Below are 72,089 nucleotides of genomic sequence, written 5' to 3'. Positions count from 1 at the left end.
GTTTTTATTGAAAGTTATTTTATTGACAATCAGTGCGTTCCAGGTTGTACTGTTTAGAACCGTGGCAGCAATTGACAAACTTACACTGTGTAGAAACAATGTTACTGAGCTTTCTCAAAGTGCAAACACAATTTATATCACATTTCCGCTTTGGAACCTTTTTACCGATGTGTGTCTTAATATCGTATCATTGTGTTCGCTTGTGTCATAAAACGACAAACAATCATTGAAGAGCGAATTTATAAAAATGCACTCATTTGGTTCTAATGAAATATAAAAGGATTTCGGATCATGTTGTCTGTTCTTTCTGCAGATAAGCAAAAATAAACCTCAGTGTGACTTGTGTTGAGTTACTTGCAATGAAAAGCAGAGCAAAGTGTGCGCTTGTTCATGAATTAGCAGTGTCACACAGTTTCAGGTTACTCACGAGAAAAAGCTAAGTAAAGCATGCTCTCACATACAAAACCCTTACAGATTACAGGCGCAGCATGGTTTCACAGTACTTGCAAGACAAAACTAAGCGAGGAATGCACCTGAATACAAAACCCTAAGGCTCGGTTAAGGGTAAGCAACGAAAATGGCTGACTAGGGGTGGGCGGAACATGCTTAATTCCATGGGGAAACATCATTTACTACGAAGCAAATAACACGCATAACGTTTACCACGCGTCACTCACCACGCAAAGGTCTTTCCCACGCGTAAGCCTTCAACGACCATCTTTACCACGCGAGTGGTATTCCTTCCTGTCGTCGTTCTGGGGGGGGGGGGATTAAGGGGCTGGGGGGGGACTGGGGGGAGGCTAGGGGGGGTTGGGGGGGGTCTCCCCCCCAAAAAAAAACCAAGCGGATATTAATAAATAAATAAGAAGAAAACGTAAAAAAAAAACGCTCTACAATGCCTCAAAACACTGAAGGAAAAGAGCACGTCATAATAGAAGTCCGTTATCAGTTTTGATAGACGTGTTTTGACGCTTGTTTCCGTGGTCGGTGAAAGAAAGGGCTGATGGTGAAAGACGAACAGGGGTAAGATATGAATAAAAACTTTGTAAATTAGGGTATTAATTAAGCGCATTATGAAAAAAATAAAAATATAATGTAAGGGAATCTGTTTATTATTGTTTAAAACATCGATCTTTTCCTTCGTACTGCATGTAGCCTATCAGAATCATTATGTAAATTTAAATGGGACGTCAGATGTTTCGTAACGTTATGATTGCGGAGTAAAAACATGCGTTGTCAAATGCTGCGTGCAAAAGACACATGCGAAGTAAAATTCGCGTGGTAAAGGCATGCGTGGAACTTGAAATCGTTGAATAATCATATATTCAATTCCATGTAGCATAATCACACGGAATTACTTACAATGTGTGCGAGATTGAGTGGAAATACACAAGAAGAGTAATTTAAATTACACTCAGGCTTCGTGGTTCTCGTAGGAAAAATAGGAAGCTTTATGAGCTGTTCAAAGGCCAATCATTGAGAACTGCAATAGACTACACTCGCTAAATAAAATCCTTCCTCAACACAACTTAAAACCACCTCTGGCCTTCTTTCATAGTTCTGAGCACCCAGAAATGGAAAGTCTCTCTTTGGTGATCTCGAAGGTACCCGAGTACTGGCAAAATAAAGGCTTCAGCTCTTAAACTAGTTAAGACACCAGTCAGCCTGGCAGCATTGTTACAAAAAGGGACTGTGATTTGTCCAAGATCACAGAGTGTTGCTGGGCTGGAGAGAGGATGTGGCCTAACGGCTAGGGCAGGCAACCTCAAAACTGGGGAACCGGGCTTGAACCTCGGCAAGGCCAAGCTACACGCAAATTGACCCGAAGGTATCAGAGCACCAGTGGTGTTACATGAGGACACATTCATTTTTTAATTAGGCACAGGGAGATTAAGTGATTTGCCCAGATATTGCTTGTCAATCATGATGCTTGCAACGTGTACTCAGAAGTGTTACCAGCCTATGCACTAGTTCATTGCCATGCCACAGTATCTTTTTAAAGGCAAAGAATTGCAAGGGACTTTTATGCCACTCCCCAGTTCCCTTTTGTATTAGGTGCCACTGATTGCACTCATGCGGCATGTCGACACTCCAACAAAGGGAACACCCTTACCACATCAGACAGTGCTGACACTCCATCAATGCACAAGCTGTTTGGCATGCCAGAGACTCCTTCACTGATGTGAACGCTACCTTTCCTGGAAGCACACATGACAGCTACATATAAAGACAATCAACAATAGCATGTCAGTTAGACCCTAGGGATTTCAGTTATATGTGGCTAATAGTTAAGTAGAAAGAATGAACACTGGCACTGACAGTGTATCAGGGATGGCATCTCAAGCAGAGTCACTCATAACTTCTACATAATACAACAGACAGACATGGCATTTAGACTGAATACATGCATGTATAGATCAAGTGGTCGATTATGAAGGTAACCAAAACAAGACATGTATCACATTCTTTGTTGTAGTTGATGTCAGGTATGCCATCTTACCTCATCTTCTTAAACCCTTCTTCTGATGTTCAACCACACAGCATCAACATAGGTTCAGTAGGGCACACAAATATGTTAGAGGCATCTTTGAGCACACTTTTTGTATTCTCAAGTTGCAATTCAGATGTCTTAAAAATATGAGGTATTGATCCAGTACTCCCAAGTGTTATGTGCCAGAGTTAAGCCCATGCAGCAACTCTGCAGTTTCTTACGTTGCCCTCTTTCTGCACAGTAACATTTTCGAATAACCTTTTGCACATATTTACGTGCGTGACAATGTTGAATTAGTTTCTCTGAAAGTGATTTGCTTTCATATTTTGCTTCACACAACATTATCACAATGCCTCAAACATTGAGTACAAGCCTCTTTACATGCTGTACAATGTGTTCTATTTTTATTCACGGAGTGACAGGGCTATCTGCAAACCCATAGCAATGCTAATTTGTATGTACATCACAAGGATGCTTTCCATTATAAATAAATAAATAAATAAGCATTTCCAGAGGTTAGCAGAGGAGACACTGCTGCTGACATCAAGTTGTTCCTCCATGCTGATGTTTTGCCAAGCAGCTACCTAACATCTCCATGAGTGGGGTACAGTTCATGACCAAGACGGGGCCCTTCCTTCTGTCCCGCCAGGTAATAGGGTTGGATCATCCCGTGGGGGGATTCTTGGCTGTATACACACATATACATACCCAAGACACATGTAGGGTCGTGATTGCATAATAGGAATATGCCTGATTACTACCTTGTTTTATATGCTTGCATATATTTACTGTTCCTAGCATCATGGTGGAACTATAACTGCTATTTACTATTTTGATGCTTGCTCACTTTCGTATGCTTCTGTCTACGGATTATCGTAGCAAATATATTCTACACAAGCATACCGTTGGTTCAATAAATATATTGAAAACATCCCATTCTGTATTCTCTGTAATGCCTCTTTGAAAGCAGGAGTGCAAAAGTGACTTAACGAAAGGGTTCTAGATCTGCTACCACAATCCCTGAGGGGTCAGGCTTGTCATGTTTAGTGTTTGCCAGAAACCATTCGCTCCCTGTTTGGGTTAGGGGGGCTTGTGGTGGCACTATGAGCTAGCTCATCTTTAGGCCAACACATATTATGGGGAGCGTGCAATCAGTCTCAGCACCTCACCCAAAGTTTATTTTGTCCACAAATGCGCAGATCCTACTGATCAGTGGGAACTGCACAACTTGGCGCCTCCAACGTTCATTGGGTTCTTATTTTACGGTTTGCCTGAGTAGTTCAATCTTGCCTTCTCACAGACTCCCACTCACCTCAAAACCGGAGACGTCCATGATGGTAGGGAAATATGCCTCAGCTGAGTCGATATACCCTATGTATTTGATGTAGGTTGCTCAAGCTTGAAGGATAAAATTCCACCCATGGTGTTAACCCTCTCGGTAATTCATTTGTTCTAGTATGTCTGGGGATGAAGGGGACGAAGGGGACCAGGCACTCAATATCGCAGAGAACTGCAGAAATGCAGTTACTATTAAATTATAAATTGTTGTCTCCCGGGTACGGGTGGAGACATTACCTTATGGTTGAGGTACACGAAACATTCAAGACAGAGGTGTTCTCTTCCTGGGTTAAATTCCCAGCTGCTGTTGCTCAAACACAATTATTTAATACTTACATTGAAGATGAAACACCAGAGGAATTCACTCCTAATGAGGACATAGGGATTCCTCTTTCTTACCAAGAACACAATAAAGGTGCCCTCCAACACACATAAGAAACATGAGACTTAGGGGTCTATTAGGGTGGCGGCTGCCTGCCACCCTAGCAGTGCTGGGACCGTCCGCCAGTGGTGCGGCGGTCCCGCTGTGCCTATTAGGATGCGCATCCTGTTTTTTTAACATTGTGTCGGGCGGTGCTGTATTCAGCACCCGCCACAATGTTAAAAGGTCATGTTGTGCATTTGCATGCACAATGTAACAGGCACCACGTGCAGCCACCAACCCCCCCAATCCCCAGGAGGCCCACAACAGCCCCCCAAAGGCATTCTCTGCATGCCTTTTTTATGGCGGAGTCTCCGCCATGGAAAGGCATGAGACCACATCATCATAATATGGGCACCGCCACCATATTGCAGGTCTTTTCTGCCTGGTAGACAATCGGGCGGATTGCCTACCGGTGGAAAACTGGCAGACGGTCTTTCTGTCCGCCTGGGACCCCACCACCATAGTAATATGGCGGGGGGAATGTTAGGCAGGCGGATGGAAATGGCGGGAGGATCGCCTCTGCCATATGGGCGGTGGCGATCGGTCCGCCATCCTAATAGACCCCTTAGTCCGCTCAGTAGAGGGAGCAACATGGCCGGTCTTAACTGCATACACACTGCATCCTAACACTGCTAATTTAACGGTAGCGGAAATTCGTACACTATACAAAGACTTAGTAAAATATACAGCAATCTCACACAGCTCATAAAGCGAATACTCACAGTAAGCCCTGTGGGGACTGCTCCTGCTGCGTACCCATGTTTGTTTAATACTGGTATCAGCCCACAAACACTGAAAGCCATTAAGGGGAAGATTACCACCAGTCGGTAGCAAATTCCGTTCTGGATAGACGCCGTTTTCCCCCATATGAACATGCAGGAAAAACACAGTATTCTAACTTCAGAATTAGTACGGGGCAGCATCTGCCCTGGACTTAAGAATGAAACTGATGGGCACTTCTGCAACAGTTTCTGCCATTGTATTAAGCAACATAACAGGGGAGGCAGTTGCGTTGGCTATAAGCCAACATCTCAGGGATTTCACTCCTGAACAGCAGGAGCGAGCATTACCAAAAACTATCGATAATTTTGGGGTCAGACCAGGGAAGCCACAAGTAAAGAGGAATCCTGAAAAGGATAACTCTAGGCAAACACCTGATTCTTCAACAAAGAAGAAATGGGATAATAAACAAAAGAAAAAGACAGGACACAATCATAGGGTGGGTCTCCTCAGCAGGAAGCCACTGAATGAATATATCATCTCAGAAACTGTGGAAGCATTAGAAGACCTGACAGGTATCAGGATACTGATGCACGTTCCTCTCATTCCTTTCAGGAGTCATTTGATACACATTCGGATAGAGGTAGACAGTCAAAGCGCAGATCAGAAGAGCATTTGAAAACAAAGAAGGAATCACAGCACTCATATGACTACATCATTATTAAGGAAGAAAAACCAAAGACTCCTAAACCTTAATTCAAACAGAAAAATGCGGCTAGAATTAAAATCAGGCATACCCAGAATACTGAGGACTCTGCCTTTTAACAGGGAGTGGGCAGTGACAATGCTGGACAGCGTATAAGAAGTCACAATAGCTCGCCAGAGCCTGATGAATTAGCAGTAGTGCTGAGTGAGCATATCACGGAGGAAACAACAAGTACTAGGGTAAGTATTCCCCATCGTTTATACAAAATTACACTCCAGTTGGAGAGAGACATAAGCAAAAACATCAAGGCTCTCTTTTGGGAGAATTAGGCGTATGGTGGCTGAAAAAGACTGGCCACCTGATTTCGTTGTTGAGTGCCCAAATGGGAAATAGTAAATTTACTGGCCTTTTTCTAACTCGTACCAGAATCAGTGAAACATTCTTAAGCCAAAGAGTGGGCTTTAGCTCTAGCTCCTACGCTACACCACAATCATGTGGGTTGAGACGATGAGTCACCTCATCATGAGATCCCATGGAGGACAACTCCTCAACCCCAAAGGAAATATCCAATTACACATGCAGCTAGAAAACAAATTAGGGAAATCCGAGAGCAACTTGAATACCAAGGTGTAATAGAAAATTGCACCTCATCAATGAATAATCCCTGGTTTACCTTAATGAAACCAGACAATTCATACTGTCTAGAATTAGTCTACAGACATTTAAAGAATGGAGAAGTGTGGCTCACTGGTTAGAGCAGGCAGACCCTGAAGCAGAGGTCAGACCCGGGACCAGGGTTCAATTCCCGACGCGGCAGGGTCTTGAGCTCAAATGTCCACGGACTCGATAATTCTCGCTTCGGTGCCTAACCTAATCATGGGTTCACACTCTGCAACTATGGGCATTAAGCTTGCTTAATCTCCACAAGGACCCCCCGCGGCGGGATGCCTGGCTGTCACCTTGGGGATAGCCTGTAGGGGCTATCTCACAGGGAAAAGTCAGGACGGGTTCCCAAGGCAAGCGCTTAGAGACCCCTGGGTGATAAGCGCTATATAAATCCAACATACAATACAATACAAATACATCTACCCACACATTTGCAGTACAAAATGTACACAGTGCCGTACTAATGAATAACATTGTACAGAAGAAATACATAGCAACAGTAGATATCTCAAATGGATTTTTCTGCCAAAATATAGTTCCTGGAAGCAGATATTTGACAGCATTTTCAGTGCTAGGCTCACAGGGGCATTTTGTCGATTGTCCCAGGGGTATAAGAATAGCCCTGGGCTGTTTTCAGCCAGAGGAAAGGAGTTCTTCATAATTTTGATGAGGAAGCATTGTCCTATGTGGTTCAGTGATAGAATATCGATGCTAAAAACATAAATGTTCTAAATATCGAAAAGAAAATATCGACTACAAAAATATTGAATCCAATACCTTAACAGGTAAGTATAAAAATATTGAATCAAAAATATTGAAGTTAAAAATATAAATCTAACAAATATTGATTAAAAAATATAAATAAAACAAAACAATATATGTTAAATATATAAAAGATTACTATATTCTTTAACAAAATTAATTAAATTTAATATATATTTTAACTAAATTTAAAAAATAAACGTAATTTAACAAAATATAAACACACAAACATAATGATTTATACATATATTAACTTTAAAATGATTTATTAACTATTATCTTTATTTAATTTGGAAACTTTTAAATCATATAAAATAAAATATATACTTATATCAATATTTTAAAATAAAAAAACCCAATCTATAATTAATTAAAACATTTACCTATTAAAAAAATTAAACGTACATTTCACAGTACAATAAATACAACAGTAGGAAAAATGTTGGATAGCGGAATAATTTAACTTACTATTCCAGTGAGTGCAACAGTAAGGAAAGTGTTGGATAGCGAAGGGGTAAAAAAAATATTATTGCCACTCCAAACAGGGAAACAGTAGGGAACATTTTAGATAATGGAGGGGTGAAAAATACTATCCCTACTCTAGTGAGTGCAACAGTAGGGAAAGTGCTGGACAGCGGAGGGGTAGAAATTATTATTCTCACTCCAATGAGTGCAAAACTAGGGAAAATGCTGGATAGCGGAGGGGTAAAAATTACTATTCCCACTCCAGTGAGTGCAACAGTAAGGAATGTATTGGATAGTAGAGGGGCAAAAATTACTATTCCCACTCCAGTACCAGACCTCTAATTCTATAGCCTTAAGTAGCGCCTTGGATTCATTAAAGGGGGAGGGCTTTGGCATGAGAATTTTATCCTGGTAGGGGACTGTAAAGGTCAACCAGTGCCCAAATTCTTTACATTTGTCACCTAACACATACCTTGCCCTATTTAAAAGGATTTGCACTTTGAGCATACCATAGAAGGGGGGGAGATAAAAAGCTTTATGCATACGCACAATTTAGTTTTTACTTTAGGCAAGCTGATAAACCAGTCTAATCCTCAAATCTCTTCAACATATAAAGGAAGGGGGTCCGCCTTGTTCAATGGTTTTATCCTTGTTTCTGCTTGTGTGGGTTGGCCTCCTGTCTTCTTCAATATCTTACATAGTCGCTACAGTGACCATAACCATTTGACTCTGTCTATGGAAGGTGTAGGTAACTATTCGGAGGGCCCTCAAAAGCCCCGGGGAGCCTTAACCGACATTGACCAGGGGAGGCGTTTACGCTGGTTGCAAATAGACACTAAGGGGGCAATTGCGATGTCATTAGGAAAGGTTCCGGATGGTATTCGATATTTCAGAATTCGATTCTGGACCCTTGTTTCTGACCGAATCGAACAGTCTTCCCAAAAAACGATTATGATGCCCGGAAACCGTACGGGCAGTCCGAATTGGTTCCGAAAGGCATTAGGACAGTCCGAGTCTTTCAGAGCCGAATCATTCAGCTCTATGGACTCAGTTTCCGGATGAGCGATCATGATGATCGATTCAGACAACCGTGACGATTTGGTTTACCCGAGCCGAAATGGCTGTCTGAATTGGTCTTTGGGGCCCGTTGTGGGCCCCTCTTCACCCGGAGGTGTTATGAATGTAGCGTGTGGGGGTACCCAAGGGACCCCTCTTCCTAGCCATGCACAATTTGGCAGGCACCATAGGGCGCCTGCCACAGGTTGCAAGGTTTTCCCCAGCCGCCCCTTTTTTCAAGAGGAGCCTGTGTTAGCGTTTGGAACACAGGCTCCCATTGAAGTCAATGTGAGTCCGACTCAACAATGTTGGAAAGCATCGAAATCCGGACTCGCAGAACCCAAATCGTTTGTAAATGAGTCCGGAACCGATTCATACAGGACAGTTTCCTAATGAGATCGTAATCGGCCCCTAAAGCTTTTAATCATAGTCTTTTCGCAGACTGCCAGCAGGATATACCGACCTGCTTGGACCCTTTAGCCCCTGGTGATGAGGTTTTATGTTCTTTTGCCTCCATTGCTCAGTTGGTTTTTGGTCTATTATCGATCCCTGTGGTTTTCCATTGCCTGGATCATCCCTCCTGGTCTGATTTTGAGCACTCTCAGGCCTTAGGAATCTGAAGAAAGCCCTGAAGCAGTCGCCTCACGACAGGGTATAGGTGGCAAATTGGTGTATAAACTATAAAGAGGCACTGAAAGAATGGAGGCACCAATTACAGAAACAGGCATGGGATGATCTAACCAAAGCTGGTGAACTGAAGGACTCTACACTTTTCTGGCAGATTAATAATAGTCCCTGTTTTTTGGAGCCATCAAGACCTGTCTTATGTCCCAATATCATCCCGGAACAGTGGGTCACCGAGTTTGATAGTGTTTATAATTTGGCCTTCTTGAAGGGTCTCTCATGGATATTACTCCGAGCCCTGTTGACCCATCAGTCTCCTTCTAGTTGGAGGAAGTCCACAAGGGCATTGAATCTTTGTCTCGGAACAAAGCTCCAGTCCCTGATGGGACACCTATAGATTTTGTCTGGGACAATATAGAATTTTGGGCCCCGATTTTGACACTTATGTTTAATGCAGCAGCGAAGAAAGGGATGCTGGCCTCCTGGTCAACTGCCACCATTATACCAACTTATAATAAGGGGGATAAGGACAGCCCACAATGCTACTCTTATTGATGCCGTAGTTAAGGGGCTGGACCGGGTCCTTTTAACTAGACTCTCTTCATGGGCAGATGGCAATCAAATAATATCTGAGTTCCAGTTGCAAGTCAACTATTGAGCAATGCCTTAAACTCTATTTATTACTAAATAAATACACAGTGGCTCAACAAGAACGTTGATCTTAACTTTTATGAACCTAACGTCTGCCTTTGATGGGGTTAATCGGAAGAAGTTGTGGGACTTATTGACCTGATTGGGCGTCGATCCCACCATTGTATCCTTATCAATGAATCTTCACGCCCATTCTACAGCGGCAGTAAGACTTTCTCAAGGGAGACCTTAAAAAGCATTTTAATTGCACTAGGGGGTTTGCATCTTAGCCCTATTTGTATTTACCATTTACACCAATGATTTAGATGCTGCCCTCCTGGCATTACAGTCAGATTGCCCCAGAGTCAGCAGGAAATCTTTGCCAGTACTATTATATGCTAATGACGCGGTGCTTATGGCTCGCACAGCCCTATGCCTGCAGATTTTAATTGACGGTTCTTTGATTTTATGGATAGAATGGACCGGTCAGTCAACTTTACAAAGTCATACGTTTTGGAAGTTGGCCCCCGGGGTCTTAGGTCTAAAACCTTCAAAGCAGGATCTCACACTTTGGCACAGGTCACAGCTTTCTCCTATCTCGGAATTGTATTTGCTGAAAAATTAAATTGGAAAATATTATTGGAGGGATAGCTGAGTGACCTGAACAAATCTACAGGGGCCATTGAGAGCTACGCCCATAGAGTGGGATCTTGGGTACCAGAGGTGTTTTAAAAAATCAGTCTCTATGCACCTCAAAGGTGTTATGTGGTAGTTAAGTCTGGGGTATACTTCTGCACACAAGCTACAGGTAGCCCAAAACAAGCCTTTGCTTTGGATTCAGAAGGTACCTCAAAGTACCCAAGCCTATGCAGTACACAAAGACCTTGGTGTTATTTTCTTAGCCAACCAGGTGGCAGTTAAGCCTCTGTTGTGCTGGGTAAAAATATGGTCTGTGGAGAATAAGGACCTAATTGCCTGATTATTTCTGACTGCCTGTCATTAGAGAATTCCTTTAAAATTCCCTGGTTATGGTATGAAAAGGAGTCTTTTTTTTGCTTTAGATAGGCCAGATATTTTTCTTTCATGTGGCTCAATAATGCCTCAGGATCTTAACATAGTAAAATAACTGTGTTTCAAATATACCTCTCCCCACCACGAAAACACGAGCTCTGAAAACCAATGGTGAGGGTGCATTCCTTGTTAATGACCGTTCAGGGCAGGGAAAACAACCTCTCTACTGTTACAAGGGCAACTGACAGGTTTTAGTCACCCATTTTAGGTTCAACCTGCTTCACCATCTTTTGGCATCTCCATCTGGTCATGTTCCCCCAAACGCAAGAGGATCCTCTGGCTGCGACTCTAGGTCTCTACAGGACACATTTTTATACGAATAGTTTACCCTCCCAAGAAGGCAGTTTCTCCACCTCCTTTTAAAGAGCCTGAAGTTTAGGCAACTTTTCTTCCAGGCAGCCTATAGATTATGATTATCTAGACCTGCTTGACCATTAAATGGCTATCTGTGTTTTGCACAGTTTTTTTCTCACCCCCTTTTTAATTAACCATGGCCGAGTGTGGCGTTTTATCTTAACTTTTAAACTGGATGTGTTGTGTTTTTTCTGAAGTTTTAATTGGATTTCTAATGATGATTTTCCTATTGCATTATTATATCTTATATGTTTGCAATTACTTCTGAATAAAGATTTGCAAAAATGGACAACAATAAGATCTATGCCATTATGCCACAGATTGAGTCATCTTCCAGTTCTTCAAAACCTGCTGAGCAGGCACAAATTGACGAAACAATGCCTGGCTACTTTGTGGACTATGCCAACTTCTCATCAGATTCAACTGAACCTGAGACTCCACAACTGCTGCCTCTCCCTTTCAAGCTACTACACGTGTGTGTGCTCTACCTGTGGCTGAAAAAAGACATACTTTGTTACTCATTGGTTAAACCTTTGGAATACAATTGGATTGCTATTTATGGTCCTCTTGATTGGTTTGATGACTATCTTTTTCTTACTTCTGAATGGACATTACCTCTCAGAACGCTCTGCAGTACAACAGGTGAACTTGGTACTTAAACCACATGCATCATTAGACTGTGAACAAAGAGATCTCTACATAGTGAACATTACAGTGGTTCCAATTCTTGAAGGAATAGTCTGGGACAGAGTATTGTATGATGTGTATGGCTCTTTTGAACTTTTGGGTAAAGCCAAAGGGTTTAAGATCAATTGACCTGACCAATTTTATGTACAATTTGGACACTCTGGTGGTGACATCATACAGTGTTGGGAAGTTGTGCCTTGATTGGTTAAAACTTCAACACTGTCTTAGGTGAAACAACACTTGTCCCTTCTGTCAGATGATCTGGATATCAGGGATTTCCTGTTAGGTCCCCGAAACCCACATCAAAGGCATTCCTTGTATTCCACATACAATAAAGTATGGAAAGTTTCTCAACAGGAAGCTTCCAAGAGGTTGCGCAAGATTGATAGGATTAATTTAGAAAAGGCTTTAAGAGTGGTTGACAACAGTATGACCATGTTATCCTCTAGGATATATTAATTGGGCAACATAGTATCATCTGCAATTGACATAATGGAGAAAGATGTGTCTATTTCACAACATAGACAATCGCAACTTTCGTCCATTGTGTTATTGAGCTAGTCCCGCCTGACCTTACATTCTGGCCATGTACCATGGCGTTATATTAACACTTCCAATCTGTTTTCTTCAAACGATCTAACTGAAAGACAGATATTGATGGCATGGAGAGTTGCACAATATACCATGTCGCACATTAAAAAACTATAATGATTACCTTTCACCATTGCTGGGACACCAGCCGCGCTTTGGATAATTCATGGATTTATTACCCTACCAGTAACGACATTCCAATTCCAATATTGTCTGCAACATCACCCGGTAGGCAGAGATGAAGCGTTAGAGGAAGGATTTGTGCATGAATACTGGGAATTAGCTTTCAAGTTTCGATGCAGTATGGGGAACACTGAAGTTTTTCTCAGCGGTTCCGACTGTGAGAATGCTTTGAGCAGATCCTTAGTATGCAAGGACATTTCCCATCATGGGGCTTGAAATGTGTGGGTTGTGAACTTGTCCTGGTATCTGAAGGGTTTTCGGGCCACTGTGATTCGCCTGGCCTTCAAGCTACAATCTAATAGGAGTCATTTGATGCTAAATGATCAAGGTTGCTGTGGGATGGAGCCAGGCATTGTTTTTCTGGGGATGGTTAATTTTATTTACTTGATGCACACAAGTACTCTTTCCATCTGCCTGCACAGTTAGGGAAGCAGCGCTATGGCCTTCGATAAATGTTTCCAACATACGCTTCGATTCTCTGAGAAAACTGAAAGCCATGCTTTTTCAAAAGGCTATGGCCTTAACAACCGCCTAAGAGACGTTTGATCTCCAGGTTGCGAGGTCCTCATCCGAAATACAGACACTACTTCATACTAACTTTCCACTACGTTTTGGTGAGCTGGTCCACTGTATCTTTAATATGTCTGATACAAAGGGAGTAGCACACCTTTTTAAATGTATTGGTCTGGATTGATTAGCATCTTTCAGATGGGTTTCAAAGTAATTCCATCATTCATACTCTCCAAGCTGGGTAGCATTTTTGGAAGTCTTCCGTTTGTCCTGCTACTTGTGGCTTTGATTCTTATTTTAATTTTTCTGCTCTGCAAGGGATGTCCCAGAATTGGAAACCGAATGGAGACAGCACTGTCTGTGCTGCAATGGCGTGAGCACTTGATACACTGCTTTGGCACACCTCGGCTTCGAGAACTGACTGTATGGCCTCCCTTTGTATACCTGTATCCCACTGTCTGCTACGTAGTCATGAATGTGTACTGGATTTCTGCCTCGGTTGGCACTTGGCTGCGCCATTGGAGACTGAGGTACTGATGGACCCTTTAAAGGCCCATGGGGATAATTGTCCCCGGCGTATTCCACTGCTGCTGAACGCATTCTTCGAGTTACCATGTGATGCTTTGGTGCCTAGTGAACTTGATATCGGCTTGATATCGGCTCTGTGAAATGCTTTCAGGATGTAGTCCCTCCCTCGGCGGCTGTCATGGGGAGTGAATGAGGACTCCTTTTCATACCATAACCAGGGAATTTTAAAGGAATTCTCTAATGACAGGCAGTCAGAAATAATCAGGCAATTAGGTCCTTATTCTCCACAGACCATATTTTTACCCAGCACAACAGAGGCTTAACTGCCACCTGGTCGGCTAAGAAAATAACACCAAGGTCTTTGTGTACTGCATAGGCTTGGGTACTTTGAGGTACCTTCTGAATCCAAAGCAAAAGCTTGTTTTGGGCTACCTGTAGCTTGTGTGCAGAAGTATACCCCAGACTTAACTACCACATAACACCTTTGAGGTGCATAGAGACTGATTTTTTAAAACACCTCTGGTACCCAAGATCCCACTCTATGGGCGTAGCTCTCAATGGCCCCTGTAGATTTGTTCAGGTCACTCAGCTATCCCTCCAATAATATTTTCCAATTTAATTTTTCAGCAAATACAATTCCGAGATAGGAGAAAGCTGTGACCTGTGCCAAAGTGTGAGATCCTGCTTTGAAGGTTTTAGACCTAAGACCCCGGGGGCCAACTTCCAAAACGTATGACTTTGTAAAGTTGACTGACCGGTCCATTCTATCCATAAAATCAAAGAACCGTCAATTAAAATCTGCAGGCATAGGGCTGTGCGAGCCATAAGCACCGCGTCATTAGCATATAATAGTACTGGCAAAGATTTCCTGCTGACTCTGGGGCAATCTGACTGTAATGTCAGGAGGGCAGCATCTAAATCATTGATGTAAATGGTAAATACAAATAGGGCTAAGATGCAAACCCCCTAGTGCAATTAAAATGCTTTTTAAGGTCTCCCTTGAGAAAGTCTTACTGCCGCTGTAGAATGGGCGTGAAGATTCATTGATAAGGATACAATGGTGGGATCGACGCCCAATCAGGTCAATAAGTCCCACAACTTCTTCCGATTAACCCCATCAAAGGCAGACGTTAGGTTCATAAAAGTTAAGATCAACGTTCTTGTTGAGCCACTGTGTATTTATTTAGTAATAAATAGAGTTTAAGGCATTGCTCATTAGTTGACTTGTAACTGGAACTCAGATATTATTTGATTGCCATCTGCCCATGAAGAGAGTCTAGTTAAAAGGACCCGGTCCAGCCCCTTAACTACGGCATCAATAAGAGTAGCATTGTGGGCTGTCCTTATCCCCCTTATTATAAGTTGGTATAATGGTGGCAGTTGACCAGGAGGCCAGCATCCCTTTCTTCGCTGCTGCATTAAACATAAGTGTCAAAATCGGGGCCCAAAATTCTATATTGTCCCAGACAAAATCTATAGGTGTCCCATCAGGGACTGGAGCTTTGTTCCGAGACAAAGATTCAATGCCCTTGTGGACTTCCTCCAACTAGAAGGAGACTGATGGGTCAACAGGGCTCGGAGTAATATCCATGAGAGACCCTTCAAGAAGGCCAAATTATAAACACTATCAAACTCGGTGACCCACTGTTCCGGGATGATATTGGGACATAAGACAGGTCTTGATGGCTCCAAAAAACAGGGACTATTATTAATCTGCCAGAAAAGTGTAGAGTCCTTCAGTTCACCAGCTTTGGTTAGATCATCCCATGCCTGTTTCTGTAATTGGTGCCTCCGTTCTTTCAGAGCCTCTTTATAGTTTATACACCAATTTGCCACCTATACCCTGTCGTGAGGCGACTGCTTCAGGGCTTTCTTCAGATTCCTAAGGCCTGAGAGTGCTCAAAATCAGACCAGGAGGGATGATCCAGGCAATGGAAAACCACAGGGATCGATAATAGACCAAAAACCAACTGAGCAATGGAGGCAAAAGAACATAAAACCTCATCACCAGGGGCTAAAGGGTCCAAGCAGGTCGGTATATCCTGCTGGCAGTCTGCGAAAAGACTATGATTAAAAGCTTTAGGGGCCGATTACGATCTCATTAGGAAACTGTCCTGTATGAATCGGTTCCGGACTCATTTACAAACGATTTGGGTTCTGCGAGTCCGGATTTCGATGCTTTCCAACATTGTTGAGTCGGACTCACATTGACTTCAATGGGAGCCTGTGTTCCAAACGCTAACACAGGCTCCTCTTGAAAAAAGGGGCGGCTGGGGAAAACCTTGCAACCTGTGGCAGGCGCCCTATGGTGCCTGCCAAATTGTGCATGGCTAGGAAGAGGGGTCCCTTGGGTACCCCCACACGCTACATTCATAACACCTCCGGGTGAAGAGGGGCCCACAACGGGCCCCAAAGACCAATTCAGACAGCCATTTCGGCTCGGGTAAACCAAATCGTCACGGTTGTCTGAATCGATCATCATGATAGCTCATCCGGAAACTGAGTCCATAGAGCTGAATGATTCGGCTCTGAAAGACTCGGACTGTCCTAATGCCTTTCGGAACCAATTCGGACTGCCCGTACGGTTTCCGGGCATCATAATCGTTTTTTGGGAAGACTGTTCGATTCGGTCAGAAACAAGGGTCCAGAATCGAATTCTGAAATATCGAATACCATCCGGAACCTTTCCTAATGACATCGCAATTGCCCCCTTAGTGTCTATTTGCAACCAGCGTAAACGCCTCCCCTGGTCAATGTCGGTTAAGGCTCCCCGGGGCTTTTGAGGGCCCTCCGAATAGTTACCTACCCCTTCCATAGACAGAGTCAAATGGTTATGGTCACTGTAGCGACTATGTAAGATATTGAAGAAGACAGGAGGCCAACCCACACAAGCAGAAACAAGGATAAAACCATTGAACAAGGCGGACCCCCTTCCTTTATATGTTGAAGAGATTTGAGGATTAGACTGGTTTATCAGCTTGCCTAAAGTAAAAACTAAATTGTGCGTATGCATAAAGCTTTTTATCTCCCCCCCCTTCTATGGTATGCTCAAAGTGCAAATCCTCTTAAATAGGGCAAGGTATGTGTTAGGTGACAAATGTAAAGAATTTGGGCACTGGTTGACCTTTACAGTCCCCTACCAGGATAAAATTCTCATGCCAAAGCCCTCCCCCTTTAATGAATCCAAGGCGCTACTTAAGGCTATAGAATTAGAGGTCTGGTACTGGAGTGGGAATAGTAATTTTTGCCCCTCTACTATCCAATGCATTCCTTACTGTTGCACTCACTGGAGTGGGAATAGTAATTTTTACCCCTCCGCTATCCAGCATTTTCCCTAGTTTTGCACTCATTGGAGTGAGAATAATAATTTCTACCCCTCCGCTGTCCAGCACTTTCCCTACTGTTGCACTCACTAGAGTAGGGATAGTATTTTTCACCCCTCCATTATCTAAAATGTTCCCTACTGTTTCCCTGTTTGGAGTGGCAATAATATTTTTTTTACCCCTTCGCTATCCAACACTTTCCTTACTGTTGCACTCACTGGAATAGTAAGTTAAATTATTCCGCTATCCAACATTTTTCCTACTGTTGTATTTATTGTACTGTGAAATGTACGTTTAATTTTTTTAATAGGTAAATGTTTTAATTAATTATAGATTGGGTTTTTTTATTTTAAAATATTGATATAAGTATATATTTTATTTTATATGATTTAAAAGTTTCCAAATTAAATATAATAGTTAATAAATCATTTTAAAGTTAATATATGTATAAATCATTATGTTTGTGTGTTTATATTTTGTTAAATTACGTTTATTTTTTAAATTTAGTTAAAATATATATTAAATTTAATTAATTTTGTTAAAGAATATAGTAATCTTTTATATATTTAACATATATTGTTTTGTTTTATTTATATTTTTTATTCAATATTTGTTAGATTTATATTTTTAACTTCAATATTTTTGATTCAATATTTTTATACTTACCTGTTAAGGTATTGGATTCAATATTTTTGTAGTCGATATTTTCTTTTCGATATTTAGAACATTTATGTTTTTAGCATCGATATTCTATCACTGAACCACATAGGACAATGCTTCCTCATCAAAATTATGAAGAACTCCTTTCCTCTGGCTGAAAACAGCCCAGGGCTATTCTTATACCCCTGGGACAATCGACAAAATGCCCCTGTGAGCCTAGCACTGAAAATGCTGTCAAATATCTGCTTCCAGGAACTATATTTTGGCAGAAAAATCCATTTGAGATATCTACTGTTGCTATGTATTTCTTCTGTACAATGTTATTCATTAGTACGGCACTGTGTACATTTTGTACTGCAAATGTGTGGGTAGATGTATTTGCATTGTATTGTATGTTGGATTTATATAGCGCTTATCACCCAGGGGTCTCTAAGCGCTTGCCTTGGGAACCCGTCCTGACTTTTCCCTGTGAGATAGCCCCTACAGGCCATCCCCAAGGTGACAGCCAGGCATCCCGCCGCGGGGGGTCCTTGTGGAGATTAAGCAAGCTTAATGCCCATAGTTGCAGAGTGTGAACCCATGATTAGGTTAGGCACCGAAGCGAGAATTATCGAGTCCGTGGACATTTGAGCTCAAGACCCTGCCGCGTCGGGAATTGAACCCTGGTCCCGGGTCTGACCTCTGCTTCAGGGTCTGCCTGCTCTAACCAGTGAGCCACACTTCTCCATTCTTTAAATGTCTGTAGACTAATTCTAGACAGTATGAATTGTCTGGTTTCATTAAGGTAAACCAGGGATTATTCATTGATGAGGTGCAATTTTCTATTACACCTTGGTATTCAAGTTGCTCTCGGATTTCCCTAATTTGTTTTCTAGCTGCATGTGTAATTGGATATTTCCTTTGGGGTTGAGGAGTTGTCCTCCATGGGATCTCATGATGAGGTGACTCATCGTCTCAACCCACATGATTGTGGTGTAGCGTAGGAGCTAGAGCTAAAGCCCACTCTTTGGCTTAAGAATGTTTCACTGATTCTGGTACGAGTTAGAAAAAGGCCAGTAAATTTACTATTTCCCATTTGGGCACTCAACAACGAAATCAGGTGGCCAGTCTTTTTCAGCCACCATACGCCTAATTCTCCCAAAAGAGAGCCTTGATGTTTTTGCTTATGTCTCTCTCCAACTGGAGTGTAATTTTGTATAAACGATGGGGAATACTTACCCTAGTACTTGTTGTTTCCTCCGTGATATGCTCACTCAGCACTACTGCTAATTCATCAGGCTCTGGCGAGCTATTGTGACTTCTCATACGCTGTCCAGCATTGTCACTGCCCACTCCCTGTTAAAAGGCAGAGTCCTCAGTATTCTGGGTATGCCTGATTTTAATTCTACGCGCATTTTTCTGTTTGAATTAAGGTTTAGGAGTCTTTGGTTTTTCTTCCTTAATAATGATGTAGTCATATGAGTGCTGTGATTCCTTCTTTGTTTTCAAATGCTCTTCTGATCTGCGCTTTGACTGTCTACCTCTATCCGAATGTGTATCAAATGACTCCTGAAAGGAATGAGAGGAACGTGCATCAGTATCCTGATACCTGTCAGGTCTTCTAATGCTTCCACATTTGAGCATTGAGCTTAAAAGCGCGTGCACATGCCCCCAGCCGCCTGCCTTGCACGTCTTTTCCCTCAGCCGCACTCCTCCCACACCCCCGCTCCGCCCCCTCCCCTGCCTGCCGTGTCGCATTTCTTCAGGGCACCTCCCCTCATCACTTCCCCAGCAGCATTTGTTCACCAGCCTGCCGAGAGCAGCTCTGCCCTCTCCCCCCTTTCTCTCCCCTCACGACGCTCCTCCCGCTCCGCCCGCTCCCCACTCTCTCTCCCAGCACACCTCCCCCTCCAGCATACAACACGGAATTCAGGCTCCGCCAGCTCGTCGATTTATTTTAGTACCAACCAATTGACAAGTCGCCAAACATATGCTTTACTTGAAGTTTGACTTATTTTACTTAGCTTGGGGCTGACGATTATTTGACAGTGAGCGCGACACGCATGAAAGGGTCTCCTTGAAGGAAATTCAGTTTCTTCAACAGGCACTCTGCTCCCCGCTCCGCCCCCTCCCCTGCCTGCTGTGTCGCATTTCTTCAGGGCACCTCCCCTCATCACTTCCCCAGCAGCATCTGTTCCCCAGCCTGCCTAGAGCAGCTCTTCCTGCTCCGCCCTCTCCCCACTCTCTCTCCCCTCATGACGCTCCTCCCGCTCCGCCCCCTCCCCACTCTCTCTCCCAGCACACCTCCCCCTCCAGCATACAACACGGAATTCAGGCTCCGCCAGCTCGTCGATTTATTTTAGTACCAACCAATTGACATGTTCCTGTAACTTATTTAAAACTACCATATTTTATAAAACACAATTACGCCCAAATTATTTCCTCATCACTTTCGCGGTGGCAAGTCTGCAATTCATGAAAGGGGGAATGGGAAGTCACCAAACATATGCTTTACTTGAAGTTTGACTTATTTTACTTAGCTTGGGGCTGTCGATTATTTGACAGTGAGCGCGACACGCATGAAAGGGTCTCCATGAAGGAAATTCAGTTTCTTCAACAGACACTCTGCTCAGCACCCCACCCTTCCCCCACACGTGACTGCTGCCTTCTTTTAAGCTACAAATGAAGCGTACTTACTAACACTCAAACCTTCCTGCCTGAACAATTACCTTAACCGGCATATAACACCAGGCTCCAGCACGTGTAACGTGTGGAGTTCAATCTCTTACCTAAATGTCATTTCAAAGTCACATCGATGCGGGTGTGTACAGTATTTCTATATTATCATATTTGCTTTCTTACTTTTTTTGCAAAGAGCTTGCTTATAATGTATAATGGCGTTGACGCATGGCTGATATAGTTCACGTGATAAATAATGATAAACTTGTAACTTTCATTGTTTTACGCTCAATTTCCGCAGGAGCATGATAAAAATTAAAACGTAGGAATTTTTTTTAGGCTAACTGATCTATTTCACCCTCCCACCTCCAATTGATGGGCCAACAAATGACTATTAAAACACGGACTGAATTATCTCATTTTGTATAATTATAGTCACAATCCAAATGCTGGATTTAATGCGAGCAGCTTAACAAATCTACAAGAACCGCATTTTCGAATTGGAGTAGTGGGTCCCAATTTCGCATATGCACTAAAGGCACAGTGCTCACAAACTCTCAAAGGTTATCACGAACAGTAATAATCCTAATAAATATGAGGTCACAAGGGGAAATAGGAAATGGGGTCCTTTTCGTTCAGTCATTTCTTTCTGGCTGGCTGGCCTGCACTACAACAGTACCCAGTTCTTTTTAAGTCCTGCTAATAATCGTTTCCACGTGCTAACTTTAACTGATGTGCAACTTCACATGAGTAAATGGAACACAGCTGTGCAATTGCTCATTAAACATCCACCACCACCACATCCACCATCAACTCCAAATCCACCTCCACATGCACCACCACATCCACCACCACATCCACCATCACATTCACCGCCACATCCACCGCCACATCCACCGCCACATCCACCACACCCACCACCACTACATCCACCACCCCATCCACCACCACCCCATCCACCACCACCACCGCATCCACCACCACCACCGCATCCACCATCACCACATCCACCACCACATCCACCACATCCACCATCAACTCCAAATCCACCTCCACATGCACCACCACAACCACTGCCACATCCACTGCCACATCCACATCCACATCCACAGCCACATCCACCGCCACCACACCCACCACCACTACATCCACCACCCCATCCACCACCACCGCATCCACCACCACCACATCCACCACCACATCCACCACCACATCCACCACCACATCCACCACCACATCCACATCCACCACCAGATCCACCACCACATCCACATCCACCGCCACATCCACCACCACATCCACCGCATGCACCACCACCACATCCACCACATCCACATCCACCGCATCCACCACCACCACATCCACATCCACCACCACATCCACCACCACCACACCCACCACCACCACACCCACCACCACCGCATCCACCAACACCACATCCACCACCACATCCACCACCGCATCCAACACCACCACATACACCACCACATACACCACCACATACACCACCATATACACCACCACATACACCACCACATACACCACCACATACACCACCACATACACCACCACATCCACCACCACATACACCACCACATACACCACCACATCCACCCCCACTTTCACCACACCCACCACCACCACATCCACCAAACCCACCACCACCACATCCAGCACACATCCACCAACACATCCACCAACACTTCCAACACCACCGCATCCACCACCACCACATCCACCACCGCATCCACCACCACTGCATCCACCAACACCACATCCATGACCACCACCGCATCCACCACCACATCCACCAACACATCCACCACCACCATATCCCCCAGATCCACCACATCTATATGTGTGTGTGTGTGTGTGTGTGTGGCTCTGTGTGTGTGTAGGTGCAAATGCAATGTGCTTGGATTTTCGTCACAATAAAATACACTGAACATAATCTTCACAAAACTTATTTACAAACGTTTAAGGTATTGCCATTATAAATTAAAATAACTTTTAATTAAGTATTAATCATTTACAAAAATAAAAGCCATTGTTATTTGTAATATCAATACATCTAAGTCACGTAAATACAACCACCACATACACCACCACATACACCACCACATACACCACCACATACACCACCACATCCACCACCACATACACCACCACATACACCACCACATCCACCACCACATACACCACCACTTTCACCACACCCACCACCACCACATCCACCACACCCACCACCACCACATCCACCACACATCCACCAACACATCCACCAACACTTCCAACACCACCGCATCCACCACTGCATCCACCACCACCACATCCACCACCGCATCCACCACCACTGCATCCACCAACACCACATCCATGGCCACCACCGCATCCACCACCACATCCACCAACACATCCACCACCACCATATCCCCCAGATCCACCACATCTATATGTGAGTGTGTGTGTGTGTGTGTGTGTGTGTGTGTGGCTCTGTGTGTGTGTAGGTGCAAATGCAATGTGCTTGGATTTTCGTCACAATAAAATACACTGAACATAATCTTCACAAAACTTATTTACAAACGTTTAAGGTATTTTTGCTTATAAATTAAAATAACTTTTATTTAAGTATTAATCATTTACAAAAATAAAAGCCATTGTTATTTGTAATATCAATACATCTAAGTCACGTAAATACAACACACATTGCATTACAAATGCTATAGGTGTCACATTTGCGAAAGTTAAAACTATTGACATTGTAACTGACAAAGCTATTAATTTTGCTATTTTCAAAACCAACACATAAATAAAAAAGTGTCATTTACAATAACAATCGCTCAAACTTTCCTAATGCGAGACCTATTGCATTTCCAATGCTTGTTTAAGGAGATTATCAATAGATGATGTTAGAGTGGTTTCAGATTTACAGGTTTTATAATTGTATATGACCTGCTGTGTTTTAGACCCTTGGTATAAAGAGTGGGTGTTATGTGCCCGAGTTAGGCCCATGTAGTAACACTGCACATTTTTTTACATTGCCCTCTTTCTGCACAGTATCATTTTCCAATGACCTTTTGCATATATTTGCATGTGTGACAATGTTGGATTAGTTTCTCTGAAACTGATTTGCTTACATATTTTGCTTCACACAACATTATCACAATGCTTCGAACATTGAGTACAAGGCCTCTTTACATGCTGTGCAATGTCGTTCTATTTTTATCCATTGGGCGACTCGGCTATCTGTAAACCCACAACAATGCTAATTTGTATGTACATCAAAAGGATGATTTTCATTATAAATAAACAAGGGATAGCAGAGCAGACACTTCAGTTGGTATCGAGAGGTCCCTGCTTGCTAATGTTTTGCCAGGAACCTGCCTAACATCTCCATGAGGGGTGTCCATTTTGTGACCAAGACGAGGTCCTGCATTCTGTCCCACCAAGTAAAGGGGTTGTATCATCCCATTGGGGGATTCTTGGCTCTATACCTACACACACACAGAGATACTCTAGACACACATAGGGTAGTGATTGCATAATAGTAGTATGCCTTATTACTACCTTGCTTGCATATATACACTGCTCTTAGCCCCATGGTGGAAATATACCTGATATTTACTTTTTTGTGGTTGTAATCAATTTTGCATGCTTCTGTCTACTGATTATCGCAGCACATGTATTCTATACAAGCATAACTTTGTAAATATATAGAAAATGTCCCATAGTGTATTCTCTGTATACTTCTCTGAGAACAAGATGCACAAGTCACAAAGGGATTAGGTACTAGATCTGTTACTGCGGTCCCTGAGGGGATGTACTAGATCTGTTACTGCGGTCCCTGAGGGGTCAGGGTTGTCATGTTCAGTGGTTGTCCAAAACCATTCGCTCCCTGTTTGGGTTAGGGGGGCTTGTGCTGGCACTGTGAGCCAGCTGCTCTCTAGGTCTACAGAAACTACGAGGGTGCATAGCATCAGTCTTGGCACCTAACCCAAAGTTTATATTGTCCACAAACGTGCAGATCCTACTGATCAGTGGGAAAAACACTACACAAGAAGTAGTGTGCAATAACATAAAAGCTTGTTGCATTTTGCACAACATCGCCATGTTCTGGGGCTTACATGAAGATCTTACCCTTGAACTACTGCTGCAGCCAGGTTCTTTAGAGAGGATGGCAAAGAAAAGAGGTCAAAGTCTGAAGTTAAGTATGCATTTGTTTTTTATTCATAAAGGTTTATATAGTGCAACATGCCCTTGAGGGTTTCAGAGTGCTTTGCAAATGATCGGAAGGAAGAAACAAGAGGAGAAAACAACAACATAATCGAGAGGCGGTACAGGATGTAATAGCTCCCAAATTGAGGTAAGAGACCTCCACAATATCCAAGCTGACAAGTCAGCAGACACAATCATAACAGGTGAATAATAGTCATGGGTGTAGTCACTGTGCCATATCTGGGCCACGAGAGAAGAGGTTGTGTGAACTAGAACAGAAATGTGTTCATCAATAGCACTTTAACTTCTTTTCTTGAATGATGCATTTGAGGAGTTCAGTCTGATTTCAGGTGGCAAGGAATTCCAAATTCTCTGGGCAATATCCCAAAATGCTATGTTGCAAATTATCTGTTTATAAAACTTTGGTGGTTTCAGCAATATGGTGTTGGCGGTTCTAGAGGATCTGCAGCCACCAGATAGTTCCAGTTTTTGAGCTGAGTACCTTGGGGTGTTAAAGTGTTGGGCTTTATGGGTCATACTGGCAATTATTTTGCTGGATCCTTGCCTCATATGGGAGCCAGTTCAGAAATTTCAGATCCAGAGTTATTTAATTTTGATCCTGTGATGAGCCTTGCAGCAGAATTAAGAAAGGCCTATAGAGGAGTCAACTTAAATCTAGGAAGGCCACAGAGGGTTGCACTCCTTTAGTCCAAGCTGGTGATAACTAGGGCTTGAATAGCTAGCTTGAAATCATTGGGGGGAGGAAGGGTTTTATTTTCCTTAAGATGTTCATTTGGTAGTTTGCTCCTTTGGTGGCAGTACTGATGTGATCATGCATTTTCAACTTCTTGTCAAGTGTTATTTCCAGTGTGGAATCTATAATGTGTGGTGAGCAGTTAAGAGCTAATAGTTGCTTCATCTAGAATTTAATATATGGTGACTATTTGGATGGGACAATTAAGGAGAATTCCATTTTGAGGGTGTTTAGTTTGAGGTAGTTGCAGGTCAGCCAGTTTTGTAGAGTTATTCTGAGGGACCTAATATATTTGCAGGAGGATATTTTCAAGTATAGTTGGGTGTCATTGGTAGGCATGTGATTGCGATTGTTGGATAATTTTGGAATTTTATTTAGAGGCTCCATGAACAGGTTAAAGAGAGTGGGTGAGAGCATGGACCCCTGTGGTACCCCTAACCTGTCTGGTGTGAAGTTGGACAAGGACTGGTTAACTTTGATTCTTTAAGTGCTGTTGTGGAAAAAAATGTGAACCAGTTTTGGATTAACCCTGATATCCCCATCCTACATTCTAGTAAGTCTTGGAGGTTGTCATGTTTAACTGTATCGAAAGCTGATGATAGATTGAGGAGGATAAGAAGGCAAGATTCATTCTGATCTAGCATTTTAGCACATCGTTTACTATGTGCATGAAAGCCGATTCAATTCTGTCATCTTGACAGAAGCCATATTGGAATTTGTTTAGAAGTCTAAATTGTTCTATGTGGTTGTATACTTGGAGGTGGACACATTTTTTAAGGAGCTTTGCCAGAGTTGGAATGTTGGAGATTTGGCTAAAATTGTTTGGGTTTGAGCGATCTGTCATGGGTTTTTTCAAAGAAGGATTACCTGCCAAACTTCTAAGCAGTCAGGAATAGTGCATTGACGTAGTGAGGCATTTACTATCTTGCTCCAAAATGAGAGTATCAGCAATTTGAACTCACTGAAGAAATTCAATGGCATTGGGTCTCTGAGGTGATTTGAGCATTTCAAAGCTGTTAGAATTTTCAGAATGTTGCTTTCATCAAAGGTTTTGAATATGTTCTATGAGGCGCTGTTTTTCAGGATGTGCCCTGGGAGACATGGGGTCTCATAAATCCAGGCAGGGGGGAGGCTGATATGTGGTATGTCCGGAAGGTGCTCCATTGGTGTCTGCAAATCATTTTCAATCATTTCAGTCTTTCCCAGGAAGAAGGACGCTAATTCCTGGCAGTGTGGCAGTGGACTAGACCCAATTGGAGAAGGGTTAGGTTGGTTATTTAATTGTAGTCTGACAAATTCAAACCATTTTTTAGGGGATCACTGACATAATATCGAGGGACATAATATCGAATTTCAAAAATATCGTTGACAAAATGTTGACAGACAGAATATCGAGTTTGTATCTACAAACAGGTAAGGACAAAAATATTGAGTAAAAAATATTGTTTACAAAAATATAGTTTATAAAAATATCGACTTTATTAAAAACAATGTTAAATTAAATTAATATAAAAAATTAATTACTAAAATATACTTAAAAATACTTACATTAACTTATAATAATTAAATATTAATGAAAGTTATAAAAAAACATTAAACTATATTTGTTAAAACATATATATATAGTAACATAATATAATTAAATAATATCCAATATTAATACCGTACAATAGCGGAAGTGTAAAAATTACTATTCCCACTACAGAGAGTGCAACAGTAGGGAAAGCGTTGGATAGTGTAGGGATAAAAATTACTATTCCCACTCCAAAGAGTGCACCAGTAGGGAAAGTGTTGGATAGCGTAGGGGTAAAAATTACTATTCCCACTCCAGTGGGTGCAACAGAAGGGAAAGCGTTGAATAGCGTAGGGGTAAAAATTACTATTCCCACTCCAGTGGGTGCAACAGTAGGGAAAGCGTTGGATAGCATAGGGGTAAAAATTACTATTCCAACTCCAAAGAGTGCAACAGTAGGGAAAGCGTTGGATAGCGTAGGGGTAAAAATTACTATTCCCACTCCAAATAGTGCAACAGTAGGGAAAGCGTTGGATAGCGTAGGGATTAAAATTACTATTCCCACTCCAAAGAGTGCAACAGTAGGGAAAGCGTTGGATAGCGTAGGGGTAAAAATTACTATTCCCACTCCAGTGGGTGCAACAGTAGGGAAAGCGTTGGATAGCCTAGGGGTAAAAATTACTATTCCCACTCCAAAGAGTGCAACAGTAGGGAAAGCATTGGATAGCGTAGGGGTAAAAATTATTATTCCCACTCCACAGAGTGCAACAGTAGGGAAAGTGTTGGATAGCGTAGGGGTAAAAATTACTATTCCCACTCCAAAGAGTGCAACAGTAGGGAAAGCGTTGGATAGCGTAGGGGTCAAAATTACTATTCCCACTCCAAAGAGTGCAACATTAGGGAAAGCATTGGATAGCGTAGGGGTTAAAATTACTATTGCCACTCCAGAGAGTGCAACAGTAGGGAAAGTAAATACTTCATATATTATTTAAAAATATATAAATTAATATCTATAAAAAATGAATTAACAGTAATTACCAATTTAATATAATATAATAATTAATCTATTAAAATTGCTAATTAACATTAATTATTACAATTAGTTACCTATTAATACAAATTAATTACAAATTAACAATTAATTATTTAACAATTAAAAATTAATTAACAATTAATTCAAATTGAATACAATTAAATAAATTTAATTATTTAATTAATTATAAATAAATTACTTCCCACCCTATTCCCCTATAAACCCACAACCCGCTACTGAAAATAAATTAGTAAAATTAACATAATTAGCAATTAATCAATTAAATTAAATTAATTGGCAATTAAAATTTAATTAATTACCCATACAAACTTAATTAACAATTAATTCTAAATAAATACCAATAAATAATTTTACATATTTAATTAATAATAATTAAATTACTTCCCACCCACTTCCCCTATGAACCCACAACCCGCTACAGAAAATAAATTAGTAAAATTAACATAATTAGCAATTAATCAAATAATTAAAATCAATTGCCAATTAAAATTTAATTACTTACCAAATATAAATTAATTAACAATTAATTAAAAATGAATACCAATGAATACATTTATATATTTAATTAATTGTAATTAAATTACTTCCCACCCTATTCCCCTATAAACCCACAACCCGCTACAGAATTAAATTACGCAAAAATTAAAAAAACAAAATATATTCATTAAAATAATTATAACATAAATACACACTTTTCACACATATAATAACATAAAAACACTATAAAAAATTCGATATTATTAAAAATTTGATAATTTTAATAACCTATATTATATACTTCGATATTTTAACTTTCTATATTTTTAACATTCGATATTACATTACTTACCTTAAAAACTATATTTTTGATGTCTATATTCTGCCCATTCGATATTTTGTCCATTCTATATTTTAAACACGATATTATGTCCATTCGATATTTTGTACTCGATATTTTGACTGTTTACCTTTTTTAGGTTGATTGCTAGCGTGATCTAGTTGGATTGTAAAGGAATTCACTTTCAAACTTCTAATATGTCTGTTCCTCAGCAATCTTAAGTGCTTAAGATGCTTGAGGGACCGAAAGAATCTCCAAGATCGTTCAGTTAGTCCAAGATCACATCTTTTGGCATTAACGCTACCAGTGATCCATGGTCTGGCGTATTTGGTAGACATTTTATCTGTAAGGGCTCAATCAAGTCTAGAATGTTCATCATGGAATTGATGCAGTGATCTGTAAGGACATGGACATCGAACACGTTCACATGCAGGGGCAAGATGTTAATGCTGAGGGATAATGTTTCAATCAAGTTTATGTTTTGCATGCTCCTATTCAAGTGTTTGGGTTTCTTTATTTGAGCCTTTTTTGTTCTCACAGCCTCTGTGATGAGGAAAGTGAGATTGTGGAAGTCTGTCCAGTCTACTAGGACTGTAGATTCAAGTAGGATGGATTTAAGTTATGCAATGATTAGATCAATGGTCGCGCCCTTGTTGTGTGTAGGGCTGTCAAAGGTTTGGGTCAGATTGAGGTCAGCTAAGAAGGTTTTAAGGCTGTTATCCGCAGCGTTATTTGGGTCATTCCAGTGGAAGTTGAAGTTTCCCAGGAAAATCTGGGTGCCTTGATGTAATGCGTTGGTTGAGATGATTAGTTCAATGAACAAAATGTTGTCTCCTGGTGGATGGGAGATCGTATGCACTTTGCAAAGTGGGCTGTTGTTACTTGCACTATCAATGCAAAGGTATTTGCATGAAGATAAGGCAACTGTTTGTGATTGTTTCACTAAGAGACTGTTGCGGTATATGCAGGCGATACCAGATGCTTTTCTGTTAGCTCTATTTAATCTTGGTGATGTCATGACATGGTAGGACTAATATGTCAAGTGTAGGTGCAGAGAAGTAATTTAGCCATGTTTTGGTCAGGATTAAGCGGTCAAGCTGATGTGTAAGGATGGGGTTTGCGATGTTTGCCTCGTGCCTCACTGCCGATCTACAATTGAGTAGCATGCATTTAAGGTGAGGATTGTTGTCAGGTGAAGGAGTCTGTGTGATGGTAATACAGTTCAGGTTGGATTTGTTTATGACTCTGGCATTGGGCCTAGGTTCTCTGTGTGGGTTCACAGGAATAGTTTGGATTTGGACCAGATTGTGTAGTGCTTTGACTGTAATGCACCTGCAATACTGTTGACAGAACATCCACCGCATTCGGATGAAGGAGGAAGGTGGCAAGCAGGTCATAAGCAAGATAAATGTATTCCTATTTACTGGAGTCATCACAAATCTAATTTAGGAAGATACACAGTCTTGGATTGTGGATACATCTTTACAGGTGAACTAATGGAGAACAATGAATACCATTGACTAGGGTAACAAATGTCTACTGTTTCTGCACCACGAGACCCACGGTTTGGGTGAATATGGGCTTTACAAATACATGTTACATTATGCAAAAATGGATGAAGTAAAAGCTTGTAGCAGTATGACTTTGAATTATGGTTAACTGAATGTGAATGAAAGATGTAATTCTTCCTGTGGTGATCTGATGGTAAACATTGCATGTGTTGCATGTTACCAATTGGATTAGGCTAGTAGGCATCTTCCTATACCCTCTACGGGTTTTATAAATCACATTATATGGATGAACAACCTGGTCATTTCATCCACTCCACCCATGTATTTGTAATCAAGTTTACAGTTGGGCTTCTGAAATTCTGCCAATTGACCCCAAACTATGACCAGAGAAGTGCTCTCATAATGGATTAGTGTGAGCACATATACTTCCCACCTACCTAAATATTTGACCATTAGCAGTCTGTTGGAACGCAAAGCAGTGCTTTGGGCTTTTTGGAGCTTCTTGCAAACAAGCTCTTGAGAGAAAACTTTCTAAAGACTTCCAATTGTACTGCAACTCACAGTGCCAGCTTTGTACAGCTCACTGAAAAGCTGGACTCCTGTATAGAAGTTGTCAGTTATATCAGTTACTGTGCTATTTACATTTTGCTTCTGCCCATAACAGCATTCATTGTGGGGAAGGGGGTGAGTCCTTTTCACCCATTAAACTGTGCAATTTGCTTCCACCCATCATAGCATAGGGCAATGTGTCAACCAACTCCAGCCATTGATCAGTTATTGTACCATTTCCATTTTACCTCCTCCTATCACAGCATGCTTCCTGGGGCAAGGGGTGAGCCCACTTCATCCTTATATTCTGCTTCCACCCACCACACCACAGGACAATACGTTCACCCACTCCGGCCTTTAATCAGTTACTATGTGGCTTACATTTTGCTTCCACCCATCACAGCATACTTTGTGGGGCAAGGGGTGACCCCACTTAATCCATAGTTTTGACAATGTGCAATTCATATTTTGGTTCCACCCACCACAACACAGGGCAATGGATTTGCCTACTCCAACTATTGACCAGTCACCTTGCCATTTACAGTTTGTTTTTGTCCATAATAGCATATATAGTAGGGCATGAGGTGAACCCACTTCAACACTTTGGCTCCGTTTACCATCCTCCTGCCCACCAACAACCATAAAATCATTGTTTTGCTGCCTGCGGTGGCAGCATAAGGGCCCTGGGCAGTCGAAACTCACCACAAAATGGCCACTGTGTTCTCCTTTCCCTGGAAGAGCTTATTGTGCCTCCCTTGAGTGCCTGATCTCCTACCACCAAGGGAAGGAAAAATTACAAATAGAAAAAAATATACTCCTCGGGGTGGATCGACACTTGGCAGGGTGGCAGATCATCTCAAAAACACAAATCACTGGCTTTAGTGGTTTCCTGTCCATGGAACTGTGATCCACAAGAAGCAACGAATTTTTGAAAGAGGAATTCCTGGAAAGGGTTCCAGACATGCCTCCCTTAATCTTGAAGGTGGCACCTGGGGAGATACAGTACCGTACTACTCCATCCTTCTGCTCCATTGGCCATATATTATATTGTATTATATTATACATAAAACGTACCTATGCAAGAAGGAAACTAAGACTGAACCAGGAGCAAGAAAAGGACAAGCAGCAGTCTCTCGCAGTACCAAATTAGGTCAGCCTGAACAACCAGGTGTTAAGAATCTTCCTGAAAGTTGTTTCTAAAGGTGAAGGAGCAGAATTTTCTACAGCTTTGAGGCTCAGAAACCATAGGAGCACCTACCAATATGAGTTCTTTTTCTAATGGGGTCCAACACCAATGCGGTGCACGTCGACCTAAGCCTTCAACTGGGTTGGTAGGGTTTCACTAAAGAGAAGATATACCAGGGACCTTTGCCATTTAAGATTTGATGGCAGAGACACATTCCTCAAAATATATAAGGGACATGAAGAGAGTGCCTTAGCTTTTCAGTGCTAGAATAAAGAAATCATCTGGGAGGGGACCTCCAACAGTATTCTGAGCTTGCTGCATTATTAAACCAGTTGAATAATGCACACGGGTCCAGGACCACAAAGACATCACACATGCTGGAGTGCAGTGGGTGTCCATGTCCACAAAATGAAGGAGTGCTGCAAACACCTTGAGAACCTATTGTATTAGGCAGACATGTAGGTACAGGAGATACAGGGGTATGTTTCCAGCCACATTTAGAGCACATTTGACTGAAAAACCTCCTGCATAGGAGAGTATATATTGTGTTGTCAGATCATGTCTCCTTTTTAATGTGTTTTCTTTCTCTCTATGTCAGCTGTATCGTATGTTTTTGTGTCAAATTGATTGATTAAATGAATGTATTTCCTTTGATTTCACTGCAAAGTTAGAAAGGACCTGTTGACAATTGCATAGGAACATGTTGACACAATGGAACCTTAAAATGGGAAATCACAAATAATGTTAGGAACACCTTAAAGAATCATGGTCATATGAAATATACCCACTTTATATTTCCTGTTCTATGTGTTTTGGCCGTAACCTTCATTATCTGTATCCTGTGCATTATGGTATGAGCTGCTCTTGGTTGATGGACATCCCGGGTCTCTAATGCATTGATTTGAAGAGATACACAAGGTTGTCATCATAAATTGCATGACATAAAACCACTTACAAAAATCAAAAATCATCCTGAAACTTTGGTGGTTGCTCCATTCAGCAGTCAGCAGTTTTACGATGTACTCATATCTAAGTTCCTGTTCGCCAACCTAAGTGTATGGATGGCAGATGTTGTAGAGATTATTCTTGGTATCCTATGTGCAATGGTTTAGATTTGTAATGGAACACATTAACGCAGATTAATGTTTGGGTGTGACATAGCATCCTTTGGGTGCATGTTTCATATAGTCCTAGACAAATAAGAATGGTTAGGTCATTCTTCCACCCAAGCATTTCCATGTAACTCAGTATGCTGCCTGGGGACTGGTGTATGTTAGACTGTCAGTAAATAAAATGTGAAGTCCTCCAGCCTTTTATATTCTGATTAAATTCTATATGGAGACCACTAAGGTGCAAAAGAAGATGAAAGTTTACAGGCATTGTTCAGCCATAAGTAATACAATTTGGGATCCACTGAGGAATGTCAGAAACCAAGGCCCTAGAGGCAATGTTGAGACACCAATTCATACTATATGAAGTACAACAAGGCAAGGAGTATAAGAAGCTCAACCACTGGAGGTGCAGTTAAGTTATCGGTAAATAATAAATAATGGGGTCTGGCCTCGTGCAAAACAATGTGGTTATGGATATATTAATTTGCAAGTTAAAAGGTGTTGAGGTAACTGCCACAGCAGCATGTTTGCAGGGATTTCAGAATTGGCTTATGTAACCCAGATGTGTTGAATTATTACTATGGACAGTGATACTAACAGAGGCTCATCCTAGGAATATTAAGTATACTTGGTAGTCAGTCTAAAGACATCTGCAAAAGGAAGATGTTAGTTTAATTGAAAGGTAGGGTGAGAAAGAGAGAGACGGGGCAGTGGTTCTTGCATAAAGCTCTTTCCAGGTACACACACACAGGGAAGTCCATATTTGAGGTCACCCTTAATATCTCTATCATTTGTGTTAGTGCTGAGGCTCGATACCACATAAGGAGATAATAAATTGGATGTATGGCTTAGGATTCAGAACCACTTGGGAGGACCTTACAGGCGATTTAACCCACTGCTGGGGCCTATTCCTGTGCCAGGGAAGGGCAGTGGAAAGGCAAGGGTAGGAGATAGAACGCCGTATGACTGAGTAGTTTGTTACTTATCATGGTAACAATCTGGGGAGCACCTCAGTGTCCCTTTGAAAAACGTTATTTGCCAGTGCACACAGCTGGAGTTATGATGTGGCACATAACTGGGAGACTCTATACTTCCACAAGAGATTAAGCCCTAATGAAGTTCCAATTGTTTATGGAACGAAACACGTTATCTGGACCATGTATGTGAAACAAGAAAAGATGTTGAAAAATTAAGAATTTTTTAAAATACACATGAATGGACATTTTTACCTGGTGCACCTCTACATGCTTTAAGGGTAGGAGATAGAACAGCAGGTCAATTACAGTTCAATTCTGATGAGCATAGATAGCTTTCCTGCAGAATGCGCAAAGGGTAATAAACCAATCTAAGATGGAGGCAAATTGCTTTTGCTTACCATAATATGATGACATTTACCAAGTTCAAATATGCTGCTCCAGTATCACACAAAACACTACACATGAGTACATCAAATTCCACAGTATGCAAATTATTGTGACAAACATTGACCAAACTATAACTGCAGAGTTGTATTCAAATTAAACCTTGCGCATAGTGAATACCTGTGTGGCAAAATCTTTCTGAATAAATTGGACACAAAAGGAGTCACCGTCTAGGCCTTACTGCAATATCCCTTTGGGCCCAGTCGAGACCTTGGGACAGACCCAACTTGTAGGAGGTAGTGTGTCACCTGACTTGGGTCTGAAACCTTATCCTGGATAGGGAAAGTGGTCATTGTGGGGGTGAAACAGTAGACCAATTACAGACTAATACTCCCATTTAGTCATTGTACTTGCAGAATCCTTCCCATATGCCAGAATATGGGCCTCAGAAATATTGTTGATACAAAAATATTGTGGGAAAAAATCAAGGATTCTACCAGCACACCAGACATACATTGGAATTGTGTCCAGTATAATTAACCTGCATAATGTGCTACTTTCACTTTGCTCCAGTGGATGACTCAATGTTTTTTTTTAAGTTTGCAAGTAAAATGTATTGTATTGAACTTAGGATGCTCTTCGTGCACTCCTTGCAATTGCATGGCCCAGCCTCCTGAACCTGGACTGCTTTCAGGAATGCATTTACAAAGGTGCATTCTGCCTGAATGGGACACACTGTACAAGGCGCACTCAGAGTTCGCACTCTCTGGCATTTAAATGAGTCAGCAGATGACTGATTTTTTATTAAAAAATATCTCACTTTTCTATTGTCTGGCCACTCCAATGGATACGTAGGACTTAATGAAATTGTCAGATGTAGCAACTGCACAGCGTTGCATCCTCTGCTTCACATACCTAGTCTGGGCTATGTGATATAGTGACGCATTACATTAGAGTCTGTATGGGTAGCACCTTTTTACATCAATGAGATCTCAAAATCAAAGGCTGTTGCTCAATGCTGAGTGTCAAGAGCAAGATACTGTGAAGGTCTCTCTTGTTGCCTAGTTAATTCTCCATGGAAGGTGTGATTTCTCCTAATAAGCCATGGTGGCATCCTGCATTAAATATGCATTTGAAAGGTGACATGTTATTCCTCAGGAGGCTGATAGTTAGGAGAAAAAAGCAACAAAGGGCAGAAAAAACTCAGTGGCAATATAGATAGTTCTTGATTGAATGAGATGAATCATATAAGTGGTCAAAAGCAAGACACCAAAACTATCCTGAGAGAAGGTCAAGAAAGCGTCAAGCAAAAAGCTTTCCTGGAGAGACAACCAACTAGGAATGGTGTTGCTGAAAAAGACAGCAAAGCTCAGGACCAAAAATAGTATCTACATGTAGATAGAATCAACAGAAAGTAGAGATATGAAGGTGTTGAGATGCAAACTTCTCTGATCCAAGGCTTCTTAGATTATGGTCAGTACATGACATCAAAGGGGAAAAGTGTACTTCCATCTTTGACTGAAAATCTCTGACAAACACATCTGGATTGTGATCATCTTGAGTAAGAATATTTTGAGACTAGCCACACCTTCTCCTTTAGATTAACCTGTTCGTCATGCATGACGGCCCCCGGCTGTCATGCGTCATGGTGGTCGTGGGCAGAGGACGGCCAGGGGCTGTCCGAATCCCGCCCATTATTTAGATAGCTCGCACAGGGCGAAAATGTTTGCAGCGCCGAAGGGGTTAATGTGTCTTCCTTGAGGAAGTCGGAAGAATATGCTGTTTAACATACATCATTCCATCCAGACTGGTGCATTGTATTGACAATGGAGACCACCACCAGCTGGAATGTCCTCAAGGTGGCATGGGTATGGGGTCGCTGAAGCAAACAGGGTGAAGCAAGTACAAAGTAACTGATTCATTTGCACTTAAAATACAGCAAGTGATGAGGTTTGTAAAATTCTTTGAAAATACTAGGACATTCTCAGATCTGACCCTGTAATTGGACTGTTCACTGACACCTATCCCTCTGTGACTTATTGTGGATCACAATCACTCAAGGACATGTTAGCCAACAGTTATTCCAATAAAATAATGGGCAAACATGAGATTAAGCCCTGATGAAGTTCAAATTGTTTACGGAACAAAACACGTTATCTGGACCATGTATGTGAAACAAGAAAAGATGATGGAAAAATAAAGAATTTTTTAAAATACACATGAATGGACATTTTTACCTGGTGCACCTCTACATGCTTTAAGGGTAGGGGATAGAACAGCATGTCAATTACAGTTCAATTCTGATGAGCATAGATAGCTTTCCTGCAGAATGCGCAAAGGCTAATAAACCAATCTAAGATGGAGGCAAATAGCTTTTGCTTACCATAATATGATGACATTTACCAAGTTCAAATATGCTGCTCCAGTATCACACAAAACACTACACATGAGTACATCAAATTCCACAGTATGCAAATTATTGTGGTAAACATTGACCAAACTATAACTGCAGAGTTGTATTCAAATTAAACCTTGCGCATAGTGAATACCTGTGTGGCAAAATCTTTCTGAATAAATTGGACACAAAAGGAGTCACCGTCTAGGCCTTACTGCAATATCCCTTTGGGCCCAGTCGAGACCTTGGGACAGACCCAACTGGTAGGAGGTAGTGTGTCACCTGACTTGGGTCTGAAACCTTATCCTGGATAGGGAAAGTGGTCATTGTGGGGGTGAAACAGTAGACCAATTACAGACTAATACTCCCATTTAGTCATTGTACTTGCAGAATCCTTCCCATATGCCAGAATATGGGCCTCAGAAATATTGTTGATACAAAAATATTGTGGGAAAAAATCAAAGATTCTACCAGCACACCACACATACATTGGAATTGTGTCCAGTATAATTAACCTGCATAATGTGCTACTTTCACTTTGCTCCAGTGGATGACTCAATGTTTTTTTTTTAAGTTCGCAAGTAAAATGTATTGTATTGAACTTAGGATGCTCTTCGTGCACTCCTTGCAATTGCATGGCCCAGCCTCCTGAACCTGGACTGCTTTCAGGAATGCATTTACAAAGGTGCATTCTGCCTGAATGGGACACACTGTACAAGGCGCACTCAGAGTTCGCACTCTCTGGCATTTAAATGAGTCAGCAGATGACTGATTTTTTATTGAAAAATATCTCACTTTTCTATTGTCTGGCCACTCCAATGGATACGTAGGACTTAATGAAATTGTCAGATGTAGCAACTGCACAGCGTTGCATCTTCTGCTTCACATACCTAGTCTGGGCTATGTGATATAGTGACGCATTACATTAGAGTCTGTATGGGTAGCACCTTTTTACATCAATGAGATCTCAAAATCAAAGGCTGTTGCTCAATGCTGAGTGTCAAGAGCAAGATACTGTGAAGGCCTCTCTTGTTGCCTAGTTAATTCTCCATGGAAGGTGTGATTTCTCCTAATAAGCCATGGTGGCATCCTGCATTAAATATGCATTTGAAAGGTGACATGTTATTCCTCAGGAGGCTGATAGTTAGGAGAAAAAAGCAACAAAGGGCAGAAAAAACTCAGTGGCAATATAGATAGTTCTTGATTGAATGAGATGAATCATATAAGTGTTCAAAAGCAAGACACCAAAACTATCCTGAGAGAAGGTCAAGAAAGCGTCAAGCAAAAAGCTTTCCTGGAGAGACATCCAACTAGGAATGGTGTTGCTGAAAAAGACAGCAAAGCTCAGGACCAAAATTAGTATCTACATGTAGATAGAATCAACAGAAAGTAGAGATATGAAGGTGTTGCAATGCAAACTTATCTGATCCAAGCCTTCTTAGATTATGGTCAGTACATGACATCAAAGGGGAAAAGTGTACTTCCATCTTTGACTGAAAATCTCTGACAAAAACATCTGGAATGTGACCATCTTGAGTAGGAATATTTTGAGACTAGCCACACCTTCTCCTTTAGGTTAACCTGTTCGTCATGCATGACGGCCCCCGGCTGTCATGCGTCATGGTGGGCGTGTGCGGAGGACGGCCAGGGGCTGTCCGAATCCCGCCCACTATTTAGATCGATCGCACAGGGCGAAAATGTTTGCAGCGCCGAAGGGGTTAATGTGTCTTCCTTGAGGAAGTCAGAAGAATATTCTGTATAACATACATCATTCCATCCAGCCTGGTGCATTGTATTGACAATGGAGACCACCACCAGCTGGAATGTCCTCAAGGTGGCATGGGTATGGGGCGCTGAAGCAAACAGGGTGAAGCAAGTACAAAGTAACTGATTCATTTGCACTTAAAATAAAGCAAGTGATGAGGTTCGTAAAATTCTTTGAAAATACTAGGACATTCTCAGATCTGACCCTGTAATTGGACTGTTCACTGACACCTATCCCTCTGTGACTTATTGTGGATCACAATCACTCAAGGACATGTTAGCCAGCAGTTATTCCAATAAAATAATGGGCACACGCTACATTTCAAAATACAAAGAAGGGTATTTTTAAATGTGGTTTCTGTGACAAATGCAAATTACGCACAGCCAAACACAAATTCAACAAACAACTGATCTGCTCATCTGATTATTATGAATATGTGTTAAAATATCCATGTGAGATGTTATATTTTGGGAGTGAGATTAATCCTATATGAAAAAGTATTTTAGAACACAAGTCCTGTTTGACTTACTAACGTTTGATACCGAGAGGTGGCAATAGAGAGAAGCTACGGAAAGGGTAGGAATTGAAATACATTCTAGAACTGAATAAAAAGCAACTCTCTGGTTATAACATGAATGAGGAAATGAATGAATGTTTAAGCTAAATGGGAATGGAAATTCTCTCCAACAGATGAGTGACAATTATGGACCTTCATCAAAAAACTAGAAGGCAATCTTACTCTTATACAATATTTACACGTTATTTGAAATGATTAGGCCACTCCTATAATCAACAGTGGATAGTCAAAGTTAGTAGGAAGGCAAATTGTGAAGTGAGATGAAATATTTCCTTTATGCACATGATGAGAAACAATAACATTATGAAGACAATTAAGAAGCAGTAAATGCTTTTGTGCGACAGACGGCTTTCTCCCTGTGGTCTTTGTATCCTCTCCCCCCTTGGGGTCTTTGCAAATCTGTAGTAGTTAAGTCTGTCAGAGTTGGAATGTGCAACTTCAGGCGAAGTATATTTCCTCAATTCAGTATATCATGTAGGCATCTTGAGTTATATTCTGGTATAAACATGAGGGTGTTTCGGCCCCTATTTGGGTTGCCTGCCAGAGGGGCCTTGTGTATGTTGGAAATCGAATGGCGGTTATTGTTGCATGGTATGTCCAGTGTTATGGGCAGCCAGGTGTCTTCTCTTCTCCCTCCATTTATATTTTTATTTGCATTGAGTTCGATGTCAATCAATTGGTCCTTTTTTTCTCTCGGGAGAGTCCTGAGACTGTGCTGGCCTTGCTTTGGTGGGATCGAAACTCCTGGCCTCTCATCCATTCTTGATGATGTAACAAAGTCAATTGAGAGTTTGCTTGCCATTGTTGGATGAAGCTCCCTAGGGTCTGAATGGAGTGTAGACTGGCTGGTAGAAGTAGCCGTGGAGGCCTGGGGGGCCTTGACTGCTTGATGGTCTGGTGGTGCTGCTTTTGAAGTAATTGGTAGACAATTCAATGTGTTTGTTGCAGCCTTTGTTCTGTTGGTAGTTTGGCTTGAAGCTTCATCATCTAGTTGGAGGTTATTGCTGTTGAGTGGGTCTTTGTCTTTATCCCCAGCCTGCCTTAATTGCCGCAGCATCCCTGGAGTGATGGTTCGTTGCTTGCAGTTTTGGCTTGCCACCTTTTCGATGGCCTTGGAATATTTGGTCCTCACGTCCGCTACGGTTAGGGTTTGTTGTTTTGTGTGTTCTGGCTCCTCAAGTGGTTTCAGCCTGAATAGGCATGAGAAGACTTCCTGGGTTAGGCTGGGCTTTTGGTTTTGGCCTTTCCTCCTTTGAGCTCATCTTTGTTTTGAGTTGGTTTTTCTTCCCTGAGAGTCCGGTTCTGTCCCGGCTCTTAGTGGGGGCCCGATGGCCGGTTCCTTTGTTGTTACTTTATTGCATCCGTCGTTAGTGAGTTCAATTTTTGATGCTGTTTTCTGAGGGGGTAACTTTTGTTCCTGGCTCTTTGCATGATATGTTCCCATGCTTTCTTTTATTACTATGTTGTTTGTGCTTCCAACATAGTTTGGTTGCATCCCCCTATGGGCACACTCTTTATGCCTCCGTTGAGGTTAGATAATTAATTGAATCCACGTCAGGATATTTTTCTCAATTCAGTTCCTTTTTGTTTGAAATTATTTCCATTTCAATTTTCCTTTTTGTACATTGTTGGATTCATTTATATATTCATGATTCTCCAATGTATTTCGAGCGATACTCACTCTTCATCAGGGAGCAGTTCTACAACAAAGACATTATGCACTGATTATATCTCTTTCTACTTTTGTTAAATCAAATTGTACATCAAATGTATCAGGTAATTGAAATAATTTGGTGAATGAAAGAATTAGTGAATAAAACAATGCCCTCGTGTTCGTAAACTAATGTGCCGGGTTTCTTAGTGTGCATGCAGTAAATACCACGTCTATATACCCAACTCGCCCGTCGTGTGACAATTGAGCTACATGATTGAATCCCATACTCATGGGTATGTTGCATTGTTGTTGCACTCTTGATAATAGAGAGTTCTGTGCGAGGAATGAGCAAGAAAAATATAATCCTTATTAAAAGGATGTCGACGTGAAGAATATTGTCACGTACCGAATTTAAATAATGTTATAACGAGAGTCTAATTCTCGCGCTGAACGCGCGTTGCCGAAATACACTTACTCGAAGGTGAAGCCTCAATAACTGTAGGCATTCTCCATCGGCATGTTTGTAATGGGTTCTGCTGCCTCGAGTGTGGTTAAAAGCTGTTTGTTTACACGAGTAATATGTACATGACGTCAAGTTGCTCAAATTTAGAAAACGGACTGTTTAGTATATTTATATTGTGGCGGCCATATTGGGTGAACCTGAGAGTTTAAAAGTTTCTCTCTGGCTAATATGATATGAATGAAGACTGTTATTAGTGTGTAAGTATGTGTGTATGTGTAATCGAAATAGGAACTATTTAGGACACTGTAAATCAATGTAAATATCGATGGTACATGCAATGTTAGTCGATAGTACAATTATATATATTGGCAATGTTGGGCAACCGTACAGTTCCTCAGGACAGAGCAGTACAATGTCTAATTATAGGTAACATGCATGTTCAATGCGTTCATTAAGACCATTCGGGCTACATGATTGCATTTTCATCATCCACTAGTTTTCTCGTCTTAGCAGATATTTGAGGTCACCCTTAATATCTCTATCATTTGTGTTAGTGCTGGGGCTCGATACCACATAAGGAGATAATAAATTGGATGTATGGCTTAGGATTCAGAACCACTTGGGAGGACCTTACAGGCGATTTAACCCACTACTGGGGCCTATTCCTGTGCCGGGGAAGGCCAGTGGAAAGGCAAGGGTAGGAGATAGAACGCCGTATGACTGAGTAGTTTGTTACCTATCAGGGTAACAATCTGAGGAGCACCTCAGTGCCCCTTGAAAAACGTTATTTGCCAGTGCACACAGCTGGAGTTATGATGTGGCACATAACTGGGAGACTCTATACTTCCACAAGAGATTAAGCCCTGATGAAGTTCCAATTGTTTATGGAACGAAACACGTTATCTGTACCATGTATGTGAACCAAGAAAAGATGATGGAAAAATAAAGAATTTTTTAAAATACACATGAATGGACATTTTTACCCGGTGCACCTCTACATGCTTTAGGGGTAGGAGATAGAACAGCTGGTCAATTACAGTTCAATTCTGATGAGCATAGATAGCTTTCCTGCAGAATGCGCAAAGGCTAATAAAACAATCTAAGATGGAAGCAAATAGCTTTTGCTTACCATAATATGATGACATTTACCAAGTTCAAATATACTGCTCCAGTATCATACAAAACACTACACATGAGTACATCAAATTCCACAGTATGCAAATTATTGTGGTAAACATTGACCAAACTATAACTGCAGAGTTGTATTCAAATTAAACCTTGCGCATAGTGAATACCTGTGTGGCAAAATCTTTCTGAATAAATTGGACACAAAAGGAGTCACCGTCTAGGCCTTACTGCAATATCCCTTTGGGCCCAGTCGAGACCTTGGGACAGACCCAACTGGTAGGAGGTAGTGTGTCACCTGACTTGGGTCTGAAACCTTATCCTGGATAGGGAAAGTGGTCATTGTGGGGGTGAAACAGTAGACCAATTACAGACTAATACTCCCATTTAGTCATTGTACTTGCAGAATCCTTCCCATATGCCAGAATATGGGCCTCAGAAATATTGTTGATACAAAAATATTGTGGGAAAAAAATCAAGGATTCTACCAGCACACCACACATACATTGGAATTGTGTCCAGTATAATTAACCTGCATAATGTGCTACTTTCACTTTGCTCCAGTGGATGACTCAATGTTTTTTTTTTAAGTTCGCAAGTAAAATGTATTGTATTGAACTTAGGATGCTCTTCGTGCACTCCTTGCAATTGCATGGCCCAGCCTCCTGAACCTGGACTGCTTTCAGGAATGCATTTACAAAGGTGCATTCTGCCTGAATGGGACACACTGTACAAGGCGCACTCAGAGTTCGCACTCTCTGGCATTTAAATGAGTCAGCAGATGACTGATTTTTTATTGAAAAATATCTCACTTTTCTATTGTCTGGCCACTCCAATGGATACGTAGGACTTAATGAAATTGTCAGATGTAGCAACTGCACAGCGTTGCATCCTCTGCTTCACATACCTAGTCTGGGCTATGTGATATAGTGACGCATTACATTAGAGTCTGTATGGGTAGCACCTTTTTACATCAATGAGATCTCAAAATCAAAGGCTGTTGCTCAATGCTGAGTGTCAAGAGCAAGATACTGTGAAGGTCTCTCTTGTTGCCTAGTTAATTCTCCATGGAAGGTGTGATTTCTCCTAATAAGCCATGGTGGCATCCTGCATTAAATATGCATTTGAAAGGTGACATGTTATTCCTCAGGAGGCTGATAGTTAGGAGAAAAAAGCAACAAAGGGCAGAAATAAATCAGTGGCACTATAGATAGTTCTTGATTGAATGAGATGAATCATATAAGTGTTCAAAAGCAAGACACCAAAACTATCCTGAGAGAAGGTCAAGAAAGCGTCAAGCAAAAAGCTTTCCTGGAGAGACATCCAACTAGGAATGGCGTTGCTGAAAAAGACAGCAAAACTCAGGACCAAAAATAGTATCTACATGTAGATAAAATCAACAGAAATTAGAGATATGAAGGTGTTGCAATGCAAACTTCTCTGATCCAAGCCTTCTTAGATTATGGTCAGTACATGACATCAAAGGGGAAAAGTGTACTTCCATCTTTGACTGAAAATCTCTGACAAAAACATCTGGAATGTGACCATCTTGAGTAGGAATATTTTGAGATTAGCCACACCTTCTCCTTTAGATTAACCTGTTCGTCATGCATGACGACCCCCGGCTGTCATGCGTCATGGTGGGTGTGTGCGGAGGACGGCCAGGGGCCGTCCGAATCCCGCCCACTATTTAGATCGCTTGCACAGGGCGAAAATGTTTGCAGCGCCGAAGGGGTTAATGTGTCTTCCTTGAGGAAGTCAGAAGAATATTCTGTATAACATACATCATTCCATCCAGCCTGGTGCATTGTATTGACAATGGAGACCACCACCAGCTGGAATGTCCTCAAGGTGGCATGGGTATGGGGTCGCTGAAGCAAACAGGGTGAAGCAAGTACAAAGTAACTGATTCATTTGCACTTAAAATAACGCAAGTGATGAGGTTCGTAAAATTCTTTGAAAATACTAGGGCATTCTCAGATCTGACCCTGTAATTGGACTGTCCACTGACACCTATCCCTCTGTGACTTATTGTGGATCACAATCACTCAAGGACATGTTAGCCAACAGTTATTTCAATAAAATAATGGGCACACGCTACATTTCAAAATACAAAGAAGGGTATTTTTAAATGGAGTTTCTGTGACAAATGCAAATTACGCACAGCCAAACACAAATTCAACAAACAACTGACCTGCTCATCTGATTATTGTGAATATGTGTTAAAATATCCATGTGAGATGTTATATTTTGGGAGTGAGATTAATCCTATATGAAAAAGTATTTTAGAACACAAGTCCTGTTTGACTTACTAATGTTTGATACCGAGAGGTGGCAATAGAGAGAAGCTACGGAAAGGGTAGGAATTGAAATACATTCTAGAACTGAATAAAAAGCAACTCTCTGGTTATACCATGAATGAGGAAATGAATGACTGTTGAAGCTAAATGGGAATGGAAATTCTCTCCAACAGACGAGTGACAATTATGGACCTTCATCAAAAAACTAGAAGGCAATCTTACTCTTATACAGTATTTACACGTTATTTGAAATGATTAGAGCACTCCTATAATCAACAGTGGATAGTCAAAGTTAGTAGGAAGGCAAATTGTGAAGTGAGATGAAATATTTCCTTTATGCACATGATGAGAAACAATAACATTATGAAGACAATTAAGAAGCAGTAAATGCTTTTGTGCGACAGACGGCTTTCTCCCTGTGGTCTTTGTATCCTCTCCCCCCTGGGGGTCTTCGCAAATCTGTAGTAGTTAAGTCTGTCAGAGTTGGAATGTGCAACTTCAGGCGAAGTATATTTCCTCAATTCAGTATATCATGTAGGCATCTTGAGTTATATTCTGGTATAAACATGAGGGGGTTTCAGCCCCTATTTGGGTTGCCTGCCAGAGGGGCCTTGTGTATGTTGGAAATCGAATGGCGGTTATTGTTGCATGGTATGTCCAGTGTTATGGGCAGCCAGGTGTCTTCTCTTCTCCCTCCATTTATATTTTTATTTGCATTGAGTTCGATGTCAATCAATTGGTCCTTTTTTTCTCTTGGGAGAGTCCTGAGACTGTGCTGGCCTTGCTTTGGTGGGATCGAGACTCCTGGCCTCTCATCCATTCTTGATGATGTAACAAAGTCAATTGAGAGTTTGCTTGCCATTGTTGGATGAAGCTCCCTAGGGTCTGAATGGAGTGTAGACTGGCTGGTAGAAGTAGCCGTGGAGGCCTGGGGGGCCTTGACTGCTTGATGGTCTGGTAGTGCTGTTTTTGAAGTAATTGGTAGACAATTCAATGTGTTTGTTGCAGCCGGTGTTCTGTTGGTAGTTTGGCTTGAAGCTTCATCATCTAGTTGGAGGTTATTGCTGTTGAATGGGTCTTTGTCTTTATCCCCAGCCTGCCTTAATTGCCGCAGCATCCCTGGAGTGATGGTTTGTTACTTGCAGTTTTGGTTTGCCACCTTTTCGATGGCCTTGGGATATTTGGTCCTCACGTCCGCTACGGTTAGGGTTTGTTGTTTTGTGTGTTCTGGCGCCTCAAGTGGTTTCAGCCTGAATAGGCATGAGAAGTCTTCCTGGGTTAGGCTGGGCTTTTGGTTTTGGCCTTTCCTCCTTTGAGCTCATCTTTGTTTTGAGTTTGTTTTTCTTCCTGAGAGTCGGGTTCTGTCCCGGGTCTTAGTGGGGGCCCGATGGCCGGTTCCTTTGTTGTTACTTTATTGCATCCGTCGTTAGTGAGTTAAATTTTTGATGCTGTTTTGTGAGGGGGTAACTTTTGTTCCTGGCTCTTTTCATGATATGTTCCCATGCTTTCTTGTATTACTATGTTGTTTGTGCTTCCAACATAGTTTGGTTGCATCCCCTTATGGGCACACTCTTTATGCCTCCGTTGAGGTTAGATAATTAATTGAATCCACGTCAGGATATTTTTCTCAATTCAGTTCCTTTTTGTTTGAAATTATTTTCATTTCAATTTTCCTTTTTGTACATTGTTGGATTCATTTATATATTCATGATTCTCCAATGTATTTCGAGCGATACTCACTCTTCATCAGGGAGCAGTTCTACAACAAAGACATTATGCACTGATTATATCTCTTTCTACTTTTGTTAAATCAAATTGTACATCAAATGTATCAGGTAAGTGAAAAAATTTGGTGAATGAAAGAATTAGTGAATAAGACAATGCCCTCGTGTTCGTAAACTAATGTGCCGGGTTTCTTAGTGTGCATGCAGTAAATACCACGTCTATATACCCAACTCGCCCGTCGTGTGACAATTGAGCTACATGATTGAATTCCATACTCACGAGTATGTTGCATTTTTGTTGCACTCTTGATAATAGAGAGTTCTGTGCGAGGAATGAGCAAGAAAAATATAATCCTTATTAAAAGGATGTCGACGTGAAGAATATTGTCACATACCGAATTTAAATAATGTTATAACGAGAGTCTAATGCTCGCGCTGAACGCGCGTTGCCGAAATACACTTACTCGAAGGTGAAGCCTCGATAACTGTAGGCATTCTCCATAGGCATGTTTGTAATGGGTTCTGCTGCCTCGAGTGTGGTTAAAAGCTGTTTGTTTACACGAGTAATATGTACACGACGTCAAGTTGCTCAAAGTTAGAAAACGGACTGTTTAGTATATGTATATTGTGGCGGCCATATTGGGTGAACCTGAGAGTTTAAAAGTTTCTCTCTGGCTAATATGATATGAATGAAGACTGTTATTAGTGTGTAAGTATGTGTGTATGTGTCATCGAAATAGGAACTATTTAGGACACTGTAAATCAATGTAAATATCGATGGTACATGCAATGTTAGTCGATAGTACAATTATATATATTGGCAATGTTGGGCAACCATACAGTTCCTCTGGACAGAGCAGTACAATGTCTAATTATAGGTAACATGCATGTTCAATGCGTTCATTAAGACCATTCGGGCTACATGATTGCATTTTCATAATCCACTAGTTTTCTCGTCTTAGCAGATATTTTCTGTTGTCTTTTCCTTCCACCCGTTCTACCACTTCCAATATGAGATATCGTAGTTGAGATATATTATGTTTGGCCTCCAAAAAATGTGTGACAATCATTGATTTCATGTTGGCTGTTCTAATGTTCGACTTATGTTCATTAATCCTTACCTTACATTTTCTTTCAGTTTTCCCCACGTATACCTTGCCGCAAGGGCATTTCAACATGTAAATTACATTTTCTGTGTCACAAGTAGCTGTCACATAATAGCGTGTCCCATTCATGGGATGGTTTATTTTGATTGTAAACAATGAAGGATGCGCTGTTCCCCAGGGTGATTAAGTGAATGATCCAAGCAATGGGTGAAGGCCCCAACAAAGGAGGAAAGGGGGGGGAATCCTCCCTTTTGGAACAAAAACCCTCACACAAACAGCAAGCTAGGTGTCAAGCTTCATCATATGGGTTTGCTCCTCGTCAGGCCGACGGTGCAATGCCTGATGGGCACCCTTAAAAGGGCTCTTTACCGGAGATCTTTTGTTCCTGCCGTTGGTGCTGATGGTGTTAGGGCCCTAGGGAGGGTATTGACGTAGAGGGATAGTGAATTAAAAAAGATTAGATAATCCACTGACTAAATTTAATAGTGTGGTAATCTACCTTATTAAAATATGTAAGGAGAGAATGCTCACTGGAGAGTACTCTCTACTTAGTAGTCAACATGTTTCATGCTATGTGCAATTCATCAGGACCTATAAGGAGTAACTATCTACACGCTGTGGTTGGTGAGGATTCTACCTACCACAGGATACTGGGGGGCAGGCAAGGGGTCCTGCCACTTCTTAGTGGGACCCTACTAAGGTAAAGTGATGGCATCAACGGTCTTCTCCCGTGCGGGTAGGTCCTCTGGCAGTGTCCATTCAGCGGACAAGGAACCTACATTCGAGGTGCTCAGCACGGTAGAAGACCATTGATGCTATCACTTTACCTTAGTAGGGTCCCACTAAGAAGTGACAGGACCAATTGCCTGCCCCCCAGTATCCTGTGCAATTATTTTACAGGCATTAAGTATAGAGCCACAGTCATAGTCCGTTTTAATTTATTCGGTCTGTGTAGTTGACAGATACATTATGAAAACATTGGCACTTGACCAGCTATGTTGATTAGTTTGAACATCCATCCAAATAAAAGAAGCTCATGTCACTTGTTAGGACTTGACAGTTTTGTCAACAGGTCACCCTACCCTTGTGGTCACCTTATCCTTGAAAAGGTGAGCCAATTTTGTTTTTTTCTCAATTATGTTTGTCAGCTGTAATTTCAAACTCCCCGTTTCATCAGCCTTTTCGAAACTCTCAAGCTCTCACCATTTATTATTTCCTCTGGATCAAAATGCAGTCTATAACTTAGCTAAAATTTATGAAGTATCTGTCAAATCCTAAAAGCAATACTTGTTTCACTCTTGTCCAATAAACAATCAGTGGCAACTGGATGATTTCCTTGTCTAGTTAATGAAGATATACTATTTAAACTGGCCGTCTCATTTAATACAGTGTTATAATTTACGTCTTGGTACATTCCCTTTCCCCTTTTGTCCAGTCCCTCTAGGAATGTCTTGGCATCGGTTGACCTGAAGGTTCTACAGCTGAATCCAGCTGACTGGAACATGTGGTTGTGTGAAGAGCAAAATAAAGTTCATGTTGAATCTTCCCTGTGTATCATCTTTTTAACATAAAGTCAGAGAGAACAGCCCTAACTCAAGGTGTAATGCCTCAGCTGTAACTACAGAAGGCACACAATGCCATCTCCATTGCATAACTTTTAGTTTGGAAAGCCTCTAAGGTAAACCCTGGGAGATCAGGAGTAGCAATTGCATAAGGGTTTGCCAACTATGCCTTCAATAAAAAAATCCCTATATATTATCCCTACTGATGGTTAAAGCACAGAGACCTGGCCACCGAGTCCTTGAGAACGATTGTTGCAAATGGTCTGTCACTGTCAATATGTCATTAAAAATGTTTCCTAAATAGTTATACAGTTATCATTTTAGGCAATAACTTTTCCCTGCAAATGTTAAATGTTGTCTTCCAAATGCTTGTCTTGTTTCAATAGTGATAACAATCTCTCTTTGCTTCTCAATAATTTCCTGAAGCCTCCATCTGCTTCTGCAACCCAATAGAGGTGTGGTTGAGAATATCCAGATCACCTGCATACAGTAAATAATTTACATGTATGTCATTTCATTTAGGGGGATTGTCTTTATCCTTCTATAAAGCTGAAGAACAATCATTTACAAACTAGGAGAACAGCATCAACCGCCTTAATATGATTGTTTACTGTCACCCTTATCGTTCGATCACTGTCATGGTCGATATTGAACTGTGCTCATGTGCTCATTTTCTTTAATTATTTGTATATATTGGATGAAAAAGGTGAGACAGCTCTCAAAGAGGGTTGGCCAAAGAAGGACTAGGACTCCTTTACAAAAGAGTGGCTTTTGTAATTTAGGACATATCCTCATAAATATGAACTAGACAAAAAGTGAACATGACCAGTGTTTTGGTACTTCTATGTTTGGTTTCTGTTATAGCATCCAAATATGGGCCACCATATCAAAGGAGGTATAGACTTCAAAAATATACATTGCCCATTGGCTTTGTAAATGCATGTTATCACTGTTTTCAATCAGGGACAACGATGTTGTGGATAATTTGAATTGAAATGTTTCAATTCTGAAAACATGAGATAGTTAGAAATTCTGCAATTTTCAGAATGAGAATTAAACATTACAAACCTCTGTTGAAAAGGGGGTGTCAATCACCCCCTGTCTCCCTATTATCTTACTTTCTTCTGCAGTCACTGCCTCTGTATTAGCCATTTCGTTCCTTTTTCTACCCACATTTCTCTTTTTGAAGTGTCCCCTTAATCATGTACTCCATTTTATATCTTCAATTCAAAACACACCACACACCACACACACTACCTATTACCTGCAGTGTACCAAATGATCTAACCTCCTGAGTCTGTCCTATGTGTTCCTCTGGAAACAATAGTCCACCCACACATATTGGTTGTGCTTTGATATTTGGGAAATTAGCACGGTCAGTTGACACATACACTGCAGACATCGGTACCACAATAATAATAATCATAATCATATTAATAATAATAATAATAATAATAATAATAATAATAATAACGCTAATAATAGTAAAATATAGAATTATTGTTATTAATACTTATAATAATAATTATTATTATAGGTTGCCTACTTGAGATGGGGGAAGGAGTAAATAATAAGGACAAGTGTTTTCTTTAGCTATTTACCTAGAGGCACAGAGTTTAAAATTAAACACTCGGCACGTTATCACAGATGAGCAAAACAAAATGACACTTGTATCAAAGACCCCGTAGGGACCTATTTCAAAGTTTGTTATTATTACTACTGTTACTGAGCACTGGGTGGACCCACGCCACTTAAAGCCCTGCTTAGTTTATTGTGACTAAGGAGAGAAGCTGAATGTTCCACCAAAGGCAGTGTCAGTGCACCGAATTCATTTGAGATTCGTCTGCATAGTTAGTGCACCAGGAACCAGAGTGGCTCACAGTGACATACAACTCACAAATGCTTTCATAAAAGTCATTCAATCAAATAATATTGTACCTTTCTAAAATAATGGTCACTTTTTGGACGCTTTCTCTGCTTCTAATGAACCTTTACAGCGATTTTTGCATCCGGTCCTTTCTCTACTGTTGTCTATTAAGCCACCACGATAGTATGGTCATAGACTATATTCCTTTTGGAAGTTTCCACAGAGAGTACAAGAAATAAATGAGCATGCGGTATTAACTAAGTTCACACCCCCTGAGAATATCTGCGTTGCCAATTATATAGGCGCCCAGAGGTGACGTAGTCCTCAGTGTGGTCACCTGCCAAGGCACAAGAAGCAGCCTGACAATATTTATTCAACACCACACACATATTTGGTATTTCTGTCTAACTTGATGAGTACATCTGGCAAGCTGGCACATTAAGAATAAGAGGCATTTTTATCTGGAACTTTTGTTTGAATGGAATTTTCTAAACTAAAGTATACTTTTCGAAACCAATTTAGTTTGTGAATGTGCTGAGTAATGCCATCTTTTTCTTTTTTCAAATAAGCTCTCCTGTCTGCTGCCTGCACCTCAGGGGAAGAAAAGGCCTGCTAGTCAAACCAAAAATATGTCTTGAGTGTCTCTTTAGAAATTCTTGTAAAAACAACGACTTTTCATTCAAAGCAAGAAGGCAAGAGTAACACTTGTTTGTGCTGATCATTTGCATGCTATCATTCAGTGAATGGATTTATGCCCTACCACTTTCACAGTCCTCCAGCCATACCTCATTAATTCAACATCAATTGATACACTGTATCCCCACTGAGGATCAAATGGCTTCTGAGAAGAAGCTACAGAGGAAGGGTTTAGTAGATTTAGCCAACCTAGACAGTTTAAAATTCATATTTTATATTTACAGCCTTTGATCCGAAGTGAAGATTGATTACTTTCTCCTGTCCAAATATCTCTTAAACAAATGTTTCTATGCAAATTGGGTCCCTCAGTATTTTAGGGCATCCAAACATCTCATTTACACTGGCTTGTGAGAAACGATTGGGAAGTCTTCCAAATTATGCCTAAAGTTGAGCCTGGCAAACACAACAAAATGCCACTGGATTCAAGCTAGCCTGGCTGATGAGGGGTGAAACCCCAAAACCGGTCCCAGGATGCTTGTTTCCGGTCCTAGCAGTTCGGGCTGGATTGTTCCCTTGAGGAACTGGGTCAAGACTGATTTGCATATGGCTGGTCCAAACTGGAGTAGCATAGTGAGCAAAATAACAATGGAGTAAATCCAGATCTTTGACTGGGGGTGAGTGGATGAAAAGTTTCAGCAGTCCGTCCGTCATCTTTTTTTATTTGCTATGTTCACCCTAAGTGGCTAAGGGTATGCCCAGACATGGGTCCCTTGCTTGTAGTGCCACAAATTGCTGCAAAATTGTAAGGCAATGAAACATGTAGCATTTCAACTTAAAATGGTCTAAACATGCCGTTGTTTTTACTAGGTGTGAACACTGGACAAATATTAAATACATATGATAGGTGTTCACAACCTATTTTAATGGGAAGATCAGGTGACTGTTACATATTACGGGGCGTAATGGTAGTTAGCACCATTATATACATTTTTACACTTTTCTCAATATTCACATTTAGTTGAGTTAAGTCACTTATTTTTTATCATGAAAGTGTCTATAATGATAAAGTGAGCACACAAGTGAGTATCTACCAGCAGCTCTATGATGGTTACTTACGTGAGGCACTTTCCGACCCACCTCACATTTTTTTCTACATTATTTTTTCCATATCATTTTACACTGTTCATGACTAGTGCACCAGTATTATCCTTAATGTCTTTAGGAATACAGGGACATTGCTGTGGTTGAATGTGTTATCTATTTGAACAATCATACTCATATGGGGGGTATGACTGAAATAGTATAAGAATATCCTACCTAGGAGGTGTAGCTGATACCCCTTATATTAAGAATATAATAGGTTGCTGTGTATGCTCAAAATCAAGCCTTTGTGTTGAGTAGATAGTAGTTCCGGTCCAGGGAGGACCTGGCCTGGCAGTCGGGGCTGGACTGTTGCCATGAGTGGCAGGGTCAAGAGTGATTTTAATATGGCTGGGTCCAAACTGGTGTGGCATAGTGAGAAAAAGAACAATGGATTAAACCCAGATCTGCGACTAGGGGTGAGTGGTTAAAAAGATTCAGCACTCCGTCCTTCATCTTGTATTTGCTATGTTCGTCCTAAGTGGCCAAGGGTATGCCCAGATGTGGGTCCCTTGCACGCTGTGCCATTGTATTCAAGCTAGCCTGGTTGATTAGGGTTGAAACCACGAAACCGGTCCCAGGATGCTTGTTTCTGTTTCAGGGAAAGCCTGGCCATTTGGGCTGAACTGTTCCCATGAGGAACAGGGTCAAAACTGATTTGCATATGGTTAGATCCAAAATGGGGTGGCATAGTGAGTAAAAGAACAATGGATTAAACCCAGATCTGTGACTGAGGGTGAGTGCTTGAAAAGTTTCAGCACTCTTTCGATCATCTTGTTGTGTTTGCTATTTTCACCCTAACTGGCTATGGGTATGCCCAGATGTGGGTCCCTTGCTCGCTGTGCCACTGGATTCAAGCTAGCCTGGCTGATGAGAGGTGAAACCCTGAAACCAATCCCATGATGCTTGTTTCTGGTCCAGGAAGGACCTGGCCGGGCAGTTCGGACTGGACTGTTCCCATGAGGAACAGGCTCACAACTCATTTGCATACGGCTGGGTCCAAACTGGAGTGGCATAGTGAACAAAAGAATGATGGATTAAGCCTAGATCAGTGACTGGGGATGAGTGGTTGAAAAGTTTCAGCATTACGTCCATCCATTTGTTTTGTTTGCTAAAGTTGAGCCATGGGTCCAGATGGATCCTCATGGCGGGTGCTTTATTAAGAAATGTTCAAGGCTCTATCGTGTGACAATCCATCACCAATTGCATTTAATATAGTTTGGGTATCTCTGTAAATATGCATAAATAACCCAAGACTGTTTTCAGGATGCCTTAAAGTTAACAAAGTCCTTTGAAGAAGCCCCCAAACCACCTGCAAAATTCTTATCTCCAGACTTTACTAACCTCCAACCTCCTATTTCTACAACTTATTCAACACCTACGCTCAACACCTTTTTCATTAATGCACACATTTATGGATGATGGCTTGATATAGCCAATCTAAGGTGGTATCGTTCCTATCCCTCCCTGTTCTCCGCCATCTCATGATTCCTATTGGATGTGCATGCAACTCTTTGACAAAGTTATCAATAGCCATTTTGATTGGTGTTTTCTTTCTGTAATAAAATATTTAAAAATAAATATATATATTGAAATTAAAAGGATATCTTTAAATATCAGGTGTGCATCTTTCTTCATTGCGTGGTCTCCTAATGTGGACTTTCTGATAGAGAACGCTTGTTGCCTACTGTTTATTTTAAACACATTTGATTGTTTTCATAAAATAGCAGCTGCAAGGATCTGCGACAGAGACTAAGTAGTGCACAGGAAATGTTAAAAAATGTTAAGTAAGTAAAAAAAAAGACAAGCAAGCAAGAACATATAATAACTAGGTTAAAATTGACAAGCGAGCAAATACATACAACAAACAGGTCAAAAATATCAAGAAAGCAAATACATCTAGTAAATAGGTTAAAAATGTTTTGCAATCAAGTGCATACAATAGATACTATCTGAGTGCAAAACATATTGCAACGACCCATAAGATCCTTACAGCCTCCAACTAGCAATCAACAACAACTTACTCCCCCTCCAATAGTTACTCTTGTCTAGTTATCACATTTTGTATGCTATAATGACCACCACAGTGGATCCAAATCCCTCCCAAATCTATCCATGCACGGCCACTTATTATCCTCATGTAGATCCTATGGAGACACCAGGAAGCTATTCAACGTATTTGTGTCAGTGTCCGAGGTCAAGAAGCCGCTCACAAGATGTTCCTATTCTCCTGCCCTTTCGATCCTTTCCCGCCCTCTTTTCAACTCCTGAAAGAACGCAGCACTTTCAAGCACCTTCCATTTAACCAGTTCTTTTCATCATCTAGTTTTCAGAGGGCCACATGCCGACTTCCACTGCAGTGTGACTTCATGCTTAGCCAGAATCAACACTAAGTTAGTAAATCAATTAGTGATGTTCCTCTTTTTCAGGCAAATATATCCAAGGAGGCAGGTCAAGGCTGAACAAGGGATTGCCCATAAAGTTATTCCATTTACACAGCTCATTACTGCTTCCCAGAACCATACTGAGGACGGGCAGGACCATATCATAGGGAAACAATTCTGCCCCCAACTCCCGCATCTCCAACATTTCGCAGCAGCAGTCACAAAGAAATGGTTCGTCCTACCAGGTGAAGGGTAAGCTCTATGCAGACTGAAAATAATGAATAATTTGAACCTGGCATTTCGCCATACAGTGGGTACATGCACTAGAAATCCGCTCCCAGTCAATATCTGCAATCTGGTGTTCTAGGTACACTTCCCATTTCATTTTCAATACAGTGAGGGGTAAGAACACTCACAGGTATAGTGTTATATAGACACAAAACCACTTTTACACAGCCCATCGCAGTGCAGAGCAGCTGACACAGTAGATGTGTAACTGGCCCTGTTTTCCCAATGATTTTGAATCGTGGTGATCACTGCCCTGTGCAACAAGAATTTGCCACCAGGAACACTATACTCTTCGGCAAATTCTTCAAACTGGAGCAAAACTTAATTTCAGTATAAATCACTAACACATTTAACCCCATAGGCAGCCCACCCCTCAATGGCTCCCCATACACCTATATCAGCCACAGTCTTCCTCCACCTAAGTGGAAGATTGGGCGAATAAGACGCTTGAACATGGGTCCATTAAAGGCAGCACGGCCAGCACTGCTGTATTACCTGGAGCTCCCGAGCGGCTGTAGGTGTTTGCCACCGGGGAACCAAGAGGACCTGTAATAACTCCTGCAGAACAGGAGACGAGCTAACTACACCTTCCCCTGGATTGATCCTACTGTAAATCTATTGCTTTACCCACTGCAGCTGGGCTGCTAAATAATAAGACTCAAAATCAGGTGCAGCTAGCCCATCCTTCACCACAGGGTGCTGCAATTTATACAGAGCGACCCTAAGCCTACCTGCCCCCCCACATTAGCTACAAAAGTAGATTCTCCAAATCCCAGAACAACTGGCGAGGCACCAGCAGTGGCAGCATGTGGAAGAAATAGACCAATCTTGGGAGCGCCACCATCTTCACCACTGCAATTCTGCCAGCCACAGATAATGGCAATGTCACCCAAAAACTTATATTAGTCATCATCATAATACTTTATTTCGACTCTTTACAGTCATAAAAGCACAAGAATTAAAACAAACAATACAAATTAATTAATACAAATAGAACCTAAATCCAGGTGATTTACATTGGAAACTACAGTACATCAGAAATATTCCGAAAATGTCCTTAAAATTAAAGCGGGAATTGTTTTTAAAATTGAGCCCCAACAATTTTTTTTTCTCTTTTTGAAATGAATAAATAAATAAGTTAATATAAAATACATTAAAAAAGTTATTAAACTTTTTATGGGGATTAGATAATAACACTCTAAAGTTAGTAATACTAATGGTCACAGTCTTGGATCTAAATATCAGTTTCTATAAGGAACCTTCATTTCAGCCACATAGCCTGAAGGAATTTAGAGATTACAATCACAGACAAAGGGTCCATTTCAGATTTTAAAATTCTGAATAAAGCAAAGCAGTCCCTTATACCCAAATTCCTACACAGTTGTACAATCCATCTGCTCCTAGGCTGTTTATAAGCCGGGCAGAAGCAAACTACATGGATTTTGGTTTCCTCTTCTGTGAGAAGTTGGCCTGATATATGATGCTCACTAGTTCTAGTGATCACCTTGTATCAGTCCAAACAACCCTTATGGTGATTGGTTGTAAAGTCAACGTTATAGACCAGGTATCCTAGTAGCGTGGACAAGAGCAGTCTTTAGGCTAAACTCTGAATGGCATGTGAAGCCAGCTGTTTTACCACATATTTCCCCTTGAATACCAAATGAAAGGACACCACACAGGTTGTTATGAAAATAAATAGTTATTTATTAAGTAACATACACCTCTGAACTCTTTATGAGGTCAGAGGGCTAAGCACATGACAATACTAAAAAGGAAATACGAGTTTGCACAATATTTACAAGTGCGCCTTAGGGGCACGACAAACCATATACTCAAAACAATGGAATGCGAGGAAAGAAAATACTGTAAGGAGATCCCGAGGCTGGAGGATCGCTGGGACTACGCTACAAACTAGGTAAGTAAGGAGCAGGAGGCCCACGGGACTCACGTGCAGAGTGGAAACTCTCACGCGCGATGCATACCAACGTCTATGGATGCTACAGTTTTAGAAAGTTACCGATTCCGGACGAACCCGGCTGGATGGAGGGAAAACAACAGTGGACCTGGACACTAGGATAGTGAACACAGACGTCAGCACCTGGAAGCTTTAGTTACCTAACCCACAGGCTGCGGGTGCATAGGGCTGAAGTTGCGTCGGGTTTGCTGCGTTGATCCCGGTGATGCCTGAAACAAGGAGATGCTGGCAGGCAGCCAGATGGAGGAGTCCGGTGGTTCCAAGGATGGAACTGGGAAGAAGAAGTCCTGAAAGGGAAGGGGACAGAGTCTCGATCATTAGCCAGTGATGGTGCTGGAACCAGGAGGGAACCAGATGCTGTCGCCGCGTTCAGGTGGAAGAAGGGTCGCTTCTCTCTGTAGCTGCGCGGACCAGGAGCTGTTCATCACAACCAGGCTGGAGGCACGAGCTGTCCCACGTAGTCTGCTGCTGTCGGCAGTGTTGGATCATCGATTTGGTCAACAGGCCTTTGCTAATGCAAGCCACGCGGTGGAACAAAGATGGCGACTGTCTGGTGCGGACCAGGAGGGTCCGGGGTACTTTTCCTTTACAAGGAAGCAAGGGCCAGTCTGGGGGACCAGACTAGCAGTGGTGAAATCTTCGGATCGTCGTCTCGGAGATCACAGGCCAGCCGGCAAGTGACCAGACAACAGGAGATGCAGCAACCAGGCAAAAGGACCCCACGCAGATCTCGTGGATGCTGGGGGGCTGGTTTTGGTGCAGGAGCTGCGTCAGTGTGGGGCTTCTCAAACCCCAGTGCACTCACTCGAGGATCCCTCTGCGGTCGTGCTGGAAGCGCTGTTCAGGTTTCTCAAGATGGCCGTCTCCACGTTGCTCGTCGCACCCACGGGTCCCAGCTGTGCTGTGGATGTGGGTAAAGGTCAGAGGAGTCTGGAGGTCCGGGTCTTGTGGAGCTGAGTCGTTGGATTCCGAGATGGAAGGACTTGCAGCAAACCGCACAGGAGCTTGATGGTGCCTGCGAAGCAGGATGGTCACTCCCTGACCATAGGGGCGATTCTTCAGTCTTCTGGTGGTTCAGGAGGGAGAAGGTCAAGAGTTCTTTGTGGAAGTTGTCAAGATTAATCTAGTTTGGAATGGGACCAGCTCCTACCTTTATTCAGCTAAAGGGGGCTGCACTACGACTAGGTCCCTCCTCTGGGTGGGACCAGGAAGGGGGGTGGTTACACCCCCTTTCCTTTGTCCGGTCTTGCGCCAGCCCTGGGGCTGGAGTGCCCCAGGAACTGGTTCAGACCGGTGTATGCACAGGGACACCTTTTGTGCCCCAGGCATGTCTCATTCCTTTCAGCCCTGTCCTACCTAATACACAAAATCCTGTCTGGGGTGGTGCTAGCACCTCCCAAGGCAGGAAACCCTTTGTCCGAGCTTCCCTCGCTGGAAGGACTCCCAGCAGCAGGAGGTCAGACTTGTATCTGTGGTGGCAGCATCCATTTTGTGATGCTGAGGCTCGAGTTAACTTTAACCGGGGTTCACAGTTACACACATGTTGTGTCCTTCTAGAAGGGTGGAATACTACCCCCATCGCCAGAATTGGCGAGGGGGTAGTATTCCAATTCGTATGACACCTTACTCGACATTGTTTGATAATGCTATACCAAAGTTAGCATTTGACCGCGAGGTTCATAATGCACTTAAGAGTATATGGTATAGCGTTATCATGGAACAGCTATTAGGACTTCGTTCCGCAAGCTGCAGATGGGCTCAGCTCATGCCAGAGCACCTTGTCACATAATTCCAAGTACTCTGCCTTCAGGATTGATAAGGCCTGCCATAGGAGTGACTGATAGGAATATATGTGTCCATTTTAGGGTTAGATATAGGGATACTATATCTAAAGCAAAGGGTGATTACACCACATTGCCCCAGCTGTCGTGCAGCCAGTTGTGTCTGTTTAGATGGCCAGCCAGGGGTGGCATAATACATGCATCAGCCCCTGGTAGGCCCTGGGCACACCTATGCCCTGGATACCTAAGGTATACTGTACAGGGACTGATAAGGTGGCCCAGTACCAATTGGTAAATGCACCTAAGGTACATGGTTGTTAATTTAGAGAGAGAACAGCTAGGGTGTGGGTCTGATTAGCAGGCCCACAGCCAGGGAAAGTCGTAAACCAGTGAAGCAAAAAGCAAAAATCAGGGGTGACCATAGGATTGCAGACCCTACTCTCCTACATAACCCCCCCCCCCCCAAACTTAGGGACATTAAACTAACCTTGACCAGGTGAGTCTTCTTGTTCTAAGTGGAAGTACCCGGAGAGACCATCTGCATTGCCATGGTCAGTCCCTGGTCTGTGCTCCACTGTAAAGTCCATCCCCTGTAGGGAAATGGACCACCTAAGAAGTTTGGGATTTTCACCCTTCATTTGATTTAGCCATAAGAGGGGCTTATGGTCGGTCTGAATCTTGAAGTGAGTACCAAACAAGTATGGCCTCAACTTCTTCAGGGCCCAAACCACAGCAAAGGCCTCCCTCTCAATAGCTGACCAACGTTTCTCTCTAGGGGTCAGCCTTCTACTTATAAAAGCAATGGGCTGGTCATGACCATCAATATTCAGTTGAGATAGAACAGCTCCCACACCCAACTCAGAAGCATCTGTTTGGACAATGAATGGCTTGGAGTAGTCTGGACTCTTGAGAATAGGTGAAGTGCACATGGCCTGCTTTAGGTCATCGAATGCCGTCTGACAGCTAACTGTCCACTGAACTTTCTTTGGCATTTTCTTACTTGTCAGGCCATTAAGTGGAGTCACAATGGTTCCATAATTTCTGACAAATTTCCTATAGTAACCAGACAGGCCCAAGAAAGCTCTGACCTGTGTCTGGGTGGTTGGAGGAGCCCAGTCCTTTATGGCCTGTATCTTGCTCTCCAAAGGTTGAACTTGGCCTCCACCTACAAGGTGGCCCAAGTATACAACTTGACTCTGCCCTATCTGGCACTTGGTAGCCCTGATAGTGAGGCCTGCCTTTTGCAGGGCCTCTAAAACTTTCCTCAGGTGGATCAGGTGATCCTTCCAGGTGGAGCTAAAGACAGCAATATCATCCAGATATGCTGCACAGAAGTCATCCAGCCCAGAGAGAACTTGGTTCACCAACCTTTGAAAAGTGGCAGGTGCCTAAGTGACCTGCAAGGGGAATCTCATGGGCCAAGGTAAGAAGGAAACCTCTCAGAGACAAGGGGATGACCAGCCTCCTGGTAGCACCAGGCTTGGGGTCTCTTGCCTCAGAGTAAAGGAGTCCATCATCCCAGTACACCTTGTGGGTACCTGTGGCGTTCCCTGCAGCCTCAGCAGCAGCTTGCTGTCTGAGGGATTCAAGAGATGAACAGTCTAATTGTGCCTGCCTCAAGTTTGCCCTGGAAGGTCCCCCTGTCCCAAGAAACTCAACCTGTTCAGGTTCAAGTTCCACTTCTAGGACAGTTCCTCCTGGGGTCTGTAGGTCAGCCTCCTCTGAGGGCTGAACCTCTGCTTGAGGCAAGGGGGAAGGCACTGCCTTAACCCTCCTGCTCTTACTCTTGGTTAGTGTCTGGTCCATTGTTCCAGGATCCAGCACTAGTACAGCTGGGCATTTTTTGGCCTGTGACCTAGTCACAGCAAGGACATGTGCTGACAAACCTAACATTTCCACATGAGTCCTATACTCCACATCTGACCATAGGGAGGATTCCAAATCATTGCCCAAAAGACAGTCCACTGGGAGGTCTGAAATAACAACACTTTTGAGGCCATTTACCCCTCCCCTGGAGAAATTAACAAGTGCCATACTATGGTTGGTAGTGACATTGCTAGCATTGGTCACTAGGTAGTCTGAACCTAGTATTACCTGATCCGGGTCCACAAAGTTTGGTGTCACCATAGTGACACTATACTTTTTTAACAACAAGGGACCCCAATACAGTCAGCCAGGGACCTCGGGGAGCAGTTTTATGAAACAACAATGGTCCCGTGCATGAAATAGTTACCAAACAATGTAAACAAATTGGCAAATTATCGACATAACTCAAGAGAGAAAAGTAATTAAGACACCAAACTAATTAGATAAAAAAATATAAAGTATTATTTAATTGATTGACATATGTTCAAATTTTAAAAACAGTTAATAAAATACAAAACTTATACACAATAAATCTGTTACACAAAACAACCATATAGTGTGGTTCCTGAAGAAGGCGTTCCTAACAACGCCGAAACGCGCGTCGAACAACACCACCTGTTTGCCACAAAATATATGTTATGTTACAGGAATTTTTTAAGGGAAACATTGTGTTTATAATTATTTGGTTGTTTTGTGTAACAGATTTATTGTGTATAATTTTTGTATTTTATTAACTGTTTTTAAAATTTGAACATATGTCAATCAATTAAATGATACTTTATATTTTTTTATCTAATTAGTTTGGTGTCTTAATTACTTTTCTCTCTTGAGTTATGTCGATAATTTGCCAATTTGTTTACACTGTTTATTTCCCTGTACTGTGAACTTAGTTTCTGAACAGGGGGTCCTTGTTATTTACATTGATAGTTACCAAACAATAAATATAGACGAGGCTTGTGTACCACACAGGGGTTCTGTGGAAGGTATTCTTGTTCTACTTTTGTAATTGTTGTTTATTCAGTAAACTTGAAGGACCCCTGTCCGGCTGGACAAGTCTTTCCTAAATATAGATTTGATTTCGTCTATATTTACTGTTTGGTAACTATTTCATGCACGGGACCATTGTTGTTTCATAAAACCATAGTGACACTGGCACAAGTGTCCCTGTAGGCCTGAGCCAATGTTCCATTGATTAAAGGCGTTTGCCTGTACTTGCCCAGAGTACTGGGACTTATTGTAGGGGTCAAATCCATGTCCCCAGTACAAACAAGAACAGCCTGAGTAGGTACTCTGACTAAGTCAGACCCTGCCTCAGATACCAAGGTCAACCCCACTATAGCCTTTGGAGGAACACTACCACTACTAACTGAACTAGGGGTTGCAGGTGCCTTAGGGGCCGTAGTGGTAGAAGCTTGGCCTTTCTTGGTGCACTCACTAAACCAGTGAGTTTTACTTTTACAGTATTGGCACCATGGTTTCCTCTGACCATCATTCTTCTTCTTTTGGGAATTCTGGGACCCACCCTCTTTAGATTGTCGGGCCCTGTTGAAGACTTCTGGTCATTTTGCTTATTCTCATTACCCTTTAGGTCTGCTTTCTTCTGGCCACCACCCTGGTTCTGGTTCTGCTGCTTGACCCTTGTCCTGACCCATCTGTCTGCCTTCTTTCCCAATTCTTGGGGAGAGGTCAGATCTGAGTCAATAAGGTGCTGATGCAACAACTGATTTTGACAATTACTTAAGATTTGATCTCTCATAATTAGATTGTACAATCCTGTGTAATCAATAACTTTACTTCCCAGTAACCAGCCTTCAAAAGCCTTAGTGGCACAATCAACAATGTCAGCCCAATCCTGAGACTAACTAAATTTTCTGGGTGTCTCTGAACAGCAACCTGTACTGCTCAGTTGTTAAGCCAACCCCATTAATCAGTGTATTCTTCAGGACTTGGTAATTGTTAGCATCCTCAGCTCTAGTAGTGAGGAGCTTATCTCTACCTTTACCTTCAAAGGAGAGCCACAGTATAGCTGCCCACTGACTTTGGGGGATGCACTGGACAGTGCAGGCCTTCTCCAAAGCAGTCATCCATTTGTGGATGGCATCCCCTTGTTTAAAGGGGGGCACTATTTTACTCAGGTGTCTAGTATCAAAACTCCCGTCTTTATCTCTAATGATAATGCTGCCACCAGTGGGGTCTGCCCCACTCAATTTCTGCTCTCTGGCAAAGGCAAGTCTTTCTTTGGCAAGGGCAAGTTCTTCCCTCTCAATCCTCAGATTGACTTCCCTCATCTTAGCTTCATGCTCTCTTCTCTGAGGGGATGGCATCCCTCTCTGAGAAGATGCCTGAGAGACATGGGTATGATGAACAGATCTGTTAGAGCCTCTGGAGCGAGACCTAACTCTTCTATTCCCAAGGTTAAGCCTGCCTGAGTATGGGCCTGGGGGTCCCCCAGTTCCATTCTCATGTATGCTTAAGTTGGTCCTGGTGAGCCTACTGACTACTACTGGACCTTTGTCTGCCTCATGCCCAGATAATTCCTCCTCCTCTTACTCCTCTTCACTTTCTGCTCCATGGAGGTTAAGGTCAGGATCACCCAGGGTTCCCTCTAAGGGGGGCATGCTCCCATCTGGATTAGAGGGGCCTGTGTTAGAAGCCCTTCTGGCATCATATGTCTCTAAGAGACCTATCAGAAAAGGAGTGGTAGGGTTAGAACCCTGTTTTAGTTTCCTGGAGGTACACAATTGTCTCATCTCCTGGAAGCTAAGGGCTGCATATCTGGAAGTGACCTGTGGAGGGTCATCAACCACAAGGGGAGCCACTGAGTTCTCTCCTGTGGTAGACATGCTTTTCTAGTGAGTTGTAAGTGGTGCACTTACCTACACTATGGGTTTACCTACTGATCCCTTGCTTAGAGTTGTAGTCAGGGTGTGCTACTCCCTTTCTACTACAACAGCTGGTTCAGTAGAACTCCGAGTATTTCTAAGCTTGTTATATGTACCTATGGAACCTTATGTGATCTTTCAAATGATATCTCAAGATTATATTTGGTAAAAACAACAGCAAGCTCAAATCCCAACCGCTGCACACCAATGTGAGAACTTGGCCTGATATATGATGCTCACTAGTTCTAGTGATCACCTTGTATCAGTCCAAACAACCCTTATGGTGATTGGTTGTAAAGTCAACCTTATAGACCAGCTATCCTAGTAGCGTGGACAAGAGCAGTCTTTAGGCTAAATTCTGAATGGCATGTAAAGCCAGCTGTTTTACCACATATAACCCCTTGAATACCAAATGAAAGGACACCACACAGGTTGTTATGAAAATAAACAGTTATTTATTAACTAACATACACCTCTGAACTCTTTATGAGGTCAGAGGGCTAAGCACATGACAATACTAAAAAGGAAATACGAGTTTGCACAATATTTACAAGTGCGCCTTAGGGGCACGACAAACCACATACTCAAAACAATGGAATGCGAGGAAAGAAAATACTGTAAGGAGATCCCGAGGCTGGAGGATCGCTGGGACTATGCTACAAACTAGGTAAGTAAGGAGCAGGAGGCCCACGGGACTCACGTGCAGAGTCAAAACTCTCACACGCGATGCGTACCAACGTCTATGGATGCTACAGTTTTAGAAAGTTACGGATTCCGGACGAACCCGGCTGGATGGAGGGAAAACAACAGTGGACCTGAACACTAGGATAGTGAACACAGACTTCAGCACCTGGAAGCTTTATTACCTAACCCACAGGCTGCGGATGCACAGGGCTGAAGTTGCGTCGGGTTTGCTGCATTGATCCCTGTGATGCCTGAAACAAGGAGTTGCTGGCAGGCAGCCAGATGGAGGAGTCCGGTGGTTCCAAGGATGGAACTGGGAAGAAGAAGTCCTGAAAGGGAAGGGGACAGAGTCTCGATCACTAGCCAGTGATGGTGCTGGAACCAGGAGGGAACCAGATGCTGTTGCCGCGTTCAGGTGGAAGAAGGGTCGCTTCTCTCTGTAGCTGCGTGAACCAGGAACTGTTCATCATGACCAGGCTGGAGGCACAAGCTGTCCCACGTAGTCTGCTGCTGTCAGGGGAGTTTGGATCGTCGATCTGGTCAACAGGCCTTGGCTAATGCAAGCCACGCGGTGGAACAAAGATGGCGTCTGGTGCGGACCAGGAGGGTCCGGGGTGCTTCTCCTTTACAAGGAAGCAAGGCCAGTCTAGGGGACCAGACTAGCAGTGGTGAAATCTTCGGATCGTCGTCTTTGAGGTCACAGGCCAGCCGGCAAGTGACCAGACAACAGGAGATGCAGCAACCAGGCAAAAGGGCCCCACGCAGATCTCGTGGATGCTGGGGGGCTGGTCTTTGGTGTAGGAGCTGCGTCGGTGTGGGGCTTCTCAAACCCCAGTGCGCTCACTCGAGGATCCATCGGCGGTCGTGCTGGAAGCGCTGTGCAGGTTTCTCAAGATGGCCGTCTCCACGTTGCTCGTCGCACCCACGGGTCCCAGCTGTGCTGTGAATGGTGGTAGAGGTCAGAGGAGTCTGGAGGTCTGGGTCTTGTGGAGCTGAGTCGTCAGATTCCGGTATGGAAGGACTTGCAGCAAACCGCACAGGAGCTTGATGGTGCCTGCGAAGCAGGATGGTCACTCCCTGACCATAGGGGAGATTCTTCAGTCTTCTGATGGTTCAGGAGGGAGAAGGTCAAGAGTTCTTGGTGGAAGTTGTCAAGATTAATCTAGTTTGGAATGGGACCAGCTCCCAGCAGCAGGAGGTCAGACTTGTGTCTGTGGTGGCAGCATCCATTTTGTGATGCTGAGGCTCGAGTTAACTTTAACCGGGGTTCACAGTTACACACATGTCGTGTCCCTCTAGAAGGGTGGAATGCTACCCCCGTCGCCAGAATTGGCGAGGGGGTAGTATTCCAATTTGTATGACACCTTACTCGACATGTTTTGATAATGCTATACCAAAGTTAGCATTTGACCGCGTGGTTCATAATGCACTTAAGAGTATATGGTATAGCGTTATCATGGAACAGCTATTAGGACTTGGTTCCACAAGCTGCAGATGGGCTCCGCTCATGCCAGAGCACCATCTCACATAATTCCAAGCACTCTGCCTTCAGGATTGATAAGGCCTGCCATAGGAGTGACTGATAGGAATATATGTGTACATTTTAGGGTTAGATATAGGGATACTATATCTAAAGCAAAGGGTGATTACACCACCTTGCCCCAGCTGTCGTGCAGCCAGTTGTGTCTGTTTAGATGGCCAGCCAGGGGTGGCATAATACATGCTTCAGCCCCTGGTAGGCCCTGGGCACACCTATGCCCTGGATACCTAAGGTATACTGTACAGGGACTGATAAGGTGGCCCAGAACCAATTGGTAAATGCACCTAAGGTACATGGTTGTTAATTTAGAGAGAGAACAGCTAGGCTGTGGGTCTGATTAGCAGGCCCACAGCCAGGGAAAGTCGTAAACCAGTGAAGCAAAAAGCAAAAATGGTTTCCTCTTCCACATGGCACCCAGGACATAGTTGACGAGTCTTAGGCAGCCAATTATTTGTTATCGTGAACAGTGGAAGGGTCCCATATCTGAATTGGAGGAAAAGCCTCCGAGTGAACGAGGGGTGTATTGTGTCCAAGACCTGTTCAAATGAATAATGTGATTTAAAATCAAAGAACCAATTGGTCAAACTTGAGGTACTAACCATTCGATACAAGGTTAATAATTTGTAATCTTTCAGCTCTTTAAATAGAATTTTTTTTTGTAGTAGCTGAGCATGCCTCCGGTGTGGCCCATAGCTCCTGTATGCCAATGGCAATGAAGGAATCTCTCACAAAAGCAAGCCATGGTATCTTTTCCACAGCTCCTGGTAGCATAAGGAGTGCCCTGAGTTTGTCCCTGTAGTGGGTCAAATCTGCTGTGCGCCATAGCCAAAGCCAATATAACAGTGGTCGGCTCGAAATTAGATTCGCTACTGGGAGAATTTCCAAGTCCATCCTGAGTGGAACCAACGGGGTATTATTTTGTAGGGCCGTAATGCTTCTAATAAAGTTATTTTCAGTAAGCGTTAGTGTATTTATTTTACTATGCCCTCAAAGTTCCGCCCCATACATGGCTGCCGAGCGAGCTTGCACTTGATAAATCTCCAAATGGGGGCTAATTGCCTTCAGCACACAACCATTGTGCACTTTCCGTAGGCCCTCTATTGTCTGTGCAAGCCACAAATTCGCCTTATCAATTTGGGATGTCCAAGACATTTTATTGTTTAAGGTCAGTCCCAGGTATTCAAAGATATGGACTCTTTCGAGCGGAATGTCCTCCATTACCGGGTGAGGATAAGTGGAAGGTTTGGCATTAAAAACCATATATTTAGTTTTACCGATGTTAACCAAGAGTTTCCTCTTTTTGCAAAACTGGATGAATTCCCTTAATACTTGCTGCATCCCAATTGGTGTCTTTGAGAGGAGCAGGGTATCATCCGCAAACATAAGTGCGGGAAATTTGCGTGTTCCTATTTTTGGGGAATCCAAATCTTTTGCAAGGTACAAATCTTCCACTAATCCATTGAGGAAAAGTGAAAAGAGGGTCGGCGCGAGCACACAGCCCTGCCGTACCCCCCTATCAACAGGGAAAGGAGCCGTCAATTGTGCAACTTTTCCAAATCTTACCTGGGCGTATGTGGCCTCATGGAGCATTTGAAGTTGTAAACAAAGGTAGGATGGAACCCCCATGGTTGATAAAATATTCCATAGCTGGTCTCGATCAACCATGTCAAACGCTGACTTAAGGTCAACGAAAGTAAGATATAAACTCCCCTGTTCAAGTACGACATGCTTCCAGTGTATCAGCTGTAGTCTAAACAGCTGGTCAACCGTAGACGGTACAAAAGGGGGTGGTAATGGACGGAGCATCTGAACCAATCAAACACTCACACCCAGTCTAAAGATCTTGGTTTAATCCATCACCGTTCTTTAGCCCACTCTGCCACCCCAGTTCAGACATGGCTATATGCAAATCAGTCTGACCCTGTGCCTCATGGGAACAGTCCAGCCCGAACTGCCAAGCCATGCCTTCCCTGGACCGGAAACAAGCTTCCGAGGACCGGTTTCTGGCATTACAGCCGTCTTCAGCCCGGCTTGCTTGAATCCAGTGGCAAAGTGAGCAAGGGACTCACGTCCTGAGCATACCCGTAGACATCTTGGCACTGAACCCAGCTTGTAAAGGGGTGAGTATGTCGCGGTCTTCCATCCATTCCTGAAGTCTCCTTAGCAGCAATCCTCCATATAGATTCTGGGGAACGTCAATAAGGCTGATGGGCCTATAATTTGACGGTTCCAAGGGAGAGCCTTTCTTGTAAATGGGAACAATCTCAGCGCCTGCCCAAGTTGGAGGTGCGGGGAGGCCATATTGGATTGCATTAAATAACGCTAGGAGATATGGGCCCCAAATTTGCTGCTCACTTTTAAATAAATGGCCCGGGATTTTATCCAAACCCGGACCCTTATTGGGCTGGAATTTGGCCAATGCAGATGTCAACTCTCCCATAACAAATGGGGGTGCATCCATTAGGCTTTGAGAATTAAAATTACAAAGTGGAGTGTTACTCAAATTTGGGTCAGGAGAGGAACAAGAATACTAATCCTTAAAATATGAAAACCAGGCACCTACATCAATGTTGGGATCAAGCGTGGTTCTGCCTTCCGCTGTCCCAAAGTGGACCAGATTCCAAAATGTTTTACTGTCTTTTTGGTCAAGGGCCAACCTGATCTCTTGCCATTTTTCCGTTTCCCATTCAATTTTTGCATTTAAAACAATACCCTTATAGGCCGTCCTAGCCTCCTTGATACAGGGGGTGTTGGCCCCTTTCAGTTCGATTAAAAGGGGTTGTTTAGCTACCCTGCAAAGCTTTCGTGTACCATAATTTCCTTGGGCCACCTGATTTATGGTTATTATTATTGGTGCCGCTCTTAAAAAAAAACTCACCAAAGCCTCAGTCAGTTTTTGGTGGAGTACACCTAGCTGGCTATCAAACCCGGGATATCTTATTTTAGAGACTATTTTGCTTGTTCTCTCTAATACGGGGATAACACTGGCATATAGTTTTGGAAGTGATTCCTCAGATTGTTTTAGCTTGGTCCATCTAACCCGATTCCCTCCCTCTACAATCTCAAGGCTCTTTTGTAGTGCCTCACCACTGAGTCCTCTAGAGGCACTCTACTGATAGTCCCAGACCATGACTATAGGATTGCGGTCGCTCTCGCATCTTTCTTCTACAGCAAAGTCGATCACCTTGTGCCATAATTCTACACTAACTAGAATATAGTCAATGACCGTAGTCTGGCCTGGCCTCTTAAAGGTCGGGCACCCAGGATTGTCACCGGGGATGCGGCCATTGCAGGCCCTCAATGAGAACCTCAAAGTCAGTGAGATTAACTGGAGGACTAACCGAGTCCATTGTTTAGTTGGATACATATGGGGGGGGGGGGGGGGATTGTCCAAGTAGAGTCCTGTTCAGCAGTGATTGGGGATATAACACCACTTAATGGTTCAAAATGACAGTTAAAATCACCACATATTATGAGATTTGGATTTCCTACCAACCTATGTAATAGGTTTGACAAGCTATCAATCGTTGAAGATGTCCCACCATACTGGACCGGGCAAGAGTAAACATTAACAATGGCAAATTTTTGGTCATTCTTGTTAGAGAGAAGGATACAGGTTATATCTGGGGAGTGCGTCTCAACTAGTTTAATCTTACATCCCATATGTGAGGCGACTTATATACAAAGGCCCCAGAACCGTCTCCCTCTGGGACCCTTTACAGCCCCCTCGCTATAGGCCACGTAGCCTGCCCTATACTATGGACCTACCGCCCAGGTTTCCTGGAACACACATACTTCATGGGAGTCGATATATTCCCCCCAATCTGCTTGATCAAGTTTGGAGGCAAGCCCCGCAATGTTCCAGGATAAAATTCTTGAGCCACCAGTAGTTGATTGAACAGGTGCCCCCTCATTCCCTCAATTAACAAATTACCTACGGCAGTGCATACTGTGTTACTAGCTTTACAAATATTCCCAGTGTTACAGAGCTCAGGGATAATCCTTTGGTTATTGTATTCACGGGTAATCCATGGGTTTTCAACCATCTGGGGAAGAATTACTTCATTATTAGAAGGTGTTATCTGTAAAGTCGTCATTTCACATAAGTCCCCCCCATTTTGACCCACTGGAGACATCAATCTAGGTAACTCATCTGCATTTCGACATGGTTGTGCATTAATACTTTCCTGTTTTTCCATGATTGGCAGTTGGTCCATACCAACCATGGTCAGTCAGTCCACTGAATCTAATGCACTAATTCTATTATAAAGGGGAATGGCTGGTGATCGGGCGTGATTTTCCATGATTGGGCCAATATACCCCCCAGCCAAATGTGCCCTTCTATTATCCTCATACTCTAGATTCCCATGGTTCGGGAGGGTGGATGAAGGTGTATAAAAATAACCCAGTTCCCTTGCCTGTATGTGAGTTTGTGAGTTTACCGGTACACCCCGACAGACATGCGAAGCAGCCCTTGGATCGTTAAAGTTGATTACGATACAATCCCCATGGATGTTTTTCTGCTTTGCTCCTACCCAGGTCACCCTTCTTACCAATAAAATTCTAAACTGTGCCTGGCGGGGGAGTGGTCTGTTTATATTTAACCAGTGTATGGCTTTGTTTTTTAACTGGTCATGAGTTTCGGGGTACCCTTGTCCTAATTCTGGGACGCCAGTAGAACAGTAACGTAGGGGGTACACTCAGGGGGAAGATGTAGGTGATGGTGGGCATTTTCTACATCGTGGGCTGTCGTCAATTCCCCACCCCTTGATTCTACGGCCATCGGTTTTCCTTTATTGGTTATTTCTAGCCTCTTAAAATTATTCGGCACTTGTTGGGGCGCATACCTGTAATTTCTGGTGAGTTAATGCCTATGTGGCCCTCAACCACCCTTCCTCGTCCCTCCCTCAAAGAATCAGTGCCCTGTACATCAACCACTAAGTTACTCTTGGCGGTATTATCGACAGTGCTAAAAGAGGATTCAAGCTGCGAGAGACGGTTCTCAATTGAAAACAGTCTCGTTAGCATAGGTTTTAAAGATGCATCTATTAGAGCACCTATTTTTGACTAGTATTGCTCATCGACGTTCAGAAGTCCAGTGGTCCTTTCTTCTGAGATCTGAACATTTACCACTGGGGCACTGGAGATCAGGACTCCACTTCAGGGACTACATCTAGGCTTTCATCTGGTTTACTGCGCTTAGATGCCTTAGAGTTCTTAGCGTTCTTCCCCTTCTGTTGGGCTCCTCCTCTCTTCCTTTTAGAGGTAACCCCCTGTACATTCTGCTTGGAATTAGCAGGTTGGTTGTGCACTAGAGCAGTACATAACACAGTGTTATTGGGAACATTTTCCAGTACCTTCCCCCGGTCCAATGAGGGGTTTAGAGCCTCTTACTCAGTGATGGTATTCAAAGTGTCATTTCGAATTGGGCTTAAACTCAACCGCTGCAAAGCTGGAAGGAGGGACGATGGTGGAACATTCAACGGTGAGCGAGCATTTGATATCCCCCCTAATGACAACCTCTTTGAGAATGTAGGATCCAAGGATAGTCTATGTTCAATGATCGCTATCTTGTTGGCTAAAATGGATGATGCCCTTGTGATGAACTGGTCTAATGTTCCTGCCACATATCCTAGCCCAGGCGTTTTTCTTGTCCATCCCTTGCGTGTAGCCATTGCCCAACACAGTGGTATACAAATTACCGAAGCAATCAAAGAGTAATACTAATAATCACTTACTGACAAACCACGGTTGGCAATTCAGTTGAAGACCTTAGGGAGAGGTCCCAGCCCAGCCTAGCCCCTCGCAGTCTCGAACGGGTTCAAATGGGCCCGCCCTTGGCCCGGGCTTCGGCCG

The sequence above is a fragment of the Lissotriton vulgaris genome, chromosome 12 (assembly GCF_964263255.1).
Source record: "Lissotriton vulgaris chromosome 12, aLisVul1.2, whole genome shotgun sequence".
Classification (NCBI taxonomy): domain Eukaryota; kingdom Metazoa; phylum Chordata; class Amphibia; order Caudata; family Salamandridae; genus Lissotriton; species Lissotriton vulgaris.
The sequence above is the reverse complement of the archived record's forward strand: the minus strand, read 5'-3'. Positions refer to the sequence as shown.